Source organism: Papaver somniferum, unplaced genomic scaffold (genome assembly GCF_003573695.1).
Source record: "Papaver somniferum cultivar HN1 unplaced genomic scaffold, ASM357369v1 unplaced-scaffold_19, whole genome shotgun sequence".
NCBI classification, from domain to species: Eukaryota; Viridiplantae; Streptophyta; class Magnoliopsida; order Ranunculales; family Papaveraceae; genus Papaver; species Papaver somniferum.
The window spans coordinates 19374357-19446445 of record NW_020628818.1 but is presented as its reverse complement, the minus strand read 5'-3'; the positions used below and the strand labels follow the sequence as shown (position 1 = coordinate 19446445).

Genomic DNA, 72089 nt, shown 5'->3' with positions numbered 1-72089 from the left:
GGGACAGTCCTTTCTGGGAGGTAAAGAAGATAACTAATTGTTCAACAACTTGGGCCGCAATGCTTGACAGTAGAGAACAACTGAAGAAAGGCTGCATCTGGCTCGTGGGAAACGGGCAATCTATCAATATTTTTTCAGATCCATGGGTTCATACTCTACCAGGCTCTGTGCGAGAGAATCTTTTAGATGGAAATAACGAGCACAAGAAGGTAAGTGATCTAATTGATAGCTCCACGTGCCAATGGAACCTAACTGTTCTTCAGAATGTCACAGATCAGTATGCCTGCAATCAGATCAAAAAAATCTCCCTCAATCCTCATTCTGTTGAAAAACTGATTTGGAAGTTCACTCACACCACAGTTTTTCCAGAAAATGGTCCAAGAACACCAAGGAGAGACTTCTGCATCTGGTGAAAATAACTTCCCTCGGAAGAAATTTTGGGTAGTAAAGACTGTTGCTCCAAAAATCAAGACGTTCCTGTGGAGAGATCTACATAAAGGTTTGGCCGTGGCTCAGAGAATCGGCAGATTCATCGACGGAGTTTCAACCATTTGCAGCATATGCAATAATGATAAAGAATCAGTAGACCACCTTTTACTACACTGCAGCTTCGCCTAAGATGTATGGTTCTCCTCTCCTCTTGGCCTCCGGCTTCAAGGAAGCAATCATTTGACCCTCACAAGTCTCATGGAATCTCTATTAAGAACAAATGATAACACCTCTTCTCTTGCTCTAGGAATGGCCATATGCTGGGCCATTTGGAAATGCCGCAATGCAAAAGTTTTTGATCAAAAGAAAATGAATGTTCATGATGCTCTGACAATTGCTCTTTACTGGTTCAATCTCTATCGCAACTAAATTTGGGAAGAAGAACTTAATGGGATGGAAAGAAACCACCATACTGCAGCCGCACCGGCCAACGTAACCTGGACTCCTCCGGACCATCCCACCATCAAGATCAACTCGATGCTGCTTGGAGAGATTGAGCTTTTGCTTGCACAGCGGTTTCTAGAGACAACACTGGTTACTGTCACGGTGCTGGTACTATGCTGGGAAGATCAAACTCAGTTATATTTGCAGAAGCTACTGGCTTTCAGCTAGCTGTTGACTTAGTATTATGGCTGAATTTGAACAACATTTTGATAGAAGGAGATAGCCAGATGGTCGTAAAGAGCTTAAAAGGAGAACTGTGGAAAATCCCATGGAGAATCTGGAGCCTTAAGGATGATATTACCCACAAGATGGCCGCCCTAAACAATAGTGGTGCTTACAGCTTTGTCCCGAAACCAGCAAATAAAGCTGCCCATTCGCTGGCAACTTATGCTCTCACTCACAACGTCCAACACAAGTGGACCAGTTCAAGCATTCCGGCTAGGATTGCTTCTCTCTTTGTAAACAATAGTTAATTCTGTTTCTCTGTTTTGTTTACATGCTCTATACCAAAAAAAAAAAGTTTGCCAGAGCCCAGAGGTGAGAACTAGACTTAATTATTTATGGAACAATAAGATATCTAAAGTCTTAAAGGCCTAGACAAATAAAGTTTCCACGTTGAACGGTGAGGAAACACTCGCTTCCTATTGGCCGAAATAGGCATTTTTTGAGTTTTGTGAAACGAGAATTGTGATGAAGACACTTGACAATGTATTATTGGTTATAAAAAATAGGAAAAAAAAAGAAAAAAAAAACAAATTAAATTAATTTTGGAATTGAAACTGTAGCAATTTGGAATTCAAGAACGGACTATGATAGGAAACAAAACCCAGCTGAAAAGGGAAATTTAATGTATATAAAGGCTCTAATACAATCCCATCAACAATCGTAAAGAACTCAAACATGGTAACCAGTCAAAAATTACAAGTACGCACAACACCAAACTCTTGATCGGGCAAAATCAAAAGCAATTTGCTCAAAAGTGTCCGATGCACTTTTTTCCTTCTTTTACGAATAAAGTAAATAAGATCTTACGTTAAGGTTTTACTTTTTAGTCGAGAAAGAATCTTTATTAGCGAGCAAGAGAGTTAAAAATACAGGTGATGGCCTAGCGATGGATAGACCCCCTCACTGAGTTTATCTTACAATAGATACGGAACATGTGGTTTAATGTCTCTCACCATGTCATTAACGGTTGGGCATGTGCAGTACTGGAACCACAAGAGTACAAATTCTTTTTTCAAGCTTGATCTGATTGGAAAGGAAATAAGCCCATGTGATTAGCTTCTCATGATATAGAAGCCCAAATTGTACGCGTGGATAGAATCTTGTGTAGGAGCAAGACAGTTGTGCCTTCCTTCAATGAGAAGGGTAATTCAGAAAAATGTACGTTTTACATATTTTTGCATGCTGTACAATATCACAGTAAAATCGGATAAGATTGTACTTTCAAAAGAGACCGATTTTTTACTTATTGTTTTGGGAATTCTTTGGAAGTCCAAGCTTAATTTGGAAGCGGGATACCTATCGTATTAGGATTATGTTTACCAAATTAATACATAAAGGACAAAAAATCACACATTTCACGCATATTTTCTGTAAAAATAAAAAAAATAAAAAAATAAAATTTACACATATTTCGTATCTTTTCTCTATCTATTTAATGTTTTTGCACGGAATGGGCGCAGCACATCGTACATCAAATTAAAAATACATCGCCACTTGCTGGGGAGAATGCCCGTGCACACCAAATCAAAAATCCATCGCCACGGGACCGGGCGATCCGTACACACCAAGTTAGAAGACAAAAATGCCCGGCGCGTAGCACGGGCAGAAATCTAGGAAAACCAAGTTCAATTTGAAATTCATGACGTGACAATATTTAGGTGAGGACACTTGGCAGCGTATGCTTGATTTAAAAATTACAAACTCAAAAAGAAAACCTAACTTACCGTGTTTGAAATTTTATTGAAGTCCAAATTCAATTTGGAAATTGAACACCTACCATATTATGACTCTTTTTTTTAAATTAATATATAAATAGGAAAAAAAATCCACATATTTCACACATATTTTTTGCGAAAATAATAGGGAAAAATAAGTATAATCTGCACATATTCTCCATTACCCCGCCACACCAAATCAAAATTTCAATGCCACGGGGCTGGTTAAAACCCCACGCTCATTAAATCAAAAATGAATCACTACGGGGCGGGGCAAAGCCCCGCACACACCAAATCGGAAAAAAAATGCCTGGTGCATAGTACGGGCACAAATCTAATCACATTAATCACGACTACAATACACCATTTTATGGGAGTCCAAATTTGTGCACCTCAAAAAACGGTTTGCACATTACGGTCATTCTTATTAGTCGACGAATCTTAGAAAACCATTTATTTTTTTCTATTTGTTATCCGTTTCTTGAAAATTATAGAAAAAGAAAGAAATAGATTAAAATAATAACCAACTCTCAATCGTTTTTACATCGTTCTCGAAATCTAATTGAAATTTATATTCGAGAATCTTCATATCTATTATGAGGGAGGATCCCCTTATATGTGTATTCTCACACTATCTTAGACATCATACTTAATTTTTGTTAATAAAAGTCAAACGATACTGGATTTGAAACTAATATTTTGGAGATAAATTCCTATTGCGAAGCTTTACCTTCCTACCAAAAAAAGAATGTATTTCGAAATACTAAACTTCACTATCTACTAATCTTAATTCAATGGTTAAAAATCCGTTGATTTTCATAGGTTCATTTTCAAAGTAGTAGATGATGGTGTTATACGTTTCGATATGCACACCTTTTTAGTAGGCAAGTAAAGATTTGCAAGAGAAACATACCCTCTAAATATTAGATTCAGAACTGATACCATTTGGTTTTTATTCATAAAAAAGATCCCTAAAATGTGAGAATAAAAGTGTGAAGGGACCCTTCCTCATCTATTATTATAGTTATTTTTTTTTCTTCTGTTTTCTCCATCTCCTTTGCCTCTGTATTTCTTCTACTAGGATTTCTAAATCCAGGGATATTCTGCAAAATTGACAAGGAGAAAGCTTCCAGCAATATTAATTGGCAAACTCTTTTTTGTTTTTATATTGCAGAAGCGTGGTTTTGGTGCTAAATGGATCTTTTGGATAAAGTGGTGCGTATCTAATTCTAACTTATTTATTCTAGTGAATGGGGCTCTACACAAATGTTTAAACCTTCTAAAAGTTTGAGACACTTATCTTCATTTTGTTTTCTCCTTGATGAAGACACTAATTTTATTGGTGAAATCGTCTAAATGAAAGATGGTATGTTCTCTCTAGTTTTGATAATTCTTTTGTTTAAATTCATATGGTCCTTGTTTTTCTCCTTTGCCAATTTTGTTGACAAAAAAGGGAGAATTATTTAGTAGTATACTACTACAACATATGGCTTTTCGGAGTATTATATAAGGTGAAGTGCATTATAATGAGCATTATGTAGTATTATATAGGTTTTACCTATTGCGCAAAAGTAGTAATTAAGTACTGACTAATGGGAGAACATATCACCGTAATATTGCTTCAAAGTTGTGGTGCAATTGAACTTTGAGGAAGGCAACAATACTATGTTTTTGGTTTAATAACCATTGAGGTAAGTGATTTTTCATTCAAGAAAAGCTCGAATAGAGTATTCTCATAAGTTGTTATCGCTACACATCTTCAACAACAGCAGAGCTGAAACGATCATATGAATAACCAAAGAAAAACTCGAAGAACGAAGAATTCAAGACGATGTTGAAGAACCACGGAAATCAAGCATGATGGATTTTGAGTTAAAATATCTATTTATTTTGAATTTATATGTATTGATAGTTTTGTCACTAAAATTGATAAAGGGGGGGAATGTTAGAGCATTGCTCGGTCGAACTCGCAAGTTTTGCTATCTCAAGCTTGTTGTTAATGTTAGTAGTACAAAACTATAGCTTAATGTCTAGTCTACTAAAGTCAAGTCTCGGATGAAGACTGAAGATCAAACAATGACATTTGTAGAACTTCAACGATAAAGAGGTATGTGAAGACTGAACGATTATATATACTCACAAGTATTACCATTATTTCTATATAAGCCTATGTCGTATGACTTCTAATATATATTTCAAAGAAGAAATTTCGAGTCAAGCTTGTCTTGTTAAACATCACGAAATATGATTCAAGCAATAGTTGTTCATATACTTGACAAACTTAAGAAAAATTTATTATTCATGAATTATCTTTTATTCAAGTTAATCATTTGAAAATTTCCCAAGCAATGGTGTTCATCATTTATGGCAATTAGTAAAGATTCAAATCGATTAACGAGAGTTTTCAGAACTACTGAAATTCTGGCACATGATGGTACAATACCTAATACGGATACCATTGCCTTCTGAGTTATGAAATAGGAGTAGGTACGCGTACCCAGTACACATACCTCAAGGGCTTGAGTTCGTTAATTTCTTTAAGGTACGCATACCTGGTACGGGTTCCTTGACCATCTGAATTCACGAATACACGTACCCTTTTGCATATCAACCCGGTACAAACTTAATCAAATGAATTTATACTATTTTATAAAACACTTTTGGCGTTGCTATGACTCTCATATACACCTACTGAAAACGCGGGGGTACCAAAGTACAACACCAACTTTTTCTTAGGCAACCTGTATGGACAAAATCAAATTCAATTCTGAGATTTCAACTTAATGAATCTCAATCAAGAAAGAATATCCAGAGTTATATCTCTTTCTCTCACAATCAGAACGTTTATAGAGGAAAGTATGTGAACCTGATTTTTGCGTGAGAGCACTTGGGTGATTCCAAAGATCAATTTCCCAAGTAATCAATCAAGTCGTATCCAACAAACAAGGATGGATGTATTTACTTTGATTGATTAACGCACAACTTGTGATATTTCAATTATAAAGATAAATAATATAATGCGGAAAACAAAAAACACAGACACCAGAAGTTTTGTTAACGAGGAAACCGTAAATGCAGAAAAACCCCGGGACTTAGTCCAGATTGAACAGCAAACTGTATTAAGCTGCTACAGACACTAACCTACTACTAATTAACTTCGGACTGGAATATAGTTGAGATTGAATTAAACCCTCCCAGCAATTCAGTTACAGTCACGATCCTTCCCACTTGAATCCCAGCAGTACTTCTCGCAATTGTTTCTTTTAACTGACGTCACACCAACTAAGAGTTGCTTCAACTCAATTGAAGATTTTAAACCAATCTTCCTCCAACATATAAGCCTATATGTGATTTCCTTTGCGATAAAAAAGTTTGATCAAAGTAATGGAAATCGATACAAATACACAAAGTCTAGCTAACCTCAAAATTCAGACTTATGCAACCCGAAGTGCAGCCTAGATTATTATTCACCTCACAAGTATAAAATTGTGGAATCAAAAAAATTTGTTACGAAGAGAACTTTGATGATTTGTATCTATATTTTTCAAGTGAGCAACTCAACAATCAAACAAGATCAGGATACTCGAGCTATCAAGATAAACAATAGCTAGAACTGGCTTCACGAATCCCAATGAAGTCTTTGTAGTCGTTAAACCCTAAAAGTGTTTTAGGAACATGACAACTCTAGAAACAACTGGGACACACCAATAAAAGTAGTGTCGGGGTTCAAAGATCTTAGTTGCTCGAAGTTTCCCTTTTATATACATTCAAAGCATAGGTTGCTTTAGGTTTAAGCTAATATAATTTTGGAAACAAACAAACAATATCCACCATTAGATGAAGCTTTGAATCTGATTTACATAACAAGATAAACACTCAAATGGTTAGGATGAACTGTAATCGAACCGTGTGTAAGACCACGCTCATGAATGGTTAGTCTAAGCTAGCCAACTGAACTATAAGCTTGAGAATTTTCATAAACACTTAAGACTTAACTAGAAACACAATCAAGTGATCAAATATGTATATGGTGTTTTTAGAGATTATTCAATTGCAAATTACCTCGGAGAAATAATTTCTGTGCATAAGAATTTAATCGATATGGTAAGTATATGTACAAGGTACAAACAATTAACCTGTTCGCGAACAGTTATGTCACAATACGTGTACCGGTATGTAAACCTTAAGATATAATGGAATTCCGGAGTCCACATAAATTTTAGGTATGCGTACTGGCATGGATACTATTTAAGCATATCCGATTTTCAGAGTCCACATAACTTTTGTGGTACGTGTACTGGTATGGATACTGAAAAAGCGGGGGTCTAACAACCACACCCAATATTTCACTCGGCAATCTGTATGGACTAACTCCAATATAATTTCAAGAGAATCAACTAGACAGTCAGACTCAACAAGGAAATACATCCAAGAGTTATATCTCTATTACTCAATGTAATCAGCAAATCAAACAGATAGAATCCGTGAGCCTGATTATTATGAGAAACAACTTGAATGGTACCAAAGACCAAGTTTCAAGTGTCAATCAATTTCAATCAACAACCAAAGGTTGGATTTACCAATTGATTGTGAAAAAGCGGGGTGGGGGATGGAGGGGTCTAACAACCACACCCAATATTTCGATTAACAATCTGTATGGACTAACTCCAATATGCTTTTAAGAGAATCAACTAGACAGTCAGACTCAATCTTAATAAAGGTATATCAAATTCTCGATTCAATACTTACCCAAGCAAATAGAAATCTGCGAGTCTAATTGAATACAAGAAAAATCACTTGAACGGTACCAAAAACCAATGTTCAAGTATCAATCAATTTCAATCAATAACCAAAAGTTGGATTTTCCAATTGATTCATTCAAACGCACAACCTATGATATTTCAATTATATAACAAAATATAATGCGGAAAAGAAATAACACAAACACCAGAAGTTTTTTTAACGAGGAAACCACAAATGCAGAAAAACCCCGGGACCTAGTCTAGATTGAGTACACATTGTATTAAGCCGCTACAGACACTAGCCTACTACAAACTAACTTCGGTCTGGACTGTAGTTGAACCCCAATCAATATACGCTGATCCAAGGTACAGTTGCGCTCCTACGTCTCTGATCCCAACAGGATACTACACACTTGATTCCCTTAGATGATCTCACCCACAACTAAGAGTTACTACGACCCAAAGTCGAAGACTTTAATAAACAAATCTGTATCACATAGAAAAGTCTACAGTAATAGATAAATCTGTATCCCACAAAAATACATACGAGTTTTTGTTCCGTATTTTGATAAATCAAGGTGAACAGAAACCAATTGATAAACTAGACTTATATTCCCGAAGAACAGCTCAGTATTATCAATCACCTCACAATAATCTAAATCGTATGATGGCAAAACTAGATATTGTGGAATCACAAACGATGATATGAAGATGTTTGTGACTGCGTTTATATCTTGCCTATCGGAGAAATCAATCTCAAGTCAATCCTTATGATTGTACTTAGTACGATAGAAACAGAAAGATCATATCATACAACTACGAGAAAGTAGTATCGGTCTGGCTTCACAATCCCAATGAAGCCTTTAAGTCTTTAACCTACAGGATCTCGATAGAAACCTAAGGTTAAAGGAGAACCGACTCTAGCTAATACAACTAGTATCGCACATGAGGTGTGGGGATCAGGTTTCCCAGTTGCTAGAGTTCTCCCTTATATAGTCTTTCAAATCAGGGTTTGCAATCAATGTTATCTTAGTAACAAAGCATTCAATATTCATCGTTAGATGAAAACCTGATTAGATTCAAGATAATATCTTTCAACCGTGAGATCAAAACTTAGTTTGTTACACATAAATGAAATGCACGTTTATCTAGGTTTGTGTAACCGTACCCAAACATGTACATCTAGTTGGTTCAACAGTAGTTCACCAAATTGTTATCCATATGAGCACTTTCATATCAACCGTATTCTTCTTTACCACAACTAGTTCAAAAGACTCAAGTGAACAAGTTAGAGAGTTGTTCAATTACGATTTGATTCACTCGAATCGGTTCATGAAATTTATAGCGACGGTTTGCAAACTTGCATTCCTTAGTTTATATAAGTTTAAGCTTACGAATAATCGTTTTTAGAAAATAACCAACTTAAGTATGCAGACTGGTACGCGGACTTAAGTACCCGAAATAAGTTTGTAAATAGTTCACAAACTCCAGCAAATTTTATCGGGAAGAGAACCTCCGACAGTACGCAGACTGGGTTCGCGGGCTCTATTCCGATTTTCCTGAGCAGCAAAGTATGCATACTTTGTTTCAAGGAATAAGGACTTATACATGTATGAGTTACCACACAATGCTTATATGCAACAATGGTTATATAATCTAAACTCTCATTTCAATCATTGAAACATTCTTAGAGGACGCTATATAGTTGTTGTTCACAAAACATTTTTCGTCAAAGCTATTTTCAAGTGATTGAAACTTAACATGACTTTCGTCACTAGTAAAGATGAACTTGGCCAAAGCGAAATCTTACCAACACATATTTCGAGAAATAGATAAGCGATATAAACTCAGCTCGAAATAGCAAATGTGTATAATCAAAGTCTATATAGCAAAAGGACTTTTTATCTCAAGATAGGATATAGAGTAGATAGACTTTTGAGTGATAGATAAGTTCAAGTCTCCACATACCTTTTAGTCGATGAAGTTCCACCAGTTCCTTGAGTAGTTCTTCGTCTTTATATGATGATCGCCATGGAGTCTTGAGCTCAACTACACTTTCTATCCTAGTCTGAGACTTAGCTAATAGTAGACTAGAAATCAAGACTTATAGTTTTGATTACTAACATTGATAAACATGCTTGAGATAGCAACGCATGCGAGTTCAACCGAGCAGTGCTCTAACAATCTCCCCCTTTGTCAATTTTAGTGACAAAACTGTCAATACATATGGAATAGAAAAATAAATAAACAAACTTTTGTCGCTTCTCTTCCACATGCCTGATCTTCTTGGTTCTTCAACATTACTCGAAATCTTCGTCACTTCCAAGTACTCCAATGATCCCAAAGGTTGTAAGTTTAGTATCACCATTGTTGAAAATCCGTAGTCATAACAATGAGAAACCAAGAATTCTCAATCATTGTTATACAATGTCATAGTATTATTATACAACATCAAAGTTCAATTGTGTCACAACTTCGACAACAATACTATGGTGACATGTATCACTCCCCCTTAGTCAATACTCCATCTCACATGGAAACCACTCCCCCTTACATAATAATCCGAAAACCATATGTATTTGTAGTGTGAACTACACATTAATTCTCCCCCTTTTTGTCAATAAAATTGGCAAAGGTATGAAAACTGGTGGGATCCTAATGCAATTTCCATAGAGACATTTCGTGACCAAAAAGTAAGCACATATCAACTTTTTAGATGCCATAATATAGCCGAAGTTAAATGCATTCATCAAGGAGTTTATAAATATACAAGATAACCCCTATAATATTCCACAGCCGGACTCCCCACAAAGATTTGGCAACTAAGCACAAGTTCAATTAAGAACTCTCCCCCATAATATGTCATTCCCGAAAGAACAACAAGAACGACCTTACTTCACAAGAAAATAAGGATTTCTTTGGACATAACAAATCATATATGAATATGAATCCAAAAATACTCAATTAAATGAACCACAAGAAAACCCATGATTAATTCAATCGGAATAACAGGGACGGTTTCCGCGCTGGTGTTATCAGGGTTCGTTGCTGACCCAGATCTAAGTTCTACCATATTGAGTTTGGAACTGAAAGAAGAAATTGAAACCTAGATGTTGATGTTTCAACCGAGAGACTGAACTCCCACTGTGGTCGCCAATTGTTTGAGGGTGAAAACAGTTTCTGTTGATTTTGGTAATTTCATGTGTGTGGGTGAGAAACAAGTCTAAACCCTAAACAATATACTGCAAGGGAGTACTTTGATTCGAGAGATCAATCTATACAAATCAGGCATAAACCAAGAAATGGTCGTTCCAGACTTGCTTCAGTCACAAAGTGAAGGAGAAGGGTTGGTCTTAGGGAGGGAAGAGAAGAGGTGTTGAGACCAGAATAGTTGATTCTGGAAGAGTGGTTGTTTGACGACTTGTATTAGAAAGTGAAACGCTAGCAGATTGGAAAGCTAACAAGTGATTTCTGAGTGTTGTATGCTCCTGACCAAAACTTGTCCTTTTGGTGGAAATAGGTGAGACCTATTTATACAATTCGAAACGAAACATACCCTGGTCTCGTAAGAAGTGGAAACAGTTGAGTAAATGGAAGAAAGCGGTAACGGGTAACGCCTGGAATTGATGTTTCCATAATGAATGAAACGTTTCACCGTTACTTCTTGTATTTACTAACCGCCTCACTCTTATGACACTTTCTTGTAACGGGTGTAGTGTACGCCGTACGCTGTAAACCACCAGACCAATACCCTGATGAGTATCACCCAGTTTGTGACATGCTTTGATGTCTCGAGTGTTTTCTTGGAAAACGTGTAGCATGTTGTTATTGTTTGGCAAGTTAAGATTGAGAGGCTTGCCGGTTCAGTAGTGACTTTCGACGGCCGAGATTTCGCATCTTGAGAGGAAGGTTAGCTATTGATTGTGGTTTCCTTCCGTTGGTAGCCAGTGGCGTGGCCACGGTGCTGGCATGGCTTGCACATGATCTTGCTGTGGCTAATTGGGGTTAGGTGCCGTGACCAAAGAATTGGTATAGCTAGGTATGTGCCGTGGCCAAAGAGTTGGCAGCGTAGCCAAAGGTTGCCACAATTCCTTTGGTGGCAAGTTTGTATGGCTAAGATCTGCATCTCAGGAGGAAGGATAGTCGTTGATTGTTGCAACCTCCCATTTGATAGACACCGACATGGAGGCATGCCCGACATTGCTTTGGCGAGGACAAATTAGGGATTTTGAACCGTGGCCAAGAGTTGGCACCATAGCCAAGAGATTTCCACAAGTCGTTCGGTGGCAAGTTTGTACGGATGAGATCTGCACCTCAGGAGGAAGAATAGCTGTAGATTGTTGCAACCTTCCGTTTGGCAGCCAGCGGCATGGAGGCATGGACGGCAAGGCTTTGGCGTGGCCAAATTAGGGCTTTGGCACCGTGTCCAAGAGATTGCCACAAGTCGTTCGGTGGAAAGTTTGTACGGCTGAGATCTGCATCTCAGGAGGAAGGATAGCCGTTGATTGTTGCAACCTTCCATTTGGCAGCCAGCGGCATGGCTTTGGCATGGTTTAGGCGCGTCCAAGCTAGGATTTTGGCATAGTTTTAGGCGCATCCAAAATTAGGGTTTTGGTATAGTTTAGGCGCGGCCAAAATTAAGGCTTGGCATTGGGCTAAGAGTTGCCATGCGTTTAGTGGCAAACTTGGACGGATGATATTTGCATCTCAGAAGGAAGGGCTGCCGTTGATTGTTGCAACCCTTCGTTTGGTAGCCAGCGGCATGGAGGTATGGCTTTGGCATGGTTTAGGCGCGACTAAGCTAGGATTTTGGCATAGATTTAGGCGCGGCCAAAATCAGGGTTTTGGCATAGTTTAGGCGCGGCCAGAATTAGGGCTTGGCATTGGGCCAAAAGTTTCCACACGTTTGGTGGTGAACTTACAGGTCTGATATTTGCATCTCAGAAGGAAGGGTGGCCGTTGATTGTTGCAACCCTTCGTTTGGCATCCAGCGGCATGGAGGCATGGCCGGCATGGATTTGGCAAGGTTTAGGCGCGGACAAGCTAGGATTTTGGCATAGTTTTAGGCAAGGCCAAAATTAGGGTTTTGGCATAGTTTAGGCGCGGCCAAAATTAGGGTTTGGCATTGGGCCAAAAGTTGCCACGCGTTTGGTGGCGAACTTGGACGGCTGAGATTTGCATCTCAGAAGGAAGGGTGGCCATTGATTGTTGCAGCCCTTCGTTTGGTAGCCAGCGGCATGGAGGTATGGCCGGCATGACTTTGGCATGGTTTAGGCGCGACCAATCTAGGATTTTGGCATAGTTTTAGACGCGGCCAAAATTAGGGTTTTGGCATAATTTAGGCGCGGCCAAAAATAGGGCTTGGCATTGGGCCAAAAGTTTCCACGCATTTGGTGGTGAACTTGGACGGATGAGATTTGCATCTCAGAAGGATGGGTGGCCGTTGATTATTGCAACCCTTCGTTTGGTAGCCAGCGGCATGGAGGTATGGCCGACATGGATTTGGCATGGTTTAGGTGCGGCCAAGCTAGAATTTTGGCATATTTTTAGGCGCGGCCAAAATTAGGGTTTTGGCATAGTTTAGGCGCGGCCAAAATTAGGGTTTTGGCATAGTTTAGGCGCGGCCAAAATTAGGGCTTGGCTTTGGGACAAAAGTTGCCACGCGTTTGGTGGTGAACTTGAACGATTGAGATTTGCATCTCAGAAGGAAGGGTGGTCGTTGATTGTTGCAACCCTTCGTTTGGTAGCCAGCGGCATGGAGGTATGGCCGACATGGCTTTGGTGCGGAGGTGTGGCTGGCATGGCATTCCATTGGCACTATGGTGCGGCTGGCATGGTTGGTATGCCTTTGGCGCAGAATGTGGCTGGCATGGCATGCATTTGCACGGTGGTGCGGCTGGCATGGTTGGCATGCCTTTGGCGCGGGTTGTGGATGGCATGGCATGGCATGCCATTGGCACGGTGGTGAGGCTGGCATGGTTGGCATGCCTTTGGTCGAAGTTGTGGCTGGCATGGCATGCCGTTGGCACGGTGGTGAGGCTGGCATGGTTGGCATGCCTTTGGCGCGGAGATGTGGCCGGCATGCCATTGGCACGGTGGTGCGACTGGCATGGTTGGCATGCCTTTGGCGCGTAGATGTGGTTGGCATGGCGGTGCGGCTGGCATGGTTGGCATGCCTTTGGCGCGGAGTTGTGGCTGGCATGGCATGCCATTGGCACGGTGGTGCGGCTGGCATGGTTGGCATGTCTTTGGCGCGGAGATGTGGCTGGAATGGCATGCCATTGGCACGGTGGTGCGGTTGTCATGCCTTTGGAGCGGAGATGTGGCTGGCATAGCATGTCATTGGCACGTTTGGCTAGCATGCGTGGCTGACATGTGTAGAGATGATGCCAGTCAGTACTGAGGGCCCTACCATGGAGCATGGCATATACATAAAAAAGGTACCCCGTAATTTTACACAAACATGTTGAATGGTTCAATGAATGTGCTAGTGGCGACATTATTACTCAAGTGTGACGTCACTGTTTGAAAAAGGTTTTACGATTTTAACCCTAAGCTATAAACCACCATCAACAATTGCGAACAATAAGTTGTCTTTAACCGAAATTTATCAAGTATGAAAAAATGTTCATTAAGCTTAGTCATATTTTGAGAAGTCTCTTAACTTGATAATTAGTTCTCGACTCGAAATTCTTGATATACTAATGATAGTCTAATTAGTTATGCGACATCGTCTCATAGATAGAAGGATGAATATAACTTGACAAATAAGTGTTTTAGTCTTCACTTACCTTTTGTTGAAGAAGTTCTCCAAAATCTTCAGTTGATCTTTACCTTCAAACGGTAGAACGCAATGATGACTGTCGTGATGTCCGTTTGTCAACTACACTTCTATCCTAATCCAAGACTTAACTAATTATAGAATATAAATAAAGATATAGTTTTGACAACTAAATTTGACAACAAGATTGAGATAGAAATACTTGTGAGTTTGACCGAGCAATGCTCTAACACCTATAAGATATTTTGAACACTAAGTAGTGTTTTATAAGTCAAGTCTTAAGTGTTGAATGAGCACAACTTTGCTTATTAGTTCATAAGGCATATTTGCCAATAACTATCATAGTATGCGGTTCTGGTACTCTGGATCATAATGTATATTCTTTTATATGATTTTAAGACAAACTTCTCACATGCTTACATGAAATCCTAACAAGAGTTTCATATAAACAGAGATTGTTTGCTCGAATATCAAGTTATCTTAGCTTAAATTTTAAGCAACCCTACTCTTGAAAATATATAAATACAGATACTTAAACAAACAAGAAATTCAATCCCTGATACTTCTGTTTCCTAGTTGTTTGCTAGAGTCATCCTCTATGAACCTAGGTTTCCTCTGAGAAACATAATTAGGTTTACGACTTAAAGACTTTACTTAGAGATTCGTGAAGCTAGGTCCGACTATCTTTACCTTGATAATTCGTGTATCGTGATCTTGTTCTTTCTGTTATCGAGGTTTTTATAATCTCTTTCAGGAACGAGATAGATAGAAATGACAAAGTTCTCTTCGTCTCAAACTTTGGGATTCCTCTAGATAGACTAAAATTCTTCTTAATTGATCAATTTAAGATTGTTCATGAGAGGTGGTTAATAATCCAGGATTCTCATCTAACTAGTGTAAGTGTTCCGGATTTGTGAGGTTTGCTAGCTTTGTTTATTGCATACATATTTCCAAGGTTTGATCTATTGATCTAAAGAGAAATCAAATAGGGTTATCTGTTAGAGGCAAATTTTTATCAAAAGTCTTCACTTGGGATGAATAAACTCTTGTGATGTAAAGGACATCATCTAAGGAAATTTATTGCGTAGAGTCTTGTGAGGTTCAAGAGACATAAAGAGACGACTGCACCTGAATTGCTTGGAAGGTGAATTCGGGCTCAACTACATTAGAATCCAAAATATGATAGTAGGATAATGTCTGTAGCGTCTTAATACAGTTCATTGTTCAAATCTAGACAAGGCCCCGAGGGTTTTCTGCAGTTACAGTTTTCCTCGTTAACAGAACTTCTGGTATCTTGTGTTTTTTCTTTTCCACATTATATTGTTTATCTTTATAATAGAAATAACACAAGTAGTACGTAATCAATTCTAGTAGATAGGTTCATCTTAATTGTGATCAATTACGAGACTCGTTCTTGTGGAATTCGTATCTTGAATGATAGATTAAAAGTTTCATACTTGCCAGAATTCAAATCTGATTATTTGGATACGACGAGATTGATCTTGGATATTGATTTTTGAGATCTTTCAAGTACTCTTTTATACAATCAGGTTCACAAACTTTGTTGTCTTTACTTTCTGATTGTGAAGAGGTAGAAATATAAACTTTATGTACATATTGTTCAAGGATCATTAAGTTGGTCTACTTGCAATTGCATTAGGTTTTGTCCATGCAGGTTGCCGAACGAAAAAGTTGGTGGTGTACTTGGTACCTTATCCTTTTCACCTACCTCCACCAACACTGTCGCCACCAGAACAACCCTCACCACCACCATAATCATCACCACCAACAACAACATCATAACCATCCCTACCTTCACCACCGCTAATACCACAACCGTCGTTGCAACCACCACCACCATTATCATCGCGATCACAGCTATCGCAAATATGCCCTCATCAAAATAATTATTGTTTTAGAAATCTTTTATATTCCTTATTTTTCCATTAAAAAAATCCAATATAATCTTTTAAATTTCATAAGCTTTTATAGATTCTACGTAAGCCCTCTAGATTCTGAAAAATCAACATACATTATTATCCGTATAATTCCTAATTTAATACACCCTTCTTATCAAATTAAATATTTCCACATAATAAAAAGTTCAATGAAACCAATAGATCAAATAACAGATGGAGAATCTAAATGGCAAGAAATTTAATAACCTTTACAAACAGGAATAAAAAAAAGGATATTTTGACTTTTGGTCTCAACTTTGTGACCAGAATTGTGTTTCGGTCTTAAAAAGTTTTATATTAGAGTTTGGGTCCCAGAACTGTAGTTGACCATCTTGACCGTTGGAAGAGTCCGTTATACAGTGAAATGACTGAAATATCATTAATTGTCACCTAAATTACAAACTACACCAGATGCATCTTGTCAACATGGTCGACTAGAATGGTATTGTAAAAATAGAGATTAAAGCATAATAATTTCTAAAACAAGATCATTACTAACATTTGTTCAATTATTTGTTGTAATTTTTTCCACAATCACCTAATCTGACTATCTTTCTCTAAATTGGTTTTATAGTGGGATTGATTAATTAAACAAAACATCCCCAAATCTCAAATAAAAACCTAAATTTTCAAAATCTCTAAACCATTAACTTTAGAATAAACACAAGATTTTTTATTATTGAAATCAAATTAAATGAGTTTAATTTGAAGAACCCATATTTAAAATCAAATCAAATAAATATTCAAGATCCCAAAATAACCCGACCAAGAATAAGAGCACCATTCAGTTATCCACAACAAGATCCATACCCCTGTAATCTTTTGGTAAGTGTGGTTTTCATCCCTTTATCGTCATCTTTTGTTAGCTGTGATTTGAATTCATCAAACCAATTATTTCTTTTATTTTGTTTGTGTCGTTTTTTCTTCACCAACTAACCCTTAAAACCCATACCCAGTTCAACCAATATGTCCTTTCTCTGATTCACCATTATCTCTTTTTCTCTTTCCGCCCAATCAGTACCATTCTGTTGGCACTCGTCCCCATCTCCATTTTCCATCACCAACACCCTCGACCACTTTACATAGCTTCACCACCACCACTACTACTTTACATAGCTTCATTACCACCACTACCACCACCACAACCATAAATTCAAAATTACAAATCCCACCACAAACTACTCAATCTTTTTTTGGCTTTTGATCTTATCCATGAAAACTGCGATGGATTGTTTTTTTATGTATTTAATGTTAACCGACGACGTTAACTAAATATAAATATAATTAAAAATAAAATTATGTATATAACAATCAAAATAGTCAACTACAGTCTAAGGACCCAAGCTCTAATATCAAACTTTCTAGGATCCAAATGCAATTTTGGTCACAAAATTGGGACCCAAAGTCAAAATATCAAAAATAAAAAAACAAAAAAAATAACAACATAGAATTGGAAAAACTTTACGACATATAAACGTCAACAACAAAACAACTATCAAGGGACAATTTCTTTAATTTAGGCGAAAGGAACACGAAATACTTTCATGTTAAAACCCTAAAAAGAAGAAAAATAAATAGGATAAATTACTTGACTCCCTCTTCTTCAAATAATCAAGAGATTTTAAAACTTATCTCGTCTATAATCTCTGATATGGACAACGAAAACTTAATATCTGTTCCTGGCGAGTATGGAATTTTGGGGTAGTAAAATCAATGAAATCAAACAAATTACCAAGACCCGGTGAAGATATGGCAAACGAATAAAGTAGTCTTATATGCGGATTTGACAACACCATACCATAATCAAAAGGTACAACGATCCGAGCGACCATACTTAACATGAATGTAGACACTGGAGTCATTCTAAAAGGGGAGAAATTAACAGTACTTGGTAAAATAGGTTCCTTTGGAATCAATTTCGAACCATATGCTATAGGTTGTAATAACCTGAATAAACCCACTACATCAGGACCCTTTCGACGTTAAAAAAAGCCATGACTTTCCGTTCAGCTAGCACTAAAAAGGCGGCTCCTGGTAGAAGTGGTAAAATGATTCCAATGGTTTCTGCAGCTTTGCACGTTTTTTATTTTCTATTCACTTCTGACCGGGCCAGATCGGCTTCCCGATGATCTTTTGTAAACAAAATTGAAAATTGATAGGTTCTCAGATTGTAAATTTGATCCAAGATATTTTTAGAACAAAAACTATAAACCAAAAATTTAGTAAAACCTTTCTCTTCCTCATACCTAAAGTAAGACATCCTAAAAATCCAAATGATTTCAGACCCATGGGACTAAGCAATATGCCTTATAAAATACTTTCTAAACTGCTGGCTAATAAACTTAAAAAACATATAGAAAGAATGATTTCACGATTTCAGTCGACTTTCATACCTTCTCGACAAATTGCTGATAATATAGTGATAACACATGAAGTCATTCACTCCTTAACAAGAATGAAAAACAAAAATGGAGGCCTATGGTTTAAAATTGACATGCCAAAAGCTTTCGAAATGGAAGATTGAGACTATTTAAATAAAATTATTTTAGCTTTTGGATTTAACAACGAGTGTTGCAGTTTAATTTCACAATTTCTGTCCACTGCTTATATAACAGTTTTGCTGAACTGAATCACAGATGAATTCTTTACACCTTCTAGAGGCCTGAGACAAGGAGATCCGTTGTCTTCTTACCTCTTTCTGATTTGTATATAGGACTTCTCCATACGTCTATTAGCAAAAGAAAATAAAAAAAGGATAACCGAGACAAGAAATTCTTGGCATTCTAAATTTGTCAGTAACCTGTTCTTCGCAGACGGCTATTTGTTGTTCACAAAAGCTAGTCTGTTAAGTTGTAAAACCTACTCAACATCATCAATATATTTAGTTTGGCGCCAGGGAAGCTTCTTAACTTCAATTAATCAAGCGTTCTCTTCAATAATAAAATTCATGTCAGGCATAAATGGATAATGATTAGACTTTAAAAAAAAAAAATTAATATCACAGACTCTTACCTAAGGGCACCACTGTTTGTGGATAAATACGAACTAAAAACTTTAAATACCATAGTTCAAAAAATAGAAAGCAGAGTGTTGAGCTTTAGTGGTACCTTTTTGGCTCAGTCTACCAGGTTTGCACTGAATAAATCATTACTGACTAGTCTACCAATTTATTAAATGGGATATTTTATTCTTCCAATAAAGATCGCTCAAAGGATTAATACAATCCAGCGAAAGTTCCGGTGGGAGAAACAAAAAAATGTTAGAGGTTGTTATCTAAAATGTTTTGAATTTTTGGCAAACCAATGGATTTAGGGGGTTTAAGTTTCAAAGAAGCTAACAAAATGAACTTGGCTATGATCGCCAAATTGGCTTGGAGATTGTCCTATCTGCCAAGAGCCCTATGGGAAAGTATACTAAAAGAAAGTACTTTAAAAAAACAACAATTTTCCATTCCAAAAAAACATTACTATGAAACATGGATTTGGAAATGTATTACACATGGAATGACACTAATCTTTAAATACATCTATTGGGAGGTAGGGGATGAAAAACAATAAACATTTGGACAAATAAATGGATACCAGGATCGGCTGAAACTCTTGAATCACTATGTGACTCGACTCAAACTCTTTAACATGTGTAGCTGAGTTGATTGACCCAACTGTACATAAGTGGAACCTTGAAGTAGTTAGAAATTACTTTCCACGATCTATTTCAGATATAATTTTGAACATCAAAATCTATTCAGATATGAATGAGAATATTAAAAGAGACACTTTAAGATGGTTATTGACTAAAGATTGAAATTTTACCGCTAAGCAATGTATGATAAATTTCAAATCAACACTCCAGACTGAAACTCCCAATCCACTGTCACCTTCTGGAAAACATTTTGGTAGTTAAATGTGTCTCAAAGAATAAATATTTTATGTGGAAATGCATCCACTATGCCTTACCTGTTAGGAAAATCCTAGAACAATACATGGATAACATTTATCTGCATTGTAATTATTATTTTTTTGTAATCACCCATTTGAATTATTACAACATTTGTTTTCTGATTGGGAAGCAAAAAAAAAAAATTAGGGGGTGCAATTGTGATAAAATGGGGTTAAAAACCCTATATATTAAGAATTTATGGCTTTGGAGCCAGTTAGGCAGAGTGTACACTGGCTTCACCCCTGTGCTAAATCTGCTTCCACCCATGGCAGTTTTGAACTTTAATCTCACATCAGACCTTCCTATTTTTAAGTTTAGATACTAACTGGATTGCAGGAAAATCTACGAACAATGTTATTGAAATTGTCGCAACAAAATATTGGTTGATATGTAAAGAAAGGTGTTTGAGGGTATTTCAAGATAAATCAACATCTAGTCTATAGTTCTCATTGATTGTACTTAGACACATAAAATTCTGGTCACCATCTTTACTGAATAACTCTTGTATGGGCGTTGAACTTAGCCATGTACTTGATATAGGAAGAACCTGAGTGACCGACTCTAGTATGAACTCCAACAACAATAAAATATGGCTCCCTCCAAACTTGAATCAGTTCAAGCTAAATTTTGACGCTTCATGGATTGATGAAAAAGAAACTGTAGGTTATGAACTAATCTTTCGCTATGTAGCAGGTACAACTATTCAAGCTGGACCTGGGACCATCTATGCATGCAGCCCTAAAGACATCAATTTAGCAATCATGGACTGTTAACATTTGGGGATTGAGAGAGATTGCAAATGAGTACTAGATTTTGCTCAGGGCCACTCAAACACTATTCGCTTGAGAATTCAAGCCATCGTAACTGAAGCTCAAGGGATATTAAAGTCTTATGAGCATTTATTTGGGTTTAATTCCGGTCATAGTGTAGTAGCAATAAAGTCGAAGATGTGTTAGTAAAGCAGGTAAGAAACCAAGAATACTATAAATAATAATGGAGACAAATGCCATCTTTCCTTTCCCCTACCTTGAACTATGTTGTTAGTTTTTTAGTTTCAAATACAATTCCAATTCAATCCGAATAAATCACCCTGTTCGAAGATTCTTATATTTCAGTTTATACTTCTGAAATATGAAATAAGGGCAACCAATGTTAATATATTAACATTCGAGAAAGAAAAGAAGAAAAAAAGTAACTTTTGGTTGTTGCCTACTGTAGGAACAAGAGATGCTCCTCATAGTGCAATACCTAATCTCTGTCATTATATCCATTTACATAGGAATACTATTGACCCAACATATTAGAAGCAAAAATTCCCTGTCTCTCTATATAGACGTGGGACACACATCAGTGTCAAACAGATCAATAATTCGAATGTGTTTGCTACTTTGCTTTCCAAGAAATGAGTATTTAAACCCAAATTGCAATAAATTTTGCTGATAAACTTTCAAAGTAAGATCAGCATGCAAAATCAGAGTTCAGTGAGAGAAAATGAAAAGGATCGTGGCCGACTGTGAATTCCATTGCCGTGGTTTAATTCTACCATGGTTGATGAATGCGTGAATTCTCAACCACTTGTTTTTCCGGTGTTGGACACCATTTCTTATTCTAGGTACGATGAGATCAAAGGACAATCAATTATTGTGATCGTTAAATAGAAAAAGAAAAAATATCTTCAAATGGCCATTATTATGATTGTACGTTTGTACGTGTTGGCTAGATTTATATAAATGATCTTTACCAGCTATGAGATTTTTGGCAAAGCACTTATCCACGAATAATTACTCACTCATGTCCCATTAGGGACAACATAATCACTCTTTTGCATACATGATACATCTATAAAGATATTCCCTTCATTCTTAAAAAAACAATAGTATTTCTTTCTAAAAACAAATTGAGGCGGTACGAATTTTGCAACTATCTCTCGTGTCAAATGCTTGCAATTTCAAATGTACGGTGTTCTGTACCCTAGTTAGTAATTTTCCGATTTATTTCCGAATGATTCACGAACGCATCCGAACTGACCGAATTCGAGTGATATTTTCGAACTATTTGAACCTGGTTCCCGGATTACATGGGCCTCACGAATGATTCAGAATGTATCTAAACTAACTGAATCCGAATGATATCTCCGAACTAGAACTTTGAACCTAGTTCGCGCCCAGCCTCGCTCTCCCATAGGTAATTCTCTGACTAGAGTCATTTTGATTGGTTTTTTTGTTTGATTTTGTATATACTTTATATTTAAATACAATTATTCAGTTAAAATTTTCAATTGGTAGTTGTTTAACCAGTGTTTTATGTGTTAATTTTTGTTTAAAAGTCTATAAACTCGTTTGATAATTCATTTATGCGATTAATTGTTAACTTCATGTTAAATAATGACGTTAAAATGTTTTTTTTCATCTTATAAATCATGTACAAATAAAATTAGTCTCGTAATAAGGACATAACACTTATCAATTCATCATATATGTAAGCCGAATTTTAAGTGCCGAACTCACAATTATAAAACAAATATGCACGTATGCATGCCGTTCCGAACTAATGTCCGAACAACGAACCGTTGACCAGATTTTTGACCGAATCTGACCTATCCAAATCCGTATAAATTCCGTACGTATGCCGTCCCGAACTACTACCCGTATCCTGAATTGGTAACTAGGTTCTGTACCTCCGCAAGTCTTTCCGAAGATAGTCTACTCACCACTATCTTAATTTGTACAATTAAATAAGTAAGAAATGAACGGTTGTAAGAATGTCTTGATGTTATACACAACAAATGAATATGCACACATTATAAAATGAGTGAAAAAAATAACTATTGAAAGAGCGTCGCAACACCGTAGTCGAAACGAGTGACGTACATTTTTGTTATTTTATCATTCTTCAAACCTAGTTAATCAATAATCCGACTTGATAATGCCAATAAGTTCCGAATATGTAAAAACCGTTCATTTTCGTCCCATTTTTGTTCTAATTTTTCTTGGATTGGTTCCCCAGAGGACAAGACTTTTCTTTGTCTCCAAAGAAGATGTCAAAACTCAAAACATGAAAAAGTCTTGCACCTAAAAAAGCTTAATCCCACCATTTTTAAAAGTTATTGTATTGTTGAAGTGCACATGAAGGAGATCTAAGGTCAACTCTTTGATTGATTAGGATCTTTGACAATTAATCAAAATGTTGCACTTATTTTTTTTTTTCTTTATTCATGTTATTACAAAAGTTTTGTTATCACAGTCAATTAAGTATTCAAAAGATTTCTATATCATTAAACCCACATTCCCATATTTCTTAAGAAGATATACATTATCATTATGTTACTTCTGTCATTGTTAACTGTCATCTTGTTGTTGAATAACGATAACTATGATTGTCAATTTCAATTCCAGAAACAATTATAAAGCCATAGGTTATCACATTTGTAAGCATGGTAGTATTATGCCTTATGCAACTGAATGTCAAAATCATTTCAAATAACAATCTTTATAGAGAGACCGTAAAAAATTAAAAATAAATAAATAAATAAATAAAAAACTCAAATCTGACCCCACTTAAAAGTGGGGTGGTGAGCCCACTACCCAAAAAAACTAGCAGCGGTCGGTCCATGTGTGGTCAACTTTTCCATAGTTTTCTTTGACGTGTGTGAAGTATTTTTTGTTCTAATAAATCATTTTGCTCTGGATGTGGTTATTTAAATTTAACAAAATTACATAGAATCACAAATTAACTATGCTCTTTATCAAGTAGCTTGTTTTCTACGTGGGAAACAACTTATTTCGCAAACCAGCTAAAAACAGATAAAATTTTGTACAAATTTCCAAATACAAACTAATTCAATAAAAAAGTAAATTCACTTATTTGTTTCTAACTGATCGACAAAGTTAGAAATTGTATTTTTAAAAGGCTTATCGACAATCCAATACTCGCTCGAGCTTACATACCTTAGACTAATCACTATGGTGGTCCAAGATACAACGCTCAAGATGGTTCAAGGCGGCCTCCTAGTCGTTATGGTTGTTCAAGATATCCAGGAGAAGCGTCTAACCGTTGGACGCTCAACATCTAACCATTGGGCGATTCTGACAAAGCGCCAAACTATTTGGCGCTTGACCCAGTCAACCTGATCAAAACACCAAACCAAACTGGTAAACAGGGTGTAGCTAAAAAAAATGGTCTACAAATATTTATTCTGAGAGACTAACCATTTGGCGCCCAACAGGAGCGCCTCATGATTAGATGCTGAGCGCCATATTGTTAGAGGCTAAACATCATTTTCTCCGAGAGTATGTTTCTGAGCGCCTAACCATTGGTCACTACAGCTGATTTTCGAGCGCCAAGCCATTGGTCTCTCATGTATTGGTTCAAGATAGGATCCAAGCAAATGTTTGGATCTGATGTTGAAAAGGCAACACTTTTAAAACGGTTTTTAAACTGAATCTTGGACGACCATAATAGTCATGCCTTATAGACTCTGAGTACCCCAAGATGAAATTAAAATTAGTTAATTACGATGATGCTAGATATAAAAATATTCGAACACTGCGCGAAGCGCGAATAAATATTTTCATACTAAGGTTTAGAAAAAAAAATCTAAACCCAACATATTAATTAAAATATCCAACATATCATTTATTTTCTCTATATTTTTTTTTGGTTAATAAAGCATTAAAATGCCTCAAATGACTTCCCAAAAGGAAATAAATCTCCCAAATTGCCAAGAATTTAAATCCCCAGGGATAAGTCCTAAAATGTAGGAACAAAAAACATTACACTTTATATCTGAAAATTAATCTCAACCATAGATCACCCAAAGATAATCATAGAAATTCGCAGTGAAAAAACCAACGGTCCATATGAAACATGTGAAAGTTTCTCTATTTGGACTCTGTCATAATTTCTACCGTTATTTATGTCTCCCCCTTTTCCTGTCTTAGTCTCTGCAGTACCTTTTTTTTTTCCTTCCCATTGAAAGACAGCAACACTGAGGCTGAACTCTTTTTCTGAATCTTCAGCATCAGAAAGGAAGAGAATCTTCATCATAACTGGTATGTTCTTTTGATTTTGTTGTTTTTTTCTTTTCATTTTTATGTTGCTGTTTGGGGTTTTTGTAGGGTATTTGTTTAGGTTTGGGGGATATTGTTTTTTCCCTTTTGGAGATTGTCACTAAAATGATTAATTTTTTATTTTAGGGTTGTTTTTGGATTCTGTTTCTTGGGATTGTAGTTTTGGTGATTCTAATGGGAGTTCTGGGAGTTGCGTTTTGCTTTCCTACATTGTTTTTGACCTGGGTTTCATTGGATTAGTGTTTGTCCTTCTTACATCCTTAGAATTGGCTATTAGATTGATCATTTTTATTTTGTCTGTGGATTCGAACTTGATTTTGTTGTTTTAGGGCTCTTACTTGTAGGTATTGACTGTGAATTGTTGTGTACAATAGAAACAAGCTTTGCTAGGGTTGTTAGTGTTTTGGGCAATATGGTGCTTAGTTTGTGTCTGTGGAAGTAATGGAGTTGTTTGTGATATTCAATTGCAGGTAACTAGAGTTTGATTGGTTTCTGATTTTTATTTTTATTGGTGGTGGTGCAGGCAGGTTAACTTAGATGAAGTAGCTTTGGAATTTTTGCCAAGTGAATCCGGTTTAGGATTGGGAAGCTGCAAAAAGCTGGTGTATGTGTTCTGATAAGGCTCTCATGGTTTTTAATACCCAATGATTGATTGACGGGCAAGTAACTATCTCGTTAGGTTATTAAGTCTTTCTTATCTCCGGGTTCTATTCGTTGCTGATGATTAGATAGTTTACTGTTTGACACTTTTGTTACCATCTTTGAGGGGGTCTTTCATCCAACCAAACCTAACAAATAAATGTGCTTTGACGAGAAGTTAGATTTTGGATTTGGGAGTACTTTACAAGAGCTTTCTAAATATGCTACCATTGTTCATAATGGATGCAAACATATCTGAAAGGGACCTAACTCGCATTATTGTTTGAAGATGGTTGATCATATGTCAAGAATTTTCTATTGAATAATGACCTATAATCTGTCTCAACGGATTTGATTTGATGTAAAGTGTTATTTATGATCAGCGTACTCTTGAACTAGCAATTCGTTAGAACATTTATTGTTTTAATACAGGTGTGTAATCGATCATTTCCTTGCACGTGGGGTTGCAAACTCACCTGAAGACTCCCCGGAAAATATGGAAGCTAAGAATAGGAGGACTGAGAATTTAATGGGTACTCGGCTGTTCCAAGCTGTTGGACCTGTACTCTTGATTTCAACGGGATACATTGACCCTGGGAAGTGGGCTGCAGTTATTGAGGGAGGTGCAAGTTTTGGGTTTGACCTCGTGTTGCTATTACTTGTCATCAATTGTGCTGCTATCTTGTGTCATTACTTGGCTGCTCATATTGGTGTGGTCACCGGAAAGAATCTTGCGCAGGTAACCCTTGCTCTGGCTGTTTTATCTAGTTAATGTTAGTTTCGGTTCTCCTGAAAGGAATTGAATCTATGGCTATCTAAATCTGTACATACATACCATTTTAAATACGTAATACCCTTGAAAACTAGAAGCCGATCTCTATTCACCAAAACACGTGTATGACCAAATTTCATATACATATATGGTAACTAAATGCCTTCCTTCATCAATTGTGGAGATACATGTTTATGTCATTTCGCACGTAATTAGCACTGTTACTGTCCTCAGTCAGATGTCATCTAAATGGTGCCATACCATTTTAAACATGATTAATATGGAAATGCTGTTTATGCAAATGTTACCAGAACTATAATTATCTAAAGTCATATTCTTAAGCAAGTGTTAATGCTATTTTTATGTGGTAATCCATCTTTATCAATTTTGAGATTTGATGCTTGTTTAGACGTAGAAAGGGATCCATCATAAATAGTGCGGAAGATACAATCCAAAAAGTATTTCTTTTCTTCTACGCGTGTGCACAAACTGAAACACAAACACTTTGAATTTTTTTTGTCAGTTTTCAAATATAGAAAAACATTATTTAAGTTTAACTTGACATTTGGGACTGTTAACATTGTTTCGATTTTTTGGCAACAATCTCAAGACCTTTGTATATGTTGCAATCAAACAGCTGTTTTATTTACCTATATGTGATTCTCATTTTTTGGTTTCTATTGTGCTCTCGTAACCTGTTTCATATAGATTTACAATCAGGAATACGACAAGTCAATATGCTTATTCTTTGGAGTTCAAGCAGAGATTTCAATAGTTATTTCAGACCTGACTATGGTAATTATCAGGCTTCTATAACTTATTTAATGCTTTATAGTATGCCTGGAATCATGGACCATAACAGTTATTTTTGTTTTTTAATTGTGCTAGGTTCTGGGCATTGCTCACGGATTAAATCTTCTTCTTGGGGTGGATTTCCGTACTTCTATACTTCTTACTGCATTCGATTTTGTCTTATTCCCAGTTTTTACCAGCCTGTTGGTAAGTTTAATTCGCTGCATATTCTTTTCATACCAACAAAAATGATAAACTCCTGTTATAATGTTTTCCTTGTGATGCCACGTTCAGGCAAGATGCAAGGCAGAAACTTATTTCGTCGGTACAGCAGGCTTTGTACTGCTTTTTTATGTTTTTGGAGTTCTTATGAGCCAATCTGAAGTCCCGATTGTCATGAATGGAATGCTTACAAGGTTCAGTGGGGAGAGTGCTTTCGTGCTTATGAGTCTTCTTGGAGCTAATGTTATGCCTCACAACTTTTACCTCTACTCTTCTCTTGTACAGGTAACCTGATTCTTACCCTCGATTTCCTCTTTCTGTTGATTTATGTTGGGTACCTTAAGCCTGGCGTTGTTCTGATGTTCAGTTTTCTTACCTTTCTGTTTTACGTGTCATGAGTTGTTGTTCTTATAGTAGGCAAGATGTATCATATGATTCTGATGCTTCTCCTCGTGCAATTTCATCTGAGTGTTATTTCAGATTCTTGACTCCTTGACATCTGTGCATTATCCATAATGAATTGTGTATTCAAATAAACTTGTCATGTTACCATCCTTCCATTTTCTTGCTTTGTTGGTGTTGTTTAGTTTCTAAGATTAATTCGTATTCGATTGTCAGTCTTCTAATCCTTGTTTCATCTTTCATCTATTTGCAGAAATGGCAGGGACCACCAAATATGTCCAAGAGTGCCTTATGTCATGACCATTTTGTTTCAATCTTATGTATTTTTAGTGGAATTTATCTGGTGAATTATGTTTTGATGAGCTCAGCAGCGTCTTTTTTCAACAGCGCCGATCTGGTTGTGCTAACTTTTCATGACGCACTTCTGCTAATGGACCAGGTTGACTTTGCCACTTGTCTCTAACTAAGTGATTCCATTCATGACATGCTTTCTATCTAGTTATACTTCGTAGCTTTCACTTACGTGTTTGTTTTCTTTGTATCTTTTTGGACAGGTATTGAAGAGTCCCGCAGCACATATTGCGTTTTTTCTACTCTTGTTCATCTCAAGCGTGCTAACAGGATTAACTTGGAGTCTTGGTGGCCAAGTAGTCTTGCTTGAATTCTTTAGGTTGGATACACCTCTTTGGCTTCACCGCACAACAATCAGACTTCTTTCTCTTGTTTCGGCTCTTTATTGTGCTGGGAATTCAGGGGCTGAAGGGATATACGAACTTCTTATTTTCAGTCAAGTTGTTCTTGCTATGCTGCTTCCATCCTCTGTAATCCCCCTTTTTCGAGTGGCCTCATCGAGTTCGATAATGGGTTCCCTAAAGATTTCCTCATTTCTGGAGTTCTTGACTTTGAGTACTTTCATGGAAATGCTTGGGTTAAAACTTATTCTTGTTGTGGAGATTTTATTCGGAAGTAGTGACTGGGTGGGTACCTTTAGGTGGAATGCTGGAAGTAGTATGACACTTCCATTTGTTATTCTTCTATTCACTGCTTCTGTCTCACTGGCTTTTTTGGTCGGTTTAGCGATCACACCTCTGAAGTCTGAAGGTGCTAAGCTAGAGGATGAGCAGATAGGGAGTTGGGAGCCATCTGCAAAAGGGAAAGGAAATGCCACATTTGGGGTTAAATTTACTCAAGAGGAACCTGATACTGAAGATTTTGTTATTGATAAAGCTATCGGGAGTCAATCTGACGATTCAACTTTTGACTTCAATTCTTCTGATACACTTGTGAATTCTTCTGATCTGGAACCTCAGCCCGTTGCTTCCGAGGGGATATGTGCTACAAACCAGACTTTCCCGACATGTGATCTAGAAAATTTGCAACCTGCTATGAAGCTCACTGGGGTGGAAATAGTGGATAAGGATTTTCTTGATGCTGGATATTTGGAAGAGGCTACTTCAGAAATGAACGAACTTCTCGACCCTGTTCCAACTACGGAAGATGCTACTTCTAAGATGAACGAACCCCTTCACCTAGTTCAAACGACCCAAACTAGTGAGGGATGTTTGCAAGTTGAGGAGGGATGTTTGCTAGTTGAGAAGGATGGTGATGAGCAGAATAATTTGGAGGGTCCAGGATATATTAGTGGTGTTAGTGAGAAATGTGAAGAAAGTATTGTTGCTGGAAGCCTTTCAAGATTGAGTGGATTGGGCCGTGGTGCTAGGCGTCAATTAGCATCTATTCTTGACGATTTTTGGGAGCAGTTGTTTGACCTTCATGGGCAGGCAAGTCAAAAGGCAAAGGCCAAGAAATTAGATATCTTATTTAGACAGAATCCAAATCCCGCTGCTTCTATGAATGTGGGTTCTACAGGATTGGGAGCATCGATGTTTGTACCTTCAGTAGCTGAAAGAGAATCTGAATTCCTGGCCAACCCTAATTCTTATGACCTGCCCAGCCAACACAGGACGTTGGGCAGTTTAACGTCACCTAATGGTATTCAATCAAGATCTCCCTTGCTGTATACAAAAATGCAATTGGCAGATGCATTTCCGCAAAGTGCGTCTCTAAATGTAATTGATTATGGTGAAAAGTGTTATTCTAGTTTGCATGTGCCACCATCTTCAGCAGGCTTGGGTAAGTTGAGCTATCAGCAGTCAACTGAAGATGATTACCGAGTCGCATCTTGTTATGCTCGAATTCATGCAGAGATGGAATCCCCTAATTCCTTGAATGGTCATCTGGATTCACCAACCTCTCATTCCTCATCTCTTGGCCCGCCAAACTATATGGATCAGCTTAATCATGCTCTGTCCCAGAAACCACTAAACAGGTTCACCTCTGTACACGCAACTAGTATGCAGAATCCAGCAGCTCCCCAGAATAACGGGCTAAATGCAGAGCAATCTTATTATGATGGTCCTTATTCGTCCGGATTTGTTCAAGATGTTGGTTCTCTGGCCTTCACGAAGAAGTACCACAGCTTGCCCCGCAATTCAGGGCTTGCATTTCCTCGACAAGGTGCATATGGTATTGAAAAGAGTTTGTGTGGACTTTATTTAGATCCTGGATTCTCCTTCTCTAGAGCTATTATAAAGGGTTCTCTCGTGGTCAAGTCAGAAGCCACGTCTCCGTGGTCTCCACATCCTTTTGAGCAGGCATTTGGTGGTATTACAGGTATACCCCAGAAAGTGGGAAAGTCCAATTCAGTTCCACAGAAAATCAATTCTCATTCAGAATTAGAGGCTCTGTTGCTTCAGTTGTTCAGAAGTTCTATGACGAGGCTCCTGAAATTAGAGGGATCAGAATGGTTATTTAGTCTGAATGGTGGGGTTGATGAGGATCTGATCGATCTAGTGGCTGCGAGGGAGAGATTCCACAGTGAAGCTGAAGCTGGAGAAGTGACCCATAGAAAGGAAACCAGTGAGTCTCCTCGCCAATACCTTTCCTCTGACAGAAAATTTGGCTCAGGACTGAAGAATGATGAGATGAGTTTCATTGAAGATTTGCTTTCTACTGTTCCTAACTGCGGAGAGGGTTGCATTTGGAAAAAGGATCTGATAGTGAGCTTTGGGGTCTGGTGCATCCGACGCATATTAGAATTGGCTCTTGTGGAAAGCCGGCCCGAGCTATGGGGAAAGTATACATATGTTCTCAATCGCCTTCAGGTAAAAGCTCGATACTGTACTTTATTTTCCTGAGTTACTCTCTCTACTCACTCATAAAATCTGAAGTAGTATCTGGGAGGCCCAACAGGACATTCAACTGCCCATCGGGCATCTAGTGACCCATCTGATACTGGTCGATGGGTCCTAGCTATTCATTCTGAACAACCGATGCCCTGGATACAATTAGATATAATTCATTTTCTATTTTCAAGATCAGTGATTTTTACCATTTCATTTTCTGAGTTGTGGTAGCTGAAGTTTTAACCATTGTGGAAACAGGGAATTCTTGAGCTGGCATTTTCAAAGCCCAGGAATCTTATGTCCCCCTGCTCATGTCTTCAAATCTCAGTGACACAAGCTAAGAGAATAAGCTCACCGGTAGAAGGCGGCGAGGTGTTAACACCGGCTGCAAAATCAGGCACAGCAAAATGCACAACTGCAACTGCAGTCCTTGACATAATCAAGGATGTCGAAATTGCGGTTTCTAGCCGCAAGGGTAGATCTGGTACTGGAGCAGGGGATGTTGCTTTTCCTATAGGTAAAGAGAACTTGACATCTGTTCTCAAACGTTACAAACGCCGTCTCTCTAACAAAATGTTTCGGACCCATGAAGGAGGAGGTCGTTCCAGGGTTTGGTAACCTTGAAAGCGCACCTCATGCGTGGTATACCTTCTTAGATTACATGGAGCAGTTTTTTTTTCTCGTCTTTTTTTAATTATTTTTTGGAGCTGTTTGATATTGGAAATCATTATAACTATTGCTCCAAATCAGTGCGCTCAATTACCCAATTTCTCTCTGTTGTGGTGTATAGATAGGTTTATACTGCAGATATTCTTATACCTATGTAAAATATGGTACTGTAAAACTTTTTGAAAGATTTCTGCAGAAAATCAAAGCTCAGAAAGAAAAATAAAAATAAAAATTTAGCTTCTGTCATTTTGTTTGTTATCTTTTGCTCTTTATGTCCTACTTGCTTGTGGTGTCAATGAATTACCTAGACTGGTCCGAGAGGGATTTGAGTAAGCACTCCTAGGTCTAGTTGTAGCCGGAAGAGAAACTGTATGAGCATCACGTGTGTAGGGGCGGCTGTATAATTTATTTTCTCATGAAGGGCAGTTGTGTCCTTTGCTGGACGCATGTCAGCGTCTCGTGAATTTTGGACAGCATGAGAAAGTTTGCTGGAAAGCGTACTAGCGGGGACAGAAAAAAATATATAGGGCCGCTATAAAAGTTTTGATAAAAATATTGAAGTATTTGGTGGACTAAATGGAAACTATTTAGTGACTACGACATAAAACGGGAAAAAACGAATGGGGGTGGCGGCTAGAGCCAGGACTATTCAATCATTGGTTTCGCCATCAGAGCGTAGTATAAAATCACGTTAGACTTCAGATCCGTTTTATTGTTATGCATTCGGCCACTTCCCATTAGTTTAATGTGGACTTAGTTTAATTTGATTTATTTTATTTTTAACAGGAAAGAATTTTTTTTTTTGAGACTAGTAACCTATAAATTGTTGTTGTCTAACTGGATCATGCCGCTAATAAATCAAGTATATTTTCCACTTAAAATCTCTTAAAATTACTAAAGCATCAAATATGAGATTAAAGTTAGTCCAATTCACTGTTGTTGAGTTTCCTTTTAGAGCACTAATCATATCGCTGCAATCTCTTCTACGTGAATTTTTGTTTTCCCCTATTTTTTCGCCTACAACAACGCTTCTAGAAAATCTCTGGCCTCATCTTGGTCCGGGTTTAAATGCTCTTCCCGCTCCTCCTCGCAGTCCATTGCAGTCCCCTGAAACAGTTCTACATATCAGTCCATATCCATATACTCCAGAATTCCTAGTATATAAGGCACAAAAAATGATTTTAACATCCAAATGTTCAGACAGAGATCGCTTAGGAATTGTAGAAACAATATCATTAAAATTATTTGCCACAAATATATTACTCGATTTCCAATTAATGATTTCATAAATGATGGTTGTAATGATTCCAGACTCATTCACCTTAGTTTAGCACACCTAGATTTCTAGATTACCAAGATGTAAAACTTACTATTTCAAATGTAGTTTTGTCAACCTGCAAATGAGAGTTAGTATATTTAAATATATCACAAAGCTAGGTATGAAAGTCATTATTGTTTAGTACATATAGGATTTGAGAGTTAATACCAACATATATCCTTCTCGTGACTTCATGCTCCACAAACATAAGATGCATGTTTTCGGTACTATTGCCGCACACACAACTATTAACATCACCATAGTGAGCATATCTAGCCAATTTGTCTTTAGTAGGAAAACAACTATGCAAACGCTTCTATATGAAGTGCTGAATTATAGACGGAAGATTGCATTTCCAAAAAGTGTTCCAAGCCATAGTTAGATTATTCTTGGTTGGTTTCCAACAAGATAATCATCTAAGATAATTTTATATGCTGTCTTGACAGAAAAAGTGGTCGTTATCATCTAGCTTCCATCAAAGGTTTATCTTCACCCAACATAGGTAATCTTATATCAATGGTGGATCTAACTATATTTTGATCGAACATAGGTAGTCTTATATTAGTGATGGAACAAAATATATTAGCTGGTTCAGCAAGCCCTCTAAAAATAAGGTTTAATGCGTGTAATCTACTGAAATGCTTAGGGATTGACCAAGGATGGTGCAAATTCCAAGCTTAAGGAGTTATATAATTTACACAAATCTGGTATTATTTGTATTGCTGAACCAATGGGTTTCTGCACTTCTCAATTTGTGAGAAGTTTGAGGCTGGATGATTTTAGCGAGATGTGATCGTTAATGAAGTTGATGGTGCTAAAGGTAATAATATATGGGTTCTCAGAAAAAAAATAAATTTAGTTTGTCCATGTATTCTCTCTTGTACTAAGCAGGCTATTACTTTGGATTTTGATGGTAATTATATTTCTGTTGTGCATGCCTTCTTTAAAGCAGTTATGGTATCAATTGGGGTTGTTTTTTTTATCTAATCCATGGCTTGTCACTGGTGATTTGAACTGCATTTGGATGAGAAAAAAGGTTGTATGGTTTCTAAAGATGTTTATAGTAATGAGTGTATGAGTTGGATGTATGATAATGGTTTGGTTGGAGTTGATGATATTGGTAAGAAGTATACTTGGTCAAATTTTCAGGGTGGCCATAAAAAAATTGTTTCAAAACTTAACAGGGACATTGTTAATGATGGTTGGTTATGAAAGTATGAAAATTGGAGGTGCAAAGGTTTGCTTGGAATTGCATCCGATTATTCTCCGTTTTTTGGCTTTGCTTTTGAGAATCCAAGGCCAGCTAGAGTTTTTTTTGCTTTCTAGAAGATGTGGCTTTCTCATTTTGGTTTTATGGATTTAGTTAAAGAAAGTTGGAAACTGCAACTCAATGGTGCTCCTCCTTTGTGTTCGCTGGAAAATTAAAAAAGATTGAAGGAGACTATGAAGATATGGGAAACAACTATTTTTGGTGATGTTTAATTTAGATTAAAACAAGCTGAAACCGAGAATGATTTGCTTGATTATGATCCGACTGATGAGTACCAATTCACTGGGGTAATGGATGCTAAACAAACTATTGAGGAAGTGAGAACTGAATTGGCAGTTATGTTTAAGATGAAATCTAGAGTAGCTTGGTTGGAAGACGGTGATCAGAACACTAGATTTTCCCATAATAGTATTCGTATGAAGAGAAGCCAATATAATCTCTGAATGTAAGATTTCCACTGACTCTACTTTGTTTTTACAGGATGAAATTAATAACTATACTCTCAATTATTATAAAGACAAGTTTACTAGTGGTGATGCTTTTATTGATCATAAACTTTTGACATAGACCATGAGAGCATTACTATGGAGGAAAGTGCTCTTATGGATTCCGTGACAACTATGAAGGAGATTAAAAAAGCTGTTTTTGATTTGGGAGCTGACAGTGCACCGGATCATAATGGCTTCTCAGATATTTTCTATAGGCAGTGTTTGGATTTTATTAAAGAGGACTTAGTTAAGGCTATTATCAACTATTGGCATAATTCCAAATGGCACTAAATCTAGTTTTATTGTGTTTATTCCAAAGAACAATGCATCTGATGCTATTAAGGATTATAGGCCTATTGGCTTGAGTAATATTTTTCTTTTTTTGCAAAATCATACAAAGATATTGGCCACTCGGCTTAGTATGGTGCTTAACAAATTGATTGTTGAAGAACAAGTTACTTTCATGAAGGGGAGAAATATATATGAAAATATTGCTTTGGCTTCTGAACAGATTAATGAAATTGGTGTGAGTAGGAAACATGGTAATGTTGGTCTAAAATTGTATTGCTCAAGCAGTTGGTATTGTTAGTTAGGAGTTTGTTGCTTAGATTTTTAGGGTGTATGACTTCTCTGAAAATTGGTGCAATTGGATTTGTTAGAGCACTGCTCGGTCGAACTTGCAAGCGTTATTATCTCAAGCTTGTTTGTCAAGTTTAGTTTCCAAAACATCTAAGTCTTGATTTCTAATCTACTTATAGCTAATTATCGGTTAGGATAGTAAGTGTAGTTGAGCATTAGACTTCACGGCGTTCATCGATTGAAGACGAAGAACTATTAAGGGGAGCTTGTGGAACTTCATCAACAAAAGGTATGTGAAGACTTGAACTCATCTATCACTCAAAAGTTTATCTACTTTATCTCCTATTTGAGACAAAAGTCGTATAGCTACATATACTTCGGTTATACACATTTGATATTTCAAGCTGAGTTTAACTCGCGTACATATTACTCGAAATATGTGTTCGTAATCTTTCGCTTTAACAAAGTTCATCTTATATTCTTGAAGAAAGTCAAAAGATGATCATGTGAAAATCGCCTAGTAACACTTAGATGATTTGTGTGAAATAGTCATTTGATGTGGACTCGGAATGTTTCGCATTGATCATTCGATCACTTGAAAATTACTTTGAAGTTAATAGTTTGTGTGAGACAGCTATTGTCGTCTTCTATGAATATTTTAATGATTGAAATGTGAGTTTAGAACAATTAACCATGATTGGATATAACACAGTATGCGTACTTGTATGCTAAACTGTTGCATGTTATTCCAAGTCCGGGAACCATAGTATGCATACCCGTATGCGTATTGGCGTTAAGTTCATGTCCGAAAATTCAACTAAGTTTGGAGGTATGCGTGCCCGTTCTCATATTGACGAACCCAAACTTAGTCCGACCACTTAGGTATATGTACCTGTTTGCATACTTGAGTAGGTTATGTTCTAAAATCGGTTTGTTCATGAACTAATACATTTATATATTAAGAAATGCAATCTTTTGCAAACCGTGGCTATAATGTTCACGAATTGATTCGAGTGAATCAAAATCGATTTTGCTTCAATTGTGTCTTGTATACTCTATGAGAAACAACCGAAAAACTCTAGAACTAGTTTAATTTGAGTCATTTGAGCTAGTTATGGTTAAGATGAATAAGGTTGATATGAAAGTGTTCATATGGCTAACTTCGGTTAACTATTATTGAGCCAACAAGGTGCACATGTTTAGTTATGGTTACTCATATCTAAATGAAATAACTTTTCATTTGTGTGTAACAAGCTAAGTTTGATCTAACGGTTGAAAGATATTAGCTTGAGTCTAATCAGGTTTTCATCTAACGGTGAATATTGAATGCTTTGTTACCAAGGTAGCATTGATTGCAAACCCTGATTTGAAGACTATATAAGGGAGAACTATAGCAACTGGGAAATTTAATCCCCACACCTCTTGTGTGATACTAGTTGCGATTAGTGTCGATTCTCCTTTAGCCTTAGGTTTTTCCAAAACCCTGTAGGTTAACGAATTGAAGACTTCATTGGGATTGTGAAGCCAGACCCAACTATTTTCTTTGTAGTTGCGTGTTCTGATCTTGCGGTTTTCTATCGTATTGAGTACTATCTTCTTTAAGATTTGCTCGATATTTAATCTCTGATAGGAAAGATAAAAAGTAGTCACTAACATCTTCGTCTCATCGTTTGTGATTCCACAATATCATGTTTCGCTACCATACGATTAAGATTATTGTGAGGTGATTGATATTACTAGGCTGTTCTTCAGTAATATCAGACCGGTGCATAAATTGGTTCATGTTCACCTTGATTTATAAAAAGACAGAACAAAACTCATAGGTATTTCTGTGGGAGACAGATTTATCTATTCAATATACTTTTCTGTATGAGACAGATTGGTTTATCAAGTCTTCAACTTTGGGTCGTAGCAACTCTTAGTTGTGGGTGAGATCAGCTAAGGGAATCAAGTGCACATAGTCCTTCTGTGATTCATAGGCGTAAGGAACACAACCGTACCTTGATCAGTGTGATATTGGTTGGGGCTAAACTACATTCCAGTGCGAAGTTAACTTGGGCTAGTGTCTGTAGCGGCTTAATACAGTGTGGTGTTTAAATATGGACTAGGTCCCTGGGTTTTTCTGCATTTGTGGTTTCCTCGTTAACAAAATTTCTGGTGTCTATGTTATTTCTTTTCCGCATTATATTTGTTTATACAATTGAAATATCACAGGTTGTGCGTAAGTTCAAGCAATTGTGAATCCAACCTTTGATTGTTGATTGAATTGATTGACACTTGTATATTGGTTTTTGATACCGTCCAATTTGTTTCTTATAAAAATCAAGCTCACGGATTTCTATCTGTTTGATTTGCTGATTACATTAAGAAACAGAGATATAACTCTTGGATATATTTCTTGATTGAGCTCGCTTTATTAGTTGGTGCTCTTAAAAATTATATTGGAGTTAGTACATATAGATTGCCTAAACAAAATATTGGGTGAGGTTGTTAGACCCCAGCTTTTTCAATTGGTATCAGAGCATGCAAACACGTTTAAGACCTTATAAGTATGTATTTGTAGCGATCCGACTCTATGAATAGAAGTGCTATCTCAGTAAACGTACCACCAGTCTTCGATGGCTCAAATTACTTATGGTGGAAAATTGTTATGCGTGCCTTTCTTCAACCGCGTGATTTTTAATCATGGGTTTATGTTGTTAATAGCTATGATCCTCCAATGGTTACAGTAGACGGTGTCTCTATTGTAAAGGATATTGGTAGATATGAACCTAATGAGATTCTCGCTGCAAAGCAAAATTATGACGGTTTAAATGCTATCATTCATGCCATTACCCCAGATCTTCAGCACCATGTGACTACGTGCACTCGGTCTAAAGATGCGTGGGATATCTTAAAAACTGTATTCAAAGGGAATACCTCTTAAAACGAAGCTAGGATTCAAAACCTAAATTCTGATTGGGAAAACCTTCGTATGGCCGATGGAGATTCATTTGATGAGTTTAATCACGAAGTGTCTGAAATTGTTAATGCATTTTTTCATTGGGTAAGACTATTCCTGAAAAGGACATTGTGATGAAAATTCTCAGATCGTTGCCAATCAAATATGATTCTAAGAAACATTCCATCATTGAAGGAAATAACCTTGATACGCTTTCCATATGTACTCTTGTTGGGAAGTTGAAAATACTTGATCTTGATCAGAACACAGTCAGAAAATATGCGTTCAATGTTGTGACCAACACAAGCGAATCTTCTAACTTGTCTTGGGATGATGAAAGTTGCTCCAATCATGTTGATTTGATAAATCACTAATTACATAAAAGATCAAGGGTATTGTTAAATGAAGCAAAAGATATGAGAAACGTCTCTCTCCAGTTAATATTTCAGATGATTCAATACAAGAAAAATCATCCCAGGTTGTCAATATCATGCATAATTCCGATGTGTGCAATGAATTTTAAGCTCTCATAGAAGAAACTTCTTCCTAATCAAATTCTGATTCAGAGTTTGAGTCTGACGCTGAGATTTTTGAATTCTTGGATAAGTGCGAAGCAATTCACCAAGAAAATATCCAACTAAAGGCTTCGTTGGAGAAACTTGAATCATCACTTCAGTTGAAAAATCTTGAGATAGATTGTCTTAATGATGAATTCACCAGGACCCCATCTATGAAGGAAAAAGAGATTAATACTCTTAAGTGTGACTTGCAAAGGTTGTCTGGAAGTTCTGAAAAAATATCAATAATGTTATTCGATCAGAAGTCTTTTGGAAACACAAACAATTTAGGGTTCAAAAGAAAAACTGTGAGCACAAACAACTCTCTTATTCCAGCCAGTTTTGGAATAATTGATGATGAATGTTGTGATAAACGGGAGGCAAATGTGCAAGACTACAAATCTTCCTTAATTTGTTGGTTTTGTGGAAATGCAAATCATGTTCAAAATAAGTGTTTGAAATTCAAAAGGAACAACAAAAGAATTTCCAAACTTCAAAATGACATACAAAGAATGAATCTTGCCTTGGGGAATCAACAGGGTACTTCTGAAGACAAGAAGAAATCGAAAAGAACCAGATTCAGACGAGGTAAGAAGTTTGTTTATGCAACAAACCTTGATAAGTCACTATGTGATAAAAGATGTGAGCATTCGGCTCGCCCCGTCACTATCTAATTCTAGTGACGTCTGCATCCTCATCTTTAACTTGAGAAAATGAGGATTGCATCAAGGTTTCTCAAGTTTTGTATAATTGTTAATTTTTTATATATTAAGAAAATATCTTCTTAGTTAAAATAGATAATGGATCATGAACCGTAAAATACTTTTTCAAAGTTCTTCTAAGGTTTGGCAGTCCATTTGTCTATTTATATTCGTTTGTGATCTGATGCTCTTCACTTCTTTTATCTTTGAAAGATACAGTTTCATGGCTCCTGTAACTAGAGGTACCACAAAAAGGGATGCAGTTGAAGCAGTCAATGTGTTTCTTTGTGAATGAATCATTTCCTCAAGGAAGAAAAAGGAGAGATCTACAAATGATGAAGAAGGTTCTTCCTCTAAATGCCTCTTGTCTGTTTGTCATTTTGATAATAACTTTAGAGGTATGGTGAAGGATTTCATCAACAAAAGGAACGATTTAAAATCTTAAATCATTTTCTCTTTAGAAAAGACAGCTCACTATGAACGTAAGTTGTCTCTAACAAAGAACACCTTGTGTGGACTTAAAAGAGAACTTAGTGAGTTAACTGATATTTCTGAAGATTTTGAACGATCCCATAATCAATGGGTTTTTCAATAATGAGAAGTAATTATCAGTAGATGCTCTGAGAAAGCTTACGTCTAGGAAACTTCTTATGAGAATTTATTCTTGTGTTTTAAGAAGGATAACTAGGGTTTCGAATATCAATTATTGTGAGTAGACATAGCTATTGCCAACGATTTTCATCTTACAATGTTTTTAGATTTATTTATTTAAATTCTAAAGTTTATTTGGAAGATAATTCTGCCGTACTTTATTGGTTTCATATACTGCAAATATTATTATGGGATATGTGTGTTTGCGTCCGCGAACTATGATTGTCCCATATTTGTCAAAAGTTAAGCCTATTGTGTCATTATGAAAATATTGATGGAATATAGGATGAACTTTTGATTACAAAGATTAAGTCTATGATATCATTATACAAATATTGATAAAAAATAGAATGAATCTTTGAATATTTCGTAGTATTTATCTTTTCCTGATCCAGTTCTATGTGAAAGTACTGTGTGGCTCCGTAAATTTTCTTATGTTGAGCATTTCCAATTAAATTAATCATAGGTTCACTTGTAGTTAATTTAATTGATTTTTATGGATACAAATTCATGTAATTTGTTAATGTCCAAATAAATTCTTCTTTTCTTGCAAAAGTAAGGTCGCTCTTATTGTTCTTTCGGGAATGACATTTTATGGGGGGGGGGGGGGGGGGAGTTCTTATTTGAACTTGTGCTTAATTTCCAAATCTTTGTGGGGGAGTGCGGTGTGGAATATTGTAGGAGTTTTCTTGTATCTTTATGAACTCCTTGATGAATGCATTTAGTTTCGACTATATGATTGCATCTAAACAAAGTTGATATGTTTTCTTTTAGTCATGAAGAATATCTATGAGAATATCATTATGATCCCACTAGTTTTCGCACCGTTGCCAATTTATATTGACAAAAAGGGGGAGAATTAATGTGTAGTTCACACTACAAATACATATGGTTTACGGATCATTATGTAAGGGGGAGTGGTTTTCATATGAGATGAAGTATTGACTAAGGGGAGGTGATACATATTACCATAGTATTGTTTTCAAAGTTGTGATACAATTGGACTTTGATGCTGTGAAATAATACTATGATATTGTATAACAATACGAAAACATCTTGTTTTTATATATTGTTATAGCTACGGATCTTCAACAACTATGATGTTGTTTTGAACACGTTCAGAATCACTGGAGTACTTGGAAGTGACAAAGATTTCGAGTAATGTTGAAGAACCAAGGAAATCAAGCATTTGTATGAGAAGCTACAAAGTTTATTTATTTTGTAATCCATATGTATTGATAGTTTTGTCACTAAAATTGACAAAGGAGATATTGTTAGAGCACTGCTCGGTCGAACTCGCAAGTGTTGCTATCTCAAGCTTGTTTGTCAAGTTTAGTTGCCAAAACTATAAGTCTTGATTTCTCGTCTACTTATAGCTAAGTCTCGGATTAGGATAGTAAGTGTATTTGAGCATTAGACTTCACGGCGTTTATCGATTGAAGACGAAAAACTACTAAGTGGAACTTTTGGAACTTCATCAAAAAAAGGTATGTGAAGACTTGAACTCATCTATCACTCAAAAGTCTATCTAATCTATCTCATATTTGAGACAAAAGTCATATAGTTATATAGACTTTGATTATACAAACATTTGATATTTTGAGATGAGTTTAACTCACTTACATATTTATCGAAATATGTGTTGGTAAGCTTTCACTTTAACAAAAGGAATCAAGTGCGCAGAGTCCTGTTGGGATTCAGAGGCGTAAGGAACGCTACTGTACCTTGATCAGTGTGTGATTGGTTGGGGCTCAACTGCATTCCAGTCCGAAGTTAACTTGGAGTAGGCTAGTGTCTGTAGCGGATTAATAGAGTGTGGTGTTTAAATCTGGACTAGGTCCCGAGGTTTTAACAAAATTTCTGGTGTCTGTGTTATTTCTTTTCCGCATTATATTTGTTTATACAATTGAAATATCACAGTTTGTACGTAAGTTCAAGCAATTGTGAATCCAACCTTTGATTGCTGATTGAACTGATTGACATTTGGATATTGGTTTTTGATACCGTCCAATTTGTTTCATATAATAATCAAGCTCACGGATTTCTATCTGTTTGATTTGCTGATTACATTAAGAAACAAAGATATAACTCTTGGATATATTTCTTGATTGAACTCGCTTTATTAGTTGGTGCTCTCAGAATTATATTGGAGTTAGTCCATACAGATTGCCTAAACGAAATATTAGGTAAGTTTGTTAGACCCACGCTTTTTCAGCATAGCTGGGGTTTCTATTTTGATTAATCGCAGCCCTGAAGGTTTTTTTAGCATAACAAGAGGTTTGCGGCAAGGTGATCCTCTTTTCTTCTGATTTTTGTGCTTATTGAAGATGTTTTGAGCCAAAAAATCTCAATACTTTTTGCTACCAAAAGAAAAAAGTGTATGGTTAGTAAAAAAGGAGTTGCACTAACGTATCTTCCTTTTGCTGATGAAATTTTATTTTTCTGTCAAGGAAACTAGCATGGTTCGCACAATCCGAATGACATGTCAGGCATGTACCAAAGGGCCTCTGGCTAATATGTCAATCGTAATAAAAGCAAATTTTACTATAAAGGTGGCTCATTTTTTTGTGGTATATCTGAAAAAGCGGGGGTCTAACAACCACACCCAATTTTTGGCTTAGCAATCTGTATGGACAAAATCCAATATACTTTCAAGAGAATCAACTAGACACTCAAACTCAATCTTTAGAAAAGTATATCAAAGAATTTATATCTCAATTTTTCTCAATTCAATCCGCCACCAAACAAATAGGAATTTGCGAGCCCGATTGAATAGGAGAAACAACTTGGACGATATCACAAACCAATATCCAAGTGTCAATAAATTCAATCAACAACCCAAAGGCCAGATTCAAGAACTGATTGATCTTAACGCACAACCTGTGATATTTCAATTATATAAACAAATATAATGCGGAAAAGTAATAACACAAACACCAGAAATTTTGTTAACGAGGAAACCGCAAATGCAGAAAAACACCGGGACCTAGTGCAGCTGTTAAAACCACACTGTATTAAGACGCTACAGACACTAGCCCACTCCAAGTTAACTTCGGACTGGAATGTAGTTGAGACCTAACCAATCTCACACTGATCAAGGTACAGTTACGCTCCTTACGTCTCTGAATCCCAGCAGGACTCTACGCACTTGATTCTCTCAGCTGATCTCACCCACAACTAAGAGTTGCTACGACCCAAAGTCGAAGACTTGATAAACCAATCTGTCTCACACTGAAAAGTATATTGAATAGATAAATCGGTGTCCCACTGATAAACCTATGAGTTTTGTTCCGTCTTTTGATAAATCAAGGTGAAAATGAACCAATTGATATACCAGACTTATATTCCAGAGAACAGCCTAGAAATATCAATTATCTCACAATAATCTTAATCCCATGGTAGCGAAACAAAATATTGTAGAATCACAAACTATGAGACGAAGATGTTTGTGACTACTTTTTATCTTGCCTATCGGAGATTAAATCTCGAACAAATCTTAGAGAAGATAGTACTCAATCACGATAGAAAACAGCAAGACCAGAACACGCAATTACAGAGAAAATAGTTGGGTCTGGCTTCACAATCCCAATGAAGTCTTCAATTCGTTAACCTAAAGGGTTTTGGGAAAACCTAAGGTTAAAGGAGAATCGACTCTAGTCTCAACTAGTATCATACAGGAGGTGTGGGTATTAGGATTCCCAGTTGCTAGAGTTCTCCTTTATATAGTATTCAAATCAGGGTTTGCAAAAAATGTTACCTTGGTAACAAAACATTCAATATTCAATGTTAGATCGAACTTAGCTTGTTACACACAAATGAAAGTGACTTCATTTAGATATGAGTAATCGTATCTAAACGTGTACACCTTTGTTTGCTCAACAATAGTTAACCGAAGTTAGCCATATGAACACTTTCATATCAACTCAAATGACTCAAATGAAACTAGTTCTAGAGTTGGTCAATTGTTTATATTCTCATAGAAGTATACAAGACACAATTGAAGCAAAATCGATTTTGATTCACTCGAATCAAGTCATGAACATTATAGTCACGTTTTGAAAAAGTTTGCATTCCTTAATATATAAATGTATTATTTCATGAACAAACCGATTTTAGAACATAATCCACTCAAGTATGCAAATGGGTACGCATACCTTAGTGGCCGGACTAAGTTTGGGTTCATCAGTATGCGAACGGGTATGCATACCACCAAACTCAGTAAAGTCCCCGAACCTGAACCTCATGCCAGTTCGCATACCGGTATGCACACTTAGTTCCCGGACCTCAACTAAACCAATCAGTACGCATACGTGTATGCATACTATGGTTCGCGGACTTGGATCACACATATGAAAGTACGTATACTGTGCTTATATCCAATTGTTCTAAACTCTCATTTCAACCATTGAAACATTCTCGGAAGATGACAATAGCTGTCTCACACAAACTATTAGCTTCAAAATAATTTTCAAGTGATCGAATGATCAATGCGAAACATTCCGAGTCTACGTCAAATGACTATCTCACACAAATCATGTAAGATGTTACCATGCGATTTTCACATGATCATCTTTTGACTTTCGTCAAGAACATAAGATGAACTTTGGTAAAGTGAAAGCTTACCAACATATATTTCGAGAAATATGTAAGCGAGTTAAACTCAGCTCGAAACATCAAATGTGCATAATTGAAGTCTATATATCTATACGAATTTTGTCTCAAATAGGAGATAGAGTAGATAAACTTTTGAGTAATAGATGAGTTCAAGTCTCCACATACCTTTTTTTGATGAAGTTCCACAAGCTCCCCTTAGTAGTTCTTCGCCTTCAATCGATGAACGCCGTGAATTCTAATGCTCAACTACACTTTATATCCTAATCCGAGACTTAGCTATAAGTAGACTAGACATCAACTTATAGTTTTGGCAATTACAAGGTTGAGATAACAATGCTTGCGAGTTCGACCGAGTAGTGCTCTAAAAATATCTAATTCTATTTTTTTTGCCGATGGAGAAAGCTGTTTTTCGTGATAGATATTTGGGTATTCAACTCAAGCCGCGCATTTTTCGTCATATTCATGTCAGGAAAGTGGTTGAGAAGATAATGGAAAAGTTGGCTAGCTGGAAAATTAAGATGATGTATTTTCAAGCTAGATTAGTTTTAATTCGGTATGTGACATCCAGTTATGTTATACATTCTATGGTTTCCACAAATGACCTAGAAAGATGATTGAACGAACTGAAAAAGCCATATGTAACTTCCTATGGTCTGGGGATGCTGAGTAACGTAGGTACTTCACGGTTGCGTATGATAGTCTGTGTTGTCGGCGTATGGAAGGTGGTTTGGGTATTTAGAAGTCGGTTATTGTTAATAGAGCCATGTTGAGGAGGTTATGTATAAGTATACATTAGAGACTCATACAAGGTATGTGCTATATTTTTGAAGGCCAAGTATTTTAAAATTAATGACAACTTGATTGATTATAAACTGATGTCCACTGTTTTTCCTGGAGTACGATGGGTTTATTCTTTTGTTGAGAAACATACATGTTGTATTATTGGTAATGGTGTTACTACCTTCTTATACTCTGATAATTATTGTGGTGATTTCTCAATTGCCAAGAGGATGAAAATTGCTTCTTTGGGGAGGAGTGATCGTAAGTCAAGGTTAGTGACTTGATTGTTGATGGAAATTAGGTTATACCCATGAGAGTAGTAATTGAACCGGTTATCTAAAACTCCAAACGTATCTTATTACAATTCACTTCTTTTTTTAATTAAGATTAAGATAATGAAAAATAAGACTTTTTTTTTCTTTTATTATCCAACCTTATGATTAGAGATGGAATTGATGTTGATTCTCTTCCACTTATTGCTGGTAGAGATGACTACATAATTTTGGATTTGGATTACAAGAGTAGTTTCTCGGTTAAGTCTGCAATCAGAACCCCTGCTTTTCTCACGATTTGTTGTGCATCCATCTTTGGACGTGCGATACTGGAAGATCTGGAGGAAGGAATGTTGTGCTACTGATGACCGATGATTAAGAAGATGGTTAAGTAAATGCCAACTCGGTGTAGCATATGCAAGAAAGACAGTGAGTCTCTAAGCCATACTATACGACATTGTAGATTTGCTAGAGGAATATGGGCATAGGCTGCTAGGATTTCTAATCTGCAGTCGGCTAAAGATATTGTGGCTTCTTATAAAGATACTACTAGGAGGAGCAAAATGATTAAGGACTTGTGGATTGTTGTAAATCATGCAATTATCACATAGTTATGGAAGTTACATAACAAAGCTTTCTTTGAAGGTGCAATTATTAATTCGCTTGGTTTCAAAGATAGCGTTTATCAGGTAATACGTGATAATTCTGTTCAAACGGAAGGTTTCATGTTTAACACTATGGATGATTTGGGCATTATGAACTATTTCAAAGTTAAACATAGGATATTGAAGAATTCTACGCCTGTTGAGATCAGTTGGTCTCCTCCAGAACATGGAGAGATTATGATTTGTTATGATGGTGCATCACGTGGTAATCCAGACCAGGCTGGTGCAAGTATCAGTTACACAGATGCTAGCTCAAACGTGCTCGGAGCTTTATGTGTTGAACTTGGCTGACAAACTAATTTTTTCGCCGAACTGAGTGCTGTTATTTATGATCAGATGCTTGCAAAGAGATGAAATGTGAAGAATATTTATGTAAAGTCTGACTCTATGAGTTGATTCAAGCTTTACTACAAGGTGAGTTACCCAAGAATTAACTCGAAGTGAGTTCATCCCGCATGTGGAATGACCAGATAAAATTTATTTCCGTTTCAGATACGCTTTGTAAATTTGGACGGCTATTGGCCAGCTATACTTGCATAGTCTAAGTTTTATATATATATTTTACCTTTTTAATGAAATTTTATTTACCCAATAAAAAAAATACTAATACTAATAACTTAATAAGTAAGCCCCCATTGGGACTGAGGGGTAGCCTCTGTAAATATTTTTTTTACCCTACCTAGGTTTTCACTTTCTCTTTTGTCCTGAGCCTCCATGCCTCCATGGAAAAAGTAGACCAAACAAGTAGGCGCAAGTCCCTTTATTTTGTGTCTGAACTGGCCAACTGCTCGCAACTGCCTGTTCACATTTACTTGTTTTTCCACATGGAAAATTTCAGACCTTTTGCAATATCTGATGATCCTAAGAACAGAGCTTGCAACAAATTCATACCAGAGCCGAGCAGGAAGAGATTTTGGCAGAAGATCGTTTTAAGAAGGGCAAAACGGAGACTTAGACAGACTTCTGAGAGGATTGAACGATGGCCATAATTATTAAAATTGAGATTGTGATTCTCAGGTGCATGATAATTCATGGGAACAAGGAGATCGTGGTTTGTTTTACTTCAATTACCAACTATATGGAGAAGCACATCAGCTGCTTGACAAACTTCAATTACCAATTATATGGAGAAGCACATCAGCTGCTTGATAAAAGTTCCATGACAGGAAAAACTAGTGAAGGTATAAGTTTCATTCCCCCTCGCTAATGGAGTATTAGAATTAAGCAAAAAGATGGTATTTATTTTTTATGAGGCAATAATTGAAATAATTTTGGTACAATGGTAGAGAAAAAGGAAAATCAAATTACTTCCTAGTTAGTATCGATTTCTAAGTCCATGGATTTCCAAAAAATACAATTCTACTCTTCCCTGTCATGGTGGGATTGGGAAATTGCCATTAACTGATGGGCAAACAACCTCTATAAATACTTCTTTTACATGGCTTAGGTTTTCACTTTCACTTACCCTTTTGTCTTCAGTTCAGCCTCCATGGAAAAATCACATCAAAGAAGTAGGAGGAAGTCCCTTTCAAAGCCAAAGGTAGCACCTTGGCTTGTTTTCCCACATGGAAAAGAGGGAAAGTTTCAAACTTTTTACAATGTAAGTGATGAGAATAGAGCTTGCAATAAATTCATACCAGAGCTGAGCAGGAAGAGATTTTGGCAGAGATCTTCGTTTCAAGGTTGGTTAGTAAGTGTCTGTGACGAAGAAGATGATCCTACCCCGAATTTCAGTTACGGGGATTGTTTTTGTGGAATCCAGTATCAATGGAGACTATTCAATTACCTTCTCTTCTCCATTGGTATTCATCATTAGGGGATGAGTATTATAACAAAGACTGTGTTTTGTCTTCACCGCCTCAGAGGAATGGGAGTAGCGCTGTTGGTGATGATCCCATTGTTGCTTTCCTTATTGGTACAAGAAGAGGAGTCGGAAAGGACATTCTTGTGTATTGTCGCCCTGGTGACGAAGACTGGAAAACGCAGAAAATCACTGATATATATGACTTGAGGGATCTAAGATCGATGCTTTACTTTAAAGGTAAGATATATATATAATGTGCGAGGGTGATGAACATTTAGAGATGGATATGCAACATGGGTCATGTGGGCATGATGTTGATACAATCCTCTCTATGTGTAAAATTGAAGTTAGTGATGATATAAGAGGCTATACAGTGGGAGGAATTTATGATACTCAAACAGAAACATATTATGTGGAGTCTTTTGATGAAATATTCAGAATTGAAAGAATTTTCCTCACTAGAGGTGTTTATGAATATTATGTAACTAATATGGTGATAGCAAAGTTGGATTTCTCTTCGATGTCTTGGGTGGAAGTGAAAAGTTTGGATGATCATGTCTTATTTCTGAGCCATTCTTCTGCACTGTGTTGCTCGACCAAGGAGTTGGGTTTTAGTCGGGGTTGTGTGTATTTTACACAAATAGAGGAAATGAGCTTGTACAAGTATGACTTGGAAAACAAAAGTATAATGCTTTCTCTACCATGTCCTGATCTTCCTAAGCCATGGTTCCCTCCTGAGTGGCTCATGATTCCCTCAACTTTTAGGTAAAATTAAATAACTCTACATTCTTAGTCGCCTATATGTTTTGATTTCTTATACATGATATTTCCATTCTATATTATTCAAGTGATTGTTGTCTGTTATTTTTATGGAGACAACAATGATTGTTGACTGCTACCGAGTTGTCTCCTAGTTAGGATGCAACAGTAATTGTTGAATTCACAGTACCAATTAAATTACCATAAAACATACATCATTCACCTAGTTAGTTTACCAACTTTTCTTGCATCTTAAATGCCACTTCGTACATAAAGACATACATCATTACGTGTTTCGGCAAATTTGAACCAAAGGAGAAGGGATGAGTATGAGATTTCATAACATTAGCTGGTAGTGATTTGTTGTGCTTGTTTCTGCAATCCTTGTTCTCCCTGTGTTTGATCCACTTCGAGCCTGAAGAACCAAGTTATTTCTGTTGAATCGTGCCATATTTGAACAAAGTGTTGTTTCGTGATTGAAGTCAATTTATTAAATCACGCGATCTTCTTCTCCTGTTGTTGTTTGTCTCAGTTTATCCTTGCTAGCATATAAAACACACAAAACTATACACACTGAAGATTTGTAATTTTTGTTTTCTTTCTTTAGTAGGGTCGATGATAAAGGAAGAGGGACAAATCGAATAGGGACAGAACGTGTGTTAGACAATGATGATGAGAAAAAGGGTATTGAGGAAGCAAGACCTTGGGTTACACTTGATGATGATGTGGTGTGGTCGATAACAAGCCATCTAAGCCCGTTGGATTACATACATTTACGTGCTGTTCGAAGAAACTATAGGTCGGTATTTCCTTTAGTGAATTGGAGAAGATCCTGTTCTACTAGGAATTTACAACCCGCTGAACTGTCTCCATGGCTGGTTTTTGCCAAGGATAAGGAAGCCGTTTTATAGTTTCATAAACCCGATGCATAATAATGAGAATTACCTCATGAGCATCCCTGAATTGTTAAAGGGTTCAACGATTCGCTTCTCTAAAGGCGGTTGGTTACTCTTGTCAAAAGGTTACCATAGTTTGTTCTTCTACAATCCCTTCACAAAGGAAATTATGGAACTGCCGGATGTACCTGATGGTACAGATTATAAGTTCCGAGGTATCTCATTCTCGTCATGGCCAACTTCTTCAGATTGCTCAGTTTTTGCCATAAGAAACTACGGGATAGATGAAGTATTTATCTCCTTCATTAAACGGGGAGATGAAACGTGGACATGTGGCATCTTAGATAATGTTTATTTGCCTCCTGGTAAGAAAGATATTGCATATGAGCCAACTCTCAACTGTCCAATATTCTCCCGTGGAGCTTTCTATTGTTTGAATCTGAGTGGAGCTTTAGGAGTATTCAAATTCGAAGAAAATGGCATTGCCTGGGACATTCTTTCCATGGTTCCCCGGTCTACTTGTGGTTTTATCAATAAGAGTTATTTGGTGGAGCTTGAAGGAAAGCTTTTATCTGTACTATTAGGCCATTTCGGAAAATGGGTTCGGATATTTAGATTGGACATGTCGGAAATGGTTTGGGTTGAAGTTGAAAATTTAGGACAGCATGCGTTGTTTATTAGCAATACATCTTGTATCGCAACAGTTGCTCCGACTAGTCAAATGGAGAACAAAATTTACTTTCCTAGGTTGCACAATGAAGGAATTTTATTTTAATCTCTTGATTCTGGTAAATATCACACTATAGAGAGCAAGCATTACGGTAAAGATTATTCTAACTCGACAGAGAACTTGAGGTGCAGCTGGATACTACCTAATTGGTCAGAGACCACACAGCCAATTAACTGGTCCGCACATTTTGATCAACATGGATAAATTATTTGATTACTTCTGAGAAACAAATGCTTATGTATTTGCATGTTGTAAATTAGATGATTGATTTTTTTTTTTTTTTTTTTTTTTTTTTTTTTTTTTTTTTTTCAAAAATAAAATTTTCTTAAATCTAATTATTGCGCTTTTTAATATGGAGAAACAGCTTATTTTCAGTAATTTCTGCCATTTTAATAGTTTGTAGCCTGTGTGCTGTGTAATCCACTTTCTGCATTTGTACTATTTCTATGCATGCTAACGGCCATGTCTGACGCCTCCAGACGATGTTGTATCCCGTAACACTATTGCATCAAGGTATGTTCGTCGCCATATAACAATTATACAGGTAAGATTGTCTCTTCAACTTCGGTAAGTGGTGTTCCATGCAATGACCTGTCTCTCCGCAGGACTGGGTGTTCTATGAGGCTGGAGGACACTGCTGGCCTGGGTTGTTCTATGGCTGCAGGACTGGGTGTTCATTAAGGCTTGAGAGCAGGATAGATAACCACGGAGATGAAAATACAGACAGGCTGCAAGTCAAAGAAGACATAGCTGGGCATTAACCGGAATCAGCAAATCAGCATTCAGGCCATTGCATATCAGAAACTTGAGAATCCTCCTAGTTGCAGAGGCATTGTTTGAGAGGAGGATCGAAGCCTGCAGTACCCACTGACATGTTGACCAGTGTCAATTGAGACACATGTTAAGATGTCGAGTTTCTTGAAAGTGCAGTACCGTTGTTAAATAGGTTAGTAATACTTAGTTGCTTGTTATTTCTAAATCTACTTACAAAATTATAAACTGTGCGTCTATCCATTGTGTTGTCTGTTGACATTTCCTGTTTAGGTTCACCTTAATCTACTACATTGTCATGGAAATCGACTTTAATCACATGTCGAAAATTCATAGTTTTTAGCGAAACCAGCTTTATTTTCCTTTAAATGAGAAAAAGATACTTGAGAGTTTACTTACCATGAGCTCTTGAATTTCTGTAGATGAACCCGTCTGATATGAATTATGATCTTGTTTTAGCCGATACTACTATGATAGGAATTAGCAGACTTGTATTTTTCTTCAACTATTATAGGAAAACCAGATGTTACATATCAGAAGAAATTGGGGGTACTAAGTTTCATGGTTAGCGTTAAACCAGATTAACTGACAAGATTATTTTTTGAATGTTTTTATTTTTCTTCTTAATGCTTTATTCATTGTTTACCGGGAGAATTTATATTTCAAAATTGGTATATTCTTGTGTGCATGAACCAATATTGATAATTGATTGCTTTAGGAAACAATATGCATGACGCTCCTGTTGCGATGCTTCTTAGTTCTCCAAGATCATTGTGAAGAATTTAAGGTTTCATTTTTTTTACATGTTGTGCAGTTACTGTTAACATTTTTCTGAACGCTTTAATCCTTGAGCAATGGTTCTATTTTGATTATTATTTACAATTCTCTTAATAGGACTCGCTTTATCTTAGATAATTCAGTTACCCGTTGTTTATGTTAAATTCTTCATATTTTACTGTAGAAGTAGGGAAGCAAGATATCTAGTATGTGTTTTATATGGTGGACCAGTTAAATGTACCAACTATTTTGTACCTGTTCACAGAGTTACACTTTTACATTGAAGAAGAAGAAAAATAAGTAACGAGCCTTTCATGGTATCAGTTGTTCTGACCTAAACCATATTTCATTCTAGAAATGTTTCCAACATTGATATTTTGATGGACTTAAATTCTTTTATATTGGTAGAAGAACAAAAAAATAAATCTCATGGAGCGAATCAAGACATAGAAAACAATGTTATACGCTAACTTTCAACTTTCATAGGACGATTAGGCCATCATCGTGTCCCTCCCTGATTGGTTTTTTCACCAGCTAATTTTGGTTTCAAGAAGCTAATTATGTTTTCCACTTTTCAGCACTTAAATTATGCAGTTTTGTGCCCCCAAAACTGGTGCACTGCCTAGGAGCAGCACCCTGAGATTTTTGTTATACATGGAAAGGGGGGCCTGCAACAATCCGTCAACACTCCCTTCCCTCAATATCCCTGCAGCAAGTAAGGCCATTGAAGGTATACCTTTTCAGTTGCTTGTTCTGTCATAACTGTTTTACTGATGTTGCAAAATTTGTGTTAAAGAGGTCAATTTCTGGTTGGTAGGTGCTTTATGTGTCAGAATGATCAAAATATTATATGTCGTTTGTTATTTCATCAGGTGCTTTATGTGTCAGAATGATCAAAATATTATACATCCTTTGTTATTACATTGTAAAACGGTTGAAGCTTTGAAGTTGAGCCGACAGTTCTGGATCTCGGTTAAACTAGTGCCATTGGAGTAGGGGAGAAAGAAAGGTATTAATGGTATCAGACCTTTATCTTTTGCTAATTGGTAAAACATATGGTGAGAGGAAAACATATGATTGTCGACACTTTCATGTTTTTTACGGGTGTTCTTCTCAGAACCCTATTGGTAAATGGTGCTGCGGTGATGATAACTGAGCTTGCAAGACAGTGCTTGCACTATTTACAGGTTCTCGTCATTTGTATTTACTTTTTTGGGTAAATAGGGATTAAGTCCTAGCAGTAACTCTTTCTCAGGCAATGGCAGCAAAGTTGCGCAGTATGATTTTCTGACAGTTGTATCTAGTTTGGCTTCCAGTAACTCATGTTTTGGCACTACTAAATGATGAACTAGGAAACGGGGTTGGTTTACTCTGTATAATAGTGCTTGAAGATTGATTTTTGAATTGCAGTTTGGATCTAACAGATATGCAATCCAACAAAAACACCTAAACTTGATATTACTTATTTTTCCCTCTTACATTTGTTTCCAGATGCATAGATTTTTGGACTGCATTCAAACCTTCTTCAGTCAAATATCTATGTTTTGTTGCTTGGTATGTTAAATCCGTTTCAAAAAGATTCGCTTGGTATGTTAAATCCGTTTCAAAAACATTGGTTTGCTAAGTTTTGCACAAAAATTAAGAAAACCAGTCATTTAAGTCATTATTTCATGCATTTTCCTAATTTACCCTTGTGAAGAAAATGGCCCCCATATTTTAAAGGCCCATATTTTAAAGAGAAAGACAGATGAAAAATGGTCCCAAATTTGTCAGAAAAACAGATTTGGTCGCTTAATATGGAGAAAATAGTACTGTATTCGAAATGTAGAGAAAGGTAAAAAGACAAAGAAAGAAATGTGTTTCTTAGTGGTAGATTTTTCATAATAGTACATAGTATTCTTTATATACTAGGAAAAGAGAAAACCAAAAGACTGAAGGGAAAACTAAAGAGAATCTTTTTCATAGTAGTACATTTCCATTTAAAATTGTTTGGAATCATAAAGTTCCTATGAAGTATCCTTCTTCATCTGGTCATTTTGTTGCAATGCTGCACCTACAATGGACAAAATGAAGAATACTATAATTGTGAACGGGTGTTTACTACGCAAGAAAGCTCCTGAATCAAATGACCATATTTTCCTGCATTGTGATACTACAAGGAAGCTTTGGCAGTTCTTATTGGATTGTTTTAATCTTCAATGGATGTCTAATGACTGTGTCAAAAACACCCTTTGGGAATGGAAGCAGCAAAAGAAGAAGAAAGCTAAAAAATGGAAAATTTGGGAGCTCATTCCTTTTGCTATTTGGTGGACTGTCTGGCTTGAAAGGAACATAAGATTTTATGAAGGAAGTTATCATTCTTTAGAGAGGATGATTGATGATGCTAAGATGTTGCTTTTCAACTGGCTTTTAAAGGAAGGAGTGTTCAAGAACTCGTGGTGAAACCAGTTCCAGGTCATGCGGAGACATGGTTGATCATTCACCCACTACTTTGCTAACTTCTTCAACCGTTTGCACGACTTACTCAAACTTCTCGTCGTGGATGTATCCACGTGCCGTAGGCCGCCAAACCAAAATCCTAAGTGATATCCCCCCATGTGACGTGATTGATGTATCACGAATCGTGGAGTCTGCACGACAGACATGTATTAATTAGTCAATTGTTGACTGATTAGACAGTGAGTCTAGATTTTGTTGAATTGAGCACGAGTGACGAGTACTCAGTGATTCATGGATAGAACATGCGTAGTTCTTTGAATGATGCTGATATTGCACGTGTTGGCAAAAATTGTGAATTTGATGATGGATTACTGATAATATTGATAGTCGGATCAATATTTGAGCAACTGAGAAAGTATTGCTCAATTCAACGAATTACTGATAAATTACTGAATATTGATAGCTGGATCAATATTTGAGCAACTGAGCAAGTATTGCTCAATTCGACGAGTTACTGATAAATTACTAAATATTGATAGATGGATCAATATTCGGGAAACTGAGCAAGTATTACTCAATTCGATGAATTATTTATTGGTAAGTGACCCAATAAAATATTAATTAAAATATTGGTAGATTATCGAATATTTTATAATTAATCCAGATGTTGATTGCTGAATCAACATAAATTTATTAGTGTTTGAATTTTTCTCAGAATGGTGATTCGTGGAGTGTCTATTTGAAAACCCTAATTTTTGATCAATTGTTCATCAGTTGACGAATTGTTGAAAATTGGTCATGAGTGATGGAGGGACGACCACATGGGATGATGGACGTCCATGTGGCACCCGTGTGCCCGAGTGAGCGTGCGACAGGGTCCTTGGTTGTCCGGTTGGTGAAAGAATGATGATTAAATGTCAGTTTCATCATTTATTGAAATAGTGCTCGATTGACCATTATGTGACAAAACCTAATTATGGGAGAGTGAGGGACCGACCAAGAGGGCATGAGTGCGGCCCTTGGTGGTCGTTGGACCAACTAGTGGTCGTTTGAGAAAACTCCAGGTTTGTTGAAAAGAGTTTGGGCCCAGTATGAGCAATTGAGCAAATTAGGTCAAAATTGTGAAAATGTGTGGGACCTGCTTGTTGCAAGCCTTAGATCCGCCCTTGGTCGGTCAAGGGAGCATGCCCGTGTCACCACAATGACCGTGTCTCAATTCTGAGAGTTTCCGTATTTTATGGTGTGCATTTGAGCAACATGTTGGATTTTCAGAAGAGTTTGATCTTAACTGAAATTCTTGATTTTTGCTGGAATGAGCATGTATGCTCAATTGATCAATATTTTGTAAGTATTAAAATACGAGTATTTTAACATTTAAAATAGCCGTGAGAGGCTAGCCGGTCGTGTGACCATATTGGCTTTTGGCTTTTTCATGATTTGAGCAATATTTGAGAAAATATGAAGAAACCATGATTTTTGCTCAAATTGAGGAGTTTCATGAGATGAGGGAAATAATATTTATGAAAGAATAGGGATTGCAAGGTGTGGGGCCGGCCAAGGATAGGGCTTGGTCGGCCGGCTAAGTTGCCCGATCCCGCAACACCTTTCCCTGTTTTGTATTATTATTTTTCATGAAACCACGAAAATATGGAGAAACCATGAAAATATGGAGAAACCATGAGTTTTGCTCAAACAAGGAAAGTTGTTAGAATGGAGGAGTCTTCATGAGTTCATGAAAATAGCAAAAATAAGGAAAAATAATGGGAGAGGCATGGGACTGGCCACGGCTAGGGCATGGCCGGCCGGCTGGTGGGCCCGGCCCATGGGCGCCTCTTCATTATTTAATGTTATTATTTTCTATCTCCTATTTTGTGTAGGATTCCTCATTCTTCCTTATTTTGGATGCTCGTTCGCGCATTTGGGTGCTCGTTCGTGCATCATGGTTGAGTACACTTGCACCATTTTATGGGACTCACTCAGGAATAGTTTAGATGCCCGGTTGTTGAGTATTTATTAATAATTTATGAAATTCAGTGGAGAATGATTCATGAAACTGAGTAATAAAAGTGAGTAGTTTTCTATTATCAATCCATAGGAACAACCGCGGATTCGATCCTGAATTCGGAATAATAAACGAGTATTACCCTTCCATGGGATCGTAGATTCGACCATAGAATCAGAGTAATGAAAGTAGTTATTACCGTCCAATGGGATCAGCCGTGGATTCGATCATGAAATTGGAGTTATGAGATTATCTATTACCATTCCATGAGATCAGCCGTGGATTCGATCATGAAATTGGAGTAATAAGATAAAATAATTATCTGTTGCCATTCCATAGGATCAAGCCGTGGATTCGACCATGGAATCGGAGCAACGAGATAAAATAGATCATCTTCTGGGAATTCAGTGGTAAATGTCACGACAGAATCAATCTATTGCATAAAGGATATTAGCCAGTTAAAGCGTCACATCCATCCTGAAGGATGCATAGTCAGGGAGTCACAAGTGTTGCTTACGACCTGAAGGCGTTAATGCTCTCAATCTGAGGAGAACCGCCCGAGTCTATACACGGTCTCTCAACATAGTCAGGGAACAGTGAGTGTCACCGACGTCCTGAAGGCGTTAAGTTCTCAATCTGAGGAGAACCGCCCAATCGTTCTTCTATATGAAGTGGGGTCTCTCTATGTAGTCAGGGAACAATGAATGTCACCGACGTCCTGAAGGCGTTAAGTTCTGAATCTGAGGAGAACCGCCCAATTATGTTATTCTACATAGAGGGCATGATGGAATGCCAGGAATCGAACGCTCAGCTAGTGGAGGCTTTTCGAGAAACATATTCATCATGACTCATAAAATATGAATCATCACATGCCTGAAAGCCGTGTCAGAAACATGCAGTATCATGATTTTACGGTTTTGACCTTTGTTGAAAATCCACCATCTACATAGGGTATGGGTTTCCTCCTCATGCTTCAATTTCTTCTTGTAGCTATTCCAACTGTTAGGTAATTTTTCAATTACAACACCAACTTGGAATGCTTCAGGAAGATTAATTTTAGCATCCTTGAGTTTACTGACAAGGATACCTAACTCATGTTCTTGGGTAACAACAGAATATGAATCACTCATCTTATAATCAATGTAATTGCTAATTAAAAACTTTTGGTTACTTGCCTCTTCAATGCGGTACTTCTTGTCCACTGCGTCCCACAATGTCTTTGCTCCTCCTTCAGTGGTTCGATGTGCACTATAAACGCTATCAACAAGTTGATTCAAGATATGCCCTCTGCATAAGAATTCATCAGTCTTTCGCTTTTGCCTTTGTTCTTTCAGTTCCTTTTTCTTTGCCTCATCATCACCTTCTTTGTCTTTAGGGATTGGTTCAAGGTCTTTGCTGATGATGTAACTCATATTGACAGTAGTGAGAAAGAACAAAACGGTTTCCTTCCAACGGGTAAAGTTGTTTCCATCAAATCTTTCAAGACGAGTGAGATCCTGATTCATTACTTGAAGAGATTGCACTATCCTGGTGAGCGATAAATCTTGTATGGTAGACATTCTTAAAATTGTTGTGAAATTAGGGTAAGAAATCGCTTCAAGGCACGAATGAATCGTTGTCTTTTAAGAATGTTTTCCCCCTCCACAGATCACTAAGGGTTTGCTTGAAAAATTTCTTTCAGGATACAATGGAGTATGTCTGTAGCGTATAATGATTATATGGACAGACCAGAAGAAACTCTTTGCATACTGACGATGCTTAATCCTAAAGAGAAGAAAGAAAACTTAATGATGTTTTTGATGTCTTTCGTTGTTGGTTGTACAGACCTATTTATAGGCAGCAAGGCCTCAGTTGGTGACATCCCTTCAAACCCAACAGACACATCTCATGTCCGTTTACATGCATGTTCATATGTGCCTTTTCATAGATGTCAGTTCATGTATGGAAGTTGAATTTTGAATCCACAACACCAAGAGACGCTTTCCTGACAGGACACAAAGCCCTCTGACTTGATCCTTTCTTTGCAGCAACAACAACAACACTCGGTAATGTAGTCCTACTATATATTTTGAGAAAATCCTCCAACACCCATTCTCTAATTATCAATACCTTCCTTTTGATTCTCTTTAAAACCTTCGGGTAAAAAATTATTTTCTTTGCGGCTTTGAGTTGTTCTTATAACCCAAAAAAATGAAAAACTTTTGATCTTCAAGAGCCATAGCTATTTCAAATAATTGAGTGTTATTCATTCTAGAAAGGCTCCCGAAACTAATTTAAATAACCGAATTAGGTTTTTCGAAGTCAAGCCAGTTCAAAACATAGTGTTCGTTGATGGTGTATTGCTCTACTCGTTGAGATTTATCTATATTGTTCATATTTTATAGGGGAACCGACCCTATTTTCCATGCTCTTTCCCCCATAACAGTTATATAATGATCGGCATAAACTGGCTCCAATTCATAGAAGCTGTTTAATAAAACTCCATAACAATTTATCTCGGAATCTCTTATTCGCTGAAACATTTCGCCAAATGTATTTTCAACCTTATAATGGTCGGTCATCTGCAACCTAGTCATCTCTATCTTATCAGGGAGACCTGGCACCACAAAAAATTCTGCATCTGACGTGACATCTTCGTATTGAAAAAGCGGGGGTCTAACAACCTCACCCAATATTTCGATTATCAATATGTATGGACTAACTCAAATATACTTTCTAGAGAATCAACTAGACAGTCATACTCAATCCAGATAAAAGTCTATCAAAGAGTTAATATCTCAATCTATCGATTTGATCTTTAGCCAAGAAAATGGAAATCAGCGAGTCTTTATCAAATACTAGAGAGATAAACTTGGATGGTACCAAAGACCAATATCCAAGTGTCAATCAAATTAAATCAACAACCAAAGTTTGGAAATTCTAATTGATTGATCTTAACGCACAACCTGTGATATTTCAATTATATAACAAAATATAATGCGGAATATAAATAACACAGACACCAGAAATTTTGTTAACGAGGAAACCGCAAATGCAGAAAAACCCCGGGACCTAGTCCAGATTGAATACCACACTGTGTTAAGCCGCTACAGACACTAGCTTACTACAAACTAACTTCAGTCTGGACTGTAGTTGAATCCTAATCAATATCACACTGATTCAAGGTAAAGTTGCGCTCCTTACGTCTCTGATCCCAGCAGGATGCTACACACTTGATTCCCTTAGCTGATCTCACCCACAACCAAGAGTTGCTACGACCCATAGTAGAAGACTTTAATAAACAAATCTGTATCACACAGAAAAGTCTATGATAATAGATAAATCTGTCTCCCACAGATAAACCTAAGAGTTTTGTTCCGTCTTTTGATAAAATCAAGGTGAACAGGAACCAATAGATAACGCAGACTTATATACCCGAAGAACAACCTAGAATTATCAATCACCTCACAATAATCTAAATCGTATGGTAGCGAAACTAGATATTGCAGAATCACAAATGATGAGACGAATATGTTTGTGATTTCTTTTTATCTTTCCCTACCGGAGATATAATCTAAAGTCAATTATTCAATTGAACTCGTACTATAGAAAATGGAAAGATCAGATCTTTCAACTACAAGAGAAGTAGTTTCGTATGGCTTCACAATCCCAATGAAGTCTTTCAGTCGTTAACCTACAGGGTTTCGAGAAGAAACCTAAGGTTAAAGGAGAACCAACTCTAGCAAAACCAACTAGTATCAGACAGGAGGTGTGGGGATTAGTTTTTCCAGTTGCTAGATGTCTCCTTTATATAGTTTTCAAATCAGGGTTTGCAATCTAAGTTACCTTGGTAACAAAGCATTCAATATTCACCGTTAGATGAAAAACCTAATTTAACCAAGCTAATATCTTTCAACCGTTAGACCAAAACTTGGCTTGTTACACACAAATGAAATGTATTTCATTTAGGTTTGAGTGACTGTACCTAAACGTGTACACTTAGTTGGTTCACAAATAGTTAACCAATGGTTAGCCATATGAGCACTTTCATATTAACCGTATTCATATTCTTCACAACTAGTTCAAATGACTTCAAAAGAACTAGTTGAAGAGTTGGTCAATTGCTTAGGTCTTTAAGAATAAACACAATTGAAACAAAATTTGTTTGATTCACTTGAATAAATTTATGAACAATATAACCACGGTTTGCAAAGATTGCATCCTTATTGATTTATTGTTTAAGTTCATGAACTTACGATTTGAGAAATATAACCAGCTTGGGTACGCGTACGGGTACGTGTACCATAACTACCGGATTTGAGTTTAGAAACTCAGCATAAATGTTCGGTCGAAAACTTCCGTGGGTACGCGTGCCTAAGGTGACTGGTTTAACAGTTTGCAACCTTACAAACTCAGCAGAAATTTTCGGTTCGAAAACTTCCGCTGGTACGCATACCCAACCTGTCTCCTTCACCAATACCGTATGCACACATATGTACGCACTTGGTTTCCGGCACATGGATTTATACACTAATGTGCGAACACACTAAATATGCTTATATCCATAGTTGGTTACATAATCTCAACTCTACATTTCAATCATTAAAACATTCTTATATAATGTTGTAACAGTAGTTATTCACAACTATCATTATTAAAGTTATTTTTTAGATTGAAATGTCATCATGACTTTCGTCACGGGTTAAGATGAAAAGTGGTTAAAGCGAAAGCTTACCAACACATATTTCGAGAAAAAGATAGGCGAGTAAACTCGGATCGAAATAGCAAATGTATATGTATGAAAACTATCATACTTATATGACTTTGTCTCAAGAATAGGAGATAGAGAGGTAGAATTTTGAGTGATGGATAAGTTCAAGTCTCTACATACCTTTTAGTCGGATCAAGTTCCACTCGTTCCTTGAGTAATTCTTCGCCTTCGTAAGATGATCGCCGTAGAGTCTGGAGCTCAATTACACGTAACTTCCCTAGTCTGAGACTTAGCTATAAGTAGTTTAGAAATCAAGACATATAGTTTTGACAACTAATCTTGACAAACATTCTTGAGATAGCAACGCATGCGAGTTCCGCCGAGCAATGCTCTAACAATCTCCACCTTTGTCGATTTTAGTGGCAAAACTATCAATACATATGGATTACAAAATAAATAAAACTTTGTAGTTTCTCGTCCACATGCTTGATCTCCTTGGTGCTTCAACATTACTCGAAAACTTCGTCTTTTCCAAGTACTCCCATGATTCCATAGATGTTCAATTCAGCATCATAGTTGTTGAAGATCCGTAGCCATACAATGAGAAAACAAAAGCTCCCGATCATTGTTATACAGTGCCATAGTATTATTACACATTATCAAAGTTCTTATATCACAACTTCGACAACAATACTATGGTGATATGTATCACTCCCCCTTAGTCAATACTTTCATCTCACCATGAAAACTACTCCCCCTTACATAATGATCTGTAAAACACGTAAACCATATGTATTTATAGTGTGAACTACATATTAATTCTCTCCCTTTTTTTGTCAATAAAATTGGAAAAGGTACGAAAACGAGATCCTAATGAAATTTCCACGGAGATGCTTCAAGACCAAAGAAAAATACATATCAGCTTTGTTTAGATGCAATCAAATAGCCAAAGCTAAATGCGTTCATCAAGGAGTTTATAAAGATACATGATAACTCCTAAAATATTCCACATCTGCACTCCCCACAAAGATATGGAAATTAAGCGCAAGTTCAAAAGAACTCTCCCCCATTTGATGTCATTCCCGAAAGAACAACAAGAGCGACCTTACTTTTACAAGAAAAGAAGGATTTCTATGGACACCAAAAAACCACAAAAAAATGATTTTGTATCCAAAAATCTCAATTAAACTAATCACAAGAGAACACGTGATTAATTTAATTGGAATACACAACCAAATTAATCAAAAACGAATCTATGATTAGTCTAGTCGGAAATGCTCACATAAGAAGACTTATGGAGCTGCACAGTACATACATAAAATATGGATCAGGGAAGATCAATATTGCGGAATATACAAAGATTCATTCTATCGTCATCACTATTTGCATAACGACATATAATAGACATAATCTTTGTAAACAAAATATTTTAACCTATCTTCCATGCATATCGACATATGAGAGAGATAACTTTTGACATCGTATGGGACAATAATAGTTCACGTACGCAAACACACATATCCTATAACATATTGCAATATATAAAACTATAAAGATTACTATTGCAAACATCATCTTCCAAATCACTTTAGAATTTAAATAAATAAATCTAACAACATTGCAAGATGAAAACATTGGACATAACTATGTGTACTCATAATAATGGATATTCCAAGCCCTAGTTATCCTTCTTAAACAAAAACAAAAATAAAAATTCTCTTAAGAAGTTTCCTAGAAAAATAAAAAAAAACAATGTCTTCTATAAAACTGATCATAAGCTGCATCAAAGTTTAAGTTCGAAAGCTTCACGGGTTTCGAGACCTTTGAGCTTGTGATTCATATCATCAACTGCATCTTCAGAGAATATATCTTCATTGAGAAGTCCTTTAACATGTGACTTTATGAGACCAAGGTCAGTAGTAACCTTTTCAAATCAGTTCTAATCACATCAAGATCCTTCATAGTATCAACAAGCTGCAGCTTTGCTTTCTCAAAATATTTAAGAAAGTCATGAACCACTTCAGCAGAAACCATATCCTCAGTCTCAACATCTTGATGTGAGTATGCATAGTATCATGAGGCATTGGGTGCACCGTCTTCTACCAGAGTTCTTTTCTTCCTCCCTTTTGATTCAAATCCGAAACCTTTCTCAAGAAATCCCTTTGCAAAATCACCATAGTGAGATGAAGAAGAAGACATTCTTGACAACCCAAAACCTAGAGTATGCGTACATGACTTACATAACTCAATAGGTCGAGTACTTAAATGTTTCTTAGGAAAGAAGTTTTTAGTATTTCCTTAATTGATTCGTGCCAGACACACGGGTAGCCCGTACGAGATCAATCTTGACCCAAACGAAGGACAAGAGCCGTTTGCACACGACCTTGCAGAAAACTCTTTGCACATGAGGAAATCAAAAAGACTCAAAAAAAATGTCTCATAAGAGAAGAAATTTTAGAGTACAAGAGTAACACCAAGTTAACCAAAACGAAAAAAAAACCAGATCACAGTAAAAACAAATACTTGCGCAAGCATTTTCGCAAATATACTCATGCTAAAGACGATAAGAAAATAGCTTGAGAAAACGAAAACACCATTGCCGACAAATATACCTGAGCATATCTCTCAACCAAGATTTTTGTGTGAGAGATTTCAACCTTGTGATTAAGTAGCACAAGTCTGAGTTTTAGCTCATTAAATGAATATTGTTTTTGGTTAAATCTCTTCCTTATGTACTTTGGAGGAAGGCTGTCATGATGTGAAAAATTATTATAAAACTTACTATCATCATAATGCGACACACAGTAAGGATTCTTACCTGATGAGTGTTGTCTAGATGGAGCAGTCATCCTGTTGATGTTTTCCTTATATCCTTCTATAATCAATTTAAGGTTGTCATCCATCTTATCATATCTGCATTCTTAATTTTTGATGCATGTTTCACATCAGGGTTATCATTATCTCCATTTCTGACAGGAGAGAGAACATGGGCTCTTTTTGGACGATATTTGTCAATAGGTCTATTATGTTTTTGTGCATTTGAGGAACTCATTGAACTGACTTTCCTGGTAGGAAACACCAAATGTGTAGTAAAACCAATTGGTTTATACATACGAATATCAGTTACACCTTTAAGAATCAAATATAAGGTGTGTTGAAGTTGAATCAAGGATCTGTTTTTCAACTTGGGTTTCCTCGTTTGCACTCTATGCCCTTTTGATTCACAAAAGAGGCACACTTTCTGATCAAAGAAGTGATTTGATATTGCAGACCTAACATTATAGTTTGGATATTTCTCTCTTCCAACTGATGTGTGAATCCCCTGTGCATCAGTTTGAGTGGGAAGAGAATCTAAAGTTACTTCTGAAACTGGAGATCTTTCAGTTTGTGTAGAAGTAGATGGTATAGAGGACCTTTTTTTAACATCCTTGAATGGAGAGTTTACTCAAGAGATGTTCAATTTCTAAAGCATCATTTTTAAGTTTTGCCTTAAGTAAGATACGAGTTGATCGAACTTCAGGTTTTTCCTTATAAGAAGCCTTTTCACGAGAGCCACAGTCTTTTACTACACCAAGATGAACATTGACATGTTTTTTCAACTGGTCAAATCTATCAGATTGAATTCTAACAAGATTTAGAATTATTTTACTCTCTCTAGCTGTGTCCTCTTGAGCAACAGAGTCAGATTCACCAGGATAACACATGTCAGTACTGGTCTGTTTCATTTGAACAATAGTTCGTCTATAACCGAGATTGACGGATATTTCTCTTTGATAGACCTATTAGAAACAGAGTATTTATTTCTGGTGACGCGTTTATTAGAGATAGTACCTTGTTTCATAGAGTCAGATCGCTACAAACACATACTTTTGAGGTCTTAAACGTGTTTTCCTGCTCTGATACCAATTGAAAAAGCGGGGGTCTAACAACCTCACCCAATATTTCGATTAGCAATCTGTATGGACTAACTCCAATATAATTTTTAGAGAATCAACTAGACAGTCAGACTCAATCCAGATAAAAGTATATCAAAGAGTTAATATCTCAATCTTTCGATTTAATCTTTACTCAAGAAAATGGAAATCTGCGAGTCTTTATCAAATACTAGAGAGATAAACTTGGATGGTACCAAAGACCAATATCCAAGTGTCAATCAATTTAAATCAACAACCAAAGGTTGGATATTCTAATTGATTGATCTTAACGCACAACCTGTGATATTTCAATTATTTAACAAAATATAATGCGGAATAGAAATAACACAAACACCAGAAATTTTGTTAACGAGGAAACCATAAATGCAGAAAAACCTCGGGACCTAGTCCAGATTGAACACCACACTGTATTAAGCCGCTACAGACACTAGCCTACTACAAACTAACTTTGGTCTGGACTGTAGTTGAACCCTAATCAATCTCACACTGATTCAAGGTACAGTTGCGCTCCTTACGTCTATAATCCCAGCAGGATGCTATACACTTAATTCCCTTAGCTGATCTCACCCACAACCAAGAGTTGCTACGACCAAAAGTCGAAAACATTAATAAACAAATCTGTATCACACAGAAAAGTATATGATCATAGATAAATCTGTCTCCTACAGATAAACCTAAGAGTTTTGTTCCGTCTTTTGATAAAATCAAGGTGAACAAGAACCAATCGATAACCCTGACTTATATTCCCGAAGAACAACCTAGAATTATCAATCACCTCACAATAATCTAAATCGTATGGTTGTTGTTAGAGCATTGCTCGGTCGAACTCGCATGCGTTGCTATCTCAAGCATGTTTGTCAATGTTAGTGATTAAAACTATAAGTTTTGATTTCTAGTCTATTATATCTAAGTCTCGGACTAGGATAAAAAGTGTAGTTGAGATCAAGGACTTCATGGAGATTCATCATACAAGTAGAAGAACTACTCAAGGAACCGGTGGAACTTCTCGACAAAAAGGTATGTAAAGACTTGAACTTATCTGTCACTCAAAAGTATATCTACTCTATATCCTACTCTTTGAGACAAGAAGTCGTATGCTATATATATAGACTTGGATTATACACATTTGGTATTTCGAGCCGAGTATACCTCGCCTATCTATATCTCGAAATATGTGTTGGTAAGATTTTTGCTTCGATCAAATTTATCTTTACCTAGTGATGAAAGTCATGATATGTTTCAATCACTTTGAAAATTGCTTTGACGAGAAATGGTGTAACAACTATATAACGTCCTCTAAGAATGTTTCAATGATTGGAATGAGAGTTTAGATTACATAACCAATGGTGGAAATAATCATTGTTGTGAAAACACATTTATGTATAAGTCCTATTCCTTGAACCAAAGTTTGCGAACTTTGTTGATCAAGAGAACCGGAATAATGGCATGAGCCAAGTCCGCGAACTGTCGAAGTTCTCAAACCCGAGAATTTATGCTGGAGTTGACAAACTACTTGCGTGAAGCTAAGTACGCGAACCCAGTCCACAAAACCAGTCACATATGTGTTAGAAGAAGAAATTAAAGTTGACGAAGACTGTGAGGCGTGATTTGAAGAGTGGTAGAAGCTGAACGTGTTAATGAATTGAGGTAACTTCTTTTCTCAGTAATCCTAGTAAAAAGATTTATTTTTATTATTAGGTTTATAAGTAAGTTCGTGAATTTAGAATTTTAAATGATGTCTGGGTTTATATGGGAGCTGTGTAGATATTTAAAAGGAATTAGTATTAATTGAGATGGAAATACATGTGATGGTTCTGTACAACGAATGGAATTGGAGTTGCAGGTGAAATAATGATGTTAGATATAGCTGGTTGTGTTGGGATGGAGTTACAGTTGTGGACAATGGTGGTACGCTCAAGAACAATGGCTATATGTTGCGAGAATTGAATGTGTTGCAGAATGGTGGATGGTGGTGTTGGTGTTATTGTTCATGGGGTTGGCAGTGATTCCAGTGTAATGGATGTGGCGGTATTATAGCTATGTTGGCTGATGCAAGTGGTGTTGCTTCAAGGAAATAAGTTAGTGATGTTGTTTTTGTTGCAGGAAAGGTGTTGGTGGATTATTGTATTAGTGGAAGGTTTGTTTTGGTGTCGAGATTGAGAGCCAGCATGGATGAGATGAAGATGAAATCTCAGGGTTAAGAAGATATTGAGCTTATATGGATGGCTGGTGGTGTTTTAATGTAAAGATGCTGGTTTTAGAATTGTTGTTAATCTTGTTAAGAAGAAGTCATGTTAATGCTGATTGAAAGAAGTGGAAATGTTGGTTCTTGTTGTGGTATGTGATATAGATGTAATGAAGAGTGAGGAGTAGATTGAACGATTATAATTTGGTGGTTTCAGTGGAGGCCTGCTTAGAACTACAATTGCAGGTAAACTGAATTATCACTTGTAATTGAGTTATAAAGTTTAATTAAGAAAGTGTAATGTTGCGATTTGTAGTGAACCAAAATAGTAACTGCTGATGAGAGTGGTTGGTTGTGTTGATGTTTCAGCAGTGTCCTTAGTGAGAGCCTACATCTGCAGATCTAGGTAGCTTAATTACAATTGTATTGAAGTTATAAAATTCTATGTGAATAAAGTTTATTTAAGATAAATTATTGAGTTGTTGTTGTTTAGACAAAAGTTGAATGAATGAATTGATGTATTGTTTAGTTTGAAGTTGAACTGGGTTAGAATTATATCTGTATGAGAACCTTTAGTCTATCTGAATGAACTTATTCAGTCTGAATCAATTTTGCCCTTAGCTGACTCAGTTAATCCGACTGAGTTGAATCGGTGTTAACTCACTGAGTTTCTCTTTGACCTGAGTTGACCAGTGCACCTGACCTTGGCCGAGTTGGATCGGTTGACTATACCTGACGTTGACTGTTGACTTGACCTTTGACTGACGTTTACCGTTAGTGACTGTTAGTTGACTCAGATAGATTGGAGTCTAGTTAATGGGCTTGTTTAATGGACTTGGGCTTAGGGCGGTTTTCCTAAGTAGACATTTTGGACCTCTTGTGGTCCGAATTAGCATTTGATTTCTTCTACAAAGTTGCAGATGTTCATAAGACTTAGATACGGACTATAGAATCAACCTAATTGGCTTAGTAAACTCTTAGTTATGTTAAAGATAGAGAATGAAATACCATAATGAGCTTAGAACCATTAGATAGAATTGTATGATTCTTGTGTGAGCCATCTTGGCTAGATTCTTAGAGTTTTTGTATGATTAACAGTTAGTCTAAATAACAACGATCGATTCAAAGGATGAACCAGTGGATCATGGATCTCGAGGTAGGCGTGGCTTGTCATCCAAAGAGGTGGGAATACTTTTAACTCTTTTTTAACGATTGTTGTTTCTTTTACAAAAGTTTATGCTTAACAAACTCATGCATTGTCTAGTGTGCATTCCATGTTTTGTTTAAATTGCATTACTATACTTCTGTTGATTTTGTTAATCTTTCCATGGTTTGGAAAATACTTGTAATGTTTGTTTGTCATATGAATTGTTATGGGAGATACGAATTTACACTTGTGGTATATAGGATACGCTTCTTCACATTTATATCTACATGAATTTAGATTTTATGCTTATATCGGTCAACAGTTTGTGAGTTCGGAATTGTTGACATCCATATTTACGATTAGGTGTGGATTTGCGAGTTCGTAATTGCACAACCATAGTATACATTGTTTGAAGAAGGAGTTTGTCCATATACATGTTTGTTTACTTTTGTGAGGATATGCTCTTCCACATTTATATCTACATGAATTCAGCTTTTATGCTTATATAGGTCGATAGTTTGCGAGTTCGGAATTGTCGACATTCATATTTATGATTAGGTGTGGATTTGCGAGTTCGGAATTGCACAACCATAGTATACATTATTTGAAGAAAGAGCTTGTCCATATTCGTGTTTGTGTATCTCAGTGACTTGGTCACTATTTAATGTCTGGGAAAAACATTATTTTTTTTCTTAATCGTGTTTATGATTACTTAGAAGTTAAATGTTAATTATTCCCACTTTCAGTTTTCAGAGACAAATCAGAGTTGTGCAGCGAAATCCACAAGTGTTGACTCCGTTAATTAGTTAACTTCTGCTATGTTTATTATGTTATTTATTGTATCTGTAAACTAATTAACTATTGTATATGTATCATTTGAGAGAAAGTCATGTATATATATTCAGAGCGGGGTTAGTTTTGGGATAAGTTTTGTAGCAGATTTCTTAATTGAATGTTTAAGTATTTGAATTAGATTCGTAGTGCCTCTTTATTTAGCTAATCTCTTGGATGAGTCAGCTGCTAGCTTAGAGGGCGCTACATATATGGACCATAAAGTCTCAATTGACCCTTCATCAGGTTTAAAAACCAACCGTATCTGATAAACTGGTTACTCTTCAAAAGGGGTTGGATAAACAAATCCGGATCAACTCTGGTCTTGTTGCAGAAATTGCAATTCTTAAGAATTTGATATCTGGTAATAGTCCCTTGGTGAATCTGAGAAACTCCAGTTGTTCCTCTTTAAAGAATAGTCGTAAATCAGACGGTAATCAACGATCGGTTGTTGTGAAAACTGATATGACTAGGAACTACTCAGAAAAACTTCAAAGTTTTGGCCCGCATATTTTTTGTGATTCCTCCAATCACCTTCAACAAGTTTGTATGTCGTTTCAAAAGAGTCTGAATATTGCAAGTAATATTTGTAAGAAAACTAAACAAATTTTTGATACTCTGAAAGGGCATACAAAGCTATCAGGAAACTCTAAACAGAGAAGTATAAATAGTATGGGTTCCTTTGCTTTAAGATCTACGTCTCCTTTTCAATGGTTTCTTGATAGTGGATGCAGTAGACATATGACAGGCGATCTCACATGATTTTTTTCGTCTATTGACTATGAAGGAGGTCCTGTAAAGTTTGGAGATGGGAATTGTTGCTACATCAGCAAGAAGGGAACGATCAAACTTCCAGGTGTTCCAGAAATTCATGATGTAGTATACGTAAAAGGTATGACTGCTAATCTTCTTTATATTAGTCAAATTTGTGAAAAAGTCCATCGAGTTGTCTTCAATGCAAATGGATGTGACATTGTAGACAAAACTGGGAAAGTAATTTTTCAAGGAACTCGTGGTAAAAAAAATGTTATATACTTGATACTCAGTTTACCAACCGTTGAAATTTGACTAAGGTGGAATCTACACATCTTTGGCATGAGCGTTTAGGTCACATCAATTATCATCTTCTAACTAAGATCATTAACAAAGAACTTGTTAGAGGCATTCCCAAAATCAATGCAAACATTGAAGGTGTGTGTGGTGCCTGTCAAAAGGGTAAGAAAACGAAAGTTCACCACAAATCATCTCGAGATATTCTCACTAAAGCTCCACTTGATTTAATTCATATGGATCTCTTCGGACCAATTCAACAACCCACTGTTGCTGGTAAGAAGTATGCTTTATTTATGGTAGATGATTACACCAGATTCACTTGGGTTGCATTTCTATCTCATAAGAATGAAACTCTTGGTGAATTCAAGATTATTGTTAAAAGGATCCAGAATGAACAAGGTCGCAAACTAAAGAAAATTAGAAGCGATCGTGAAACTGAATTCAAAGACACCAAGGTATTTGAATTCTGTGACGAACTGGGGATCATTCAACAATACTCACCACCTATCACTCCTCAAGCTAATGGAGTTGCTGAAAGAAAGAATAAGAATATTCAGGAAATGGCCAGGGTAATGCTCCATAACAAAAACTTACCATTAAGGTTTTGGGGAGAAGCTGTTTTTACAGCATGTTACTTGATCAACCGTGTGTATTTACGGTCTAAAACCCTTAACACTCCTTATGAGTTGTGGTACGGAAGAAAACCGAACCTACACTATCTCAGGGTGTTTGGAAGTAAGTGCTATATTCTGAAAGATCGAGAACAGAAAGGGAAATTCTACACCAAAATTGATGAAGTTATCTTTCTTGGCCATGCTTCTGATAGTCGTGGTTTTCGAGTGTTTAATCTCAGAACACAAGTCATGATGGAATCTGCTAATGTTATCATCGACGACATTAGTAACTTTCTCATGATAATCCTCCTGCTGAATTGCCTCCAACCGAGACAATTGAGAAAGTCAAAGAAATACTAGAACCAGTTAAATTTATCCCAACTGTTGCTGATCCTGAAATTTATACCGACGAGGAGAAGAGCACTGATCAAGCCATTCCTGACGAACAATAACGTGTCCCTCCATGACATCTCTGGGTCCAAAGGAATCATGATCCCAACAGTATTATTGGAGGAAGATATTCTATATCCAAGACAATAAGACAACTTCAAAATATGTGCAATTTTGGTTGTTATAT

The 72089-nt window shown here is 36.6% G+C and overlaps 4 protein-coding genes and 1 long non-coding RNA gene across 8 annotated transcripts; 4 read left to right on the top strand and 1 right to left on the bottom strand.

The window, feature by feature from the left end:
- Nucleotides 1-25269: 25269 nt before the first annotated feature.
- LOC113338774 (ethylene-insensitive protein 2-like) lies at nt 25270-32283 on the top strand. The gene is made up of 9 exons (XM_026584160.1): nt 25270-25344; nt 25886-26021; nt 26434-26740; nt 27482-27568; nt 27662-27772; nt 27860-28072; nt 28443-28628; nt 28744-31353; nt 31633-32283. The coding sequence occupies exons 3-9, from the start codon at nt 26498-26500 to the stop codon at nt 31990-31992; spliced, it is 3810 nt and encodes a 1269-aa protein (XP_026439945.1). The 5' UTR covers nt 25270-25344; nt 25886-26021; nt 26434-26497; the 3' UTR covers nt 31993-32283.
- A 15388-nt stretch (nt 32284-47671) lies between these two features.
- LOC113338645 lies at nt 47672-51284 on the top strand. Of its 4 annotated transcripts, none has more exons than XM_026584023.1 (3): nt 47672-48060; nt 48364-49448; nt 50050-51284. In XM_026584023.1, the coding sequence occupies exons 2-3, from the start codon at nt 48937-48939 to the stop codon at nt 50351-50353; spliced, it is 816 nt and encodes a 271-aa protein (XP_026439808.1). In that variant the 5' UTR covers nt 47672-48060; nt 48364-48936; the 3' UTR covers nt 50354-51284. The 4 variants fall into 4 exon arrangements, with proteins under 4 accessions (XP_026439808.1, XP_026439807.1, XP_026439809.1 ...); XM_026584022.1 differs by having other exon boundaries at nt 48359-49448; XM_026584024.1 differs by having other exon boundaries at nt 47672-49448; nt 50053-51284.
- Nucleotides 50508-51113, top strand: LOC113338640 (F-box/kelch-repeat protein At1g57790-like). The gene has a single exon (XM_026584013.1). It carries the CDS (start codon nt 50508-50510, stop codon nt 51111-51113), a length of 606 nt encoding a protein of 201 aa, XP_026439798.1.
- Nucleotides 51285-51485: 201 nt separating the features above from the next.
- On the top strand, nt 51486-54054 carry LOC113338278. The gene is made up of 4 exons (XR_003354711.1): nt 51486-51581; nt 51674-52014; nt 53195-53346; nt 53489-54054. It is a non-coding gene; the product is annotated as an uncharacterized LOC113338278 (long non-coding RNA).
- A 568-nt stretch (nt 54055-54622) lies between these two features.
- On the bottom strand, nt 54623-58562 carry LOC113338638. Its single transcript, XM_026584012.1, has 2 exons — nt 58004-58562; nt 54623-54669 (listed from the first exon to the last, which is right to left on the bottom strand). Exons 1-2 carry the CDS (start codon nt 58560-58562, stop codon nt 54623-54625), a joined length of 606 nt encoding a protein of 201 aa, XP_026439797.1.
- Between the last annotated feature and the right edge of the window lie 13527 nt (nt 58563-72089).

What these genes read in the sequence shown, in the direction of transcription:
- LOC113338638 (XM_026584012.1), bottom strand. Translation starts at nt 58,562, where the DNA reads ATGAATCAGGATCTCACTCGTCTTGAAAGATTTGATGGAAACAACTTT. An exon ending in GGAGGAAACCCATACCCTAT is followed by an intron (nt 54,670 to 58,003) that starts GTAGATGGTGGA and finishes TGTCCATTGTAG; the next exon opens with GTGCAGCATTGCAACAAAAT.
- LOC113338645 (XM_026584023.1), top strand. Translation starts at nt 48,937, where the DNA reads ATGTGCGAGGGTGATGAACATTTAGAGATGGATATGCAACATGGGTCA. An exon ending in ATGATTCCCTCAACTTTTAG is followed by an intron (nt 49,449 to 50,049) that starts GTAAAATTAAAT and finishes TTCTTTCTTTAG; the next exon opens with TAGGGTCGATGATAAAGGAA.
- LOC113338640 (XM_026584013.1), top strand. Translation starts at nt 50,508, where the DNA reads ATGGAACTGCCGGATGTACCTGATGGTACAGATTATAAGTTCCGAGGT.
- LOC113338774 (XM_026584160.1), top strand. Translation starts at nt 26,498, where the DNA reads ATGGAAGCTAAGAATAGGAGGACTGAGAATTTAATGGGTACTCGGCTG. An exon ending in CACTTCTGCTAATGGACCAG is followed by an intron (nt 28,629 to 28,743) that starts GTTGACTTTGCC and finishes CTTTTTGGACAG; the next exon opens with GTATTGAAGAGTCCCGCAGC. An exon ending in ATGTTCTCAATCGCCTTCAG is followed by an intron (nt 31,354 to 31,632) that starts GTAAAAGCTCGA and finishes TTGTGGAAACAG; the next exon opens with GGAATTCTTGAGCTGGCATT.